The sequence below is a fragment of the Antechinus flavipes genome, chromosome 2, assembly GCF_016432865.1.
Source record: "Antechinus flavipes isolate AdamAnt ecotype Samford, QLD, Australia chromosome 2, AdamAnt_v2, whole genome shotgun sequence".
Taxonomy (NCBI): domain Eukaryota; kingdom Metazoa; phylum Chordata; class Mammalia; order Dasyuromorphia; family Dasyuridae; genus Antechinus; species Antechinus flavipes.
Genome location: NC_067399.1, coordinates 513,418,774 through 513,479,721, shown reverse-complemented (window position 1 = coordinate 513,479,721; position 60,948 = coordinate 513,418,774). Strand labels below are relative to the sequence as shown.

At 36.7% G+C, this 60,948-nt stretch overlaps 1 gene segment (V, D, J or C); it reads right to left on the bottom strand.

The window, feature by feature from the left end:
• Positions 1 to 277: 277 nt before the first annotated feature.
• LOC127551023 (T cell receptor alpha chain constant-like) lies at positions 278 to 38,316 on the bottom strand. The segment is given in 5 exon segments: positions 278 to 944; positions 1,525 to 1,632; positions 3,013 to 3,057; positions 3,540 to 3,797; positions 38,274 to 38,316. Coding segments are annotated over 4 exon segments (438 nt in total).
• Positions 38,317 to 60,948: the final 22,632 nt, after the last annotated feature.

Below are 60,948 nucleotides of genomic sequence, written 5' to 3'. Positions count from 1 at the left end.
CTGTTGAAGGCTTTAGGAGATGATGGCCTAAGTTTTAAAGAATAAGGAGCATAGCTCTTATGTGGGCTCCTAATGGCACTCAGTGGGACATTCTATGTGGGTTTGTAAACATTTTGAGATGAGGTATAGTTGTAAAGTCACCATCTGTCTGTCTGGCTCTATTTCAATGCTCATATGGGAGAGAGGCTTTCTTTTCTTCCTCCTCGGCCTTTAGCTAGTGATCACCTCTATTGAGGTCAGTGATACCAACTCAACCCAGAATCAGAACAGGACAATCTTTGCTTTTCCAAAAGCACCTTTAATACAGTCTATCAACCTGGCAAGGTAGTAGAATATATAGTACAGCTCAGATACATGGTAAAGTTGATCTTACCCAATTATATAATCTCTTCTACAACAATAAAAAGAATTAAATGATTTTTAAAATGAACTCTATTAAAAAAATAAAAACATCTTAAAATTCCCACTCATATGATGTGGGAAGTGGGGTGGAAAGAGAAGGAGGAGTCATTAGAAATTAATTTTTCCAAGGAATAAAAGGATTTTGGAGATACTAAGAGACCTTTAGGGATCTATGAATGAGGTCCTTCTCTCATCCATTCTTCTGAAAGTCTTTCAAGAGTACTGAAGATGCAGGTATAACATTTCTTCATGGTCAGAAAAGTCTCTGGTCATGCCTTTACTATTTCCATTAAATGACAGATGTTAAAAACAGCAAGGAAGAAACTTAAAGGATTGGGTTGGCATTTGGGGAGATTATTCTATTTTGGTATCCGAAAAACATGGTAGGATCCAGTCTTTGGCATCTCTTATATGCCTGAAGAATCTAGGTGTATAGTTATTCATCAGGTGTTGGTAGGTAGTCTCATCTCACGCTAAAAGAGATGGGTAGATGAAGAAAAAGGGAGGTGGAAGTTTGAAGTCCATTTGATGCCTTATCAGACCTAAAATGAAGGAAGAGAATAGGGAAATCAGTTACTGGAATATTGAGATCTTTGGCAGGTAGAATAGGTGGAATTGTTTGGTGCTATAACAGAAATAGTTTAGCCTAGAGTATCGGGGGGCAGAGACAATGTTACCTTATTTATATCTAGACCGCATAAACGATTAATACTAACATCATACAATAATTTGATTACGCTGATGAAATAGGAGTTGCAATCTTGGACAAAATACTTTGCTTCAGTTTCCTCATCTGTAACAGGAGGATTACTTCTTCTCTGCCTATATTATTAGGACTTTATAAGGCCCAAATAAAATAATGTATATGAGTAAATTGAAAAAATATAAAATGCCATGGAAATATTGAATTTTATTTATGTATAATTGTGTATATATATATGATTATATATTGTCTGTATAATTGTATATATATATATGCTAAATATATGTATTTTATAATCTGAAATGGTAAAGTCTAATGAATTAAACCACTTTAAATAGGACCAGGATTATTCTTAGAACTTGGCAAGAATCCATTACTAACCCTTTTCTCCTCTGTACTCCCAAAGATACATTACTTACTTTAGTTTGACCATAGACGAAATGTCATAAGCAGGTTAAATGCCACAGTCTTCAAGAAGATGATACGGAGCCCAATCAGAGACAGGTTTATCAAGTTCAAATCTTTGTCTAAAACATCAAGTTGACATAAGGTTACTGGAGCTCACTTTGGGTGGGAGTCCTACACCCACTGTCTGATGAGGCCTTACTCCTGTCCAAGGAAGGCCTAAGTCTACCAGGCAGTCAACAGCCTGGTGATGACTGGCTATGATCTCTCTTGGTTTCTCTCTCCTCTTAGTGGACCCCATCTTGTGAATAGTCTCATATCTATTTTTTAAACTATAGTCTGTTCAAAATGAGAGGGACCTCAGGGATCATTTACTTCTTGCCCAACACCTATTTTACAGGTGATGAAACTGAGGTCAAATGATATGCATGAGATCAAACAACCAGTAAGGGGAAAAAGTGAAAGAAACCCTCACTTCTCAGTCCAGAGTCTATCATGTACTACCTGCCTTCTATTAACCTTCAGACCTGAAGCATTTGTTACTCTGGAAAACCCATTTGGTTATTAGGTTGCAAGATGGGTTGATTCAAAGAGGCAATGTAACTTGGAGCACATGCATGGCTTAGGTAGGGAATGAATGATTCAGGGACCTCTCAGTGGAAATGAGTATAACTTAAAAACAAACACAAAACATTCCTCTCTCCCCCAACAAACAAAAAGAAAGCCAAGGAGATAATGGTCCTTGATTACTGAGAGGAAATAATCTCAGTGTTGACTCAGCTCTCCAGTGCTCTATTATAGTTTAGCTCATTCCAATCATATCTCATCTTTGCTAATAAGTAATTCACTTTGGCAACTTATACAACAAAGCCAAGATATTTTAGGATACCTTAAATGAATAAATGGTCTAGCAGGAACCAGCTTCAGAGGGTATGGATACCAAGAAGGAAAAATAATTCAGACTGTGGGAGGAAAGTGACCTTTGAAAAATTACTTCATCTCTCTAGTTCTCAGTTGCCTTATCTATAAAAGGAAGAGGTTGGGCTAGATCAGAAGTTTTTTTTTTTTTTTTTTTGGCTTTGTATCATGGACCTCCTTTGGCAGTATAGTGAAGTCTATAGCTCCCTTCTCAAAACAGTGTTTTTAAAAATCATAATTGAAGGAAATGTCAAATTTCAGTTGAAAATTAGTGAAAATTAAGATGTATTTTTTTATGCAAGTTTATCAACTTTCTGAAATCTATTCATTGATCCTTTGCATAGATCCCAGGTTAAAAATTCTTGAAGTAGATGATTTTTAAGGTCCCTTCAAGCTCTAAGTCCTATATGATTGTCAAGAAAACAAAAAAATCACTTAGGGTTTAAAGTGTAGCTCTTATTCCCTCACTCCTGAGATAAGTTTTCTGGATTGTAGGTCACTTCTGTCCTCTTTAGGGTTAATATGCATTTTTTCCCTTCATGTCCTTCCCAGTTCTGTATTAAGGAATAATTTCTGGTACATACCTGTTTCAAAGCTTTGTTTCACATCCTTGACATTGCATGTGGAACCTGCAAATAGAAAAAAAAAAAACTCAATAACTTTCACGGATCTTCAAGTTGGATATACCTTTGCCCATCCCAAATTATCTACAAGCTAGGAAGATATGTCTAATTAGTATGCAATATAGACATAGCACCTTTAGCTCTTGGGAGAAGGACTCTTATGTGGTAGTCAAGAGCAAATATTCTCTGACTTCTCATGGTTGGCTTATTTTAGATGAAGACACTCTCCTACCACTGCACTTCCCTCTTTCCTCTTTCCTCCCTCCACAACTCAAAAAGGATTGCCATTGGGCTAGTAGGAAAGGAAAGTTTATTGATCACGCATCCTCTCAATAATAAAGGTGCAAGGTAAATGCCCTCTTTTTTTGGATGTAAGACAGAGATGTCCCAAAGTAGAGACTATGGGATGAAAATAGATTTTAGAAGCTTTTTATCTCGATGAGAGCCATAGCAGAACCCCAACAGTGTAGCAAGATTCATCTTCTAACCTGAGGGCTGTGTCAAATTGGCCATGTTTTGCAGGAATGCATCTGTGCAATTGAAGGTTGATTTACTACCCCAGGCCACTGCTCCATAGCTCTTGGATTCCATTGTCATCATCTCTAGCACTGTTGGGTTGCTACCATTTGTGTCCTTATTTTTGAAGGTTATATTATAAGAATTAATGTCTGTGAGGAGGCAGACTGAAGTGTCACTTGACTTGGGGCTTGTTAGTTGGTATAGAGCTGGCTCAGCTTTCTGGATATCTGTGAACAAAAAAGACATGGAGTTAAAGAGGTGCTGTTTTTCCCTCCTCTTGTATTTTCCTACTCCATATTAACTTTCCACACTGAGCTGGAAGTGGAATCTTGAGTCTACAAGAAGTGAATCTTCCCTGCTCAGAAGATAATGTTTTCAGATTTTTATGAATTAGAGATAATATAAATAATAGATCCTGTGGTTAGTTAGACATTGCATACTACCTCCCAAGGTCAAAGAAAGGTCTTATACATACCAAAATATAACACTTTTTGTAACAAATTTTCAAGCAAAGTAGATGTCTATTAATTGGGAGAATGACTAAACAAACTAGCATGTAGTGGAATATTCCTTCTATATGAATCAATCAGTTAGCTTGTATTAATTGTCTACCATGTACCAGTCAACAATCTAGATTCTGGGGAAGAAGCAATTTATATGATGACTATAGAGAAACATAGAAGACTTATATAATCTGCTGTGCATAATGAACAAAACCAGGAAAATGGTATGAATACAACAATGTATACTGAAAGAATAAGATATATATAGCTTCATGCTATACAATTTTAATGATAAAGTTTGGCTTTAATGATAACGTTTGGCCTTCAAAAAGAGAAGACAAGAAGGGAATAAGAGCAACACCTCATTGCAGAAAAGAGGGGGCTGACATATAGTCAGATCTGTTGGTTAGTTTTACTAAACTTCTTCCTCTCCTTCCTCCTTTTCTCTTTTTTTGTTCTTTGTTAACAATAGATGACTCTTGTGAAGGGTAGTGGCAGGGGAATATTTGGAAACAAAAGTGAAAGAAAAAGATAGTAACAAACATTTTAAAATACTATGAAATATACTTAGAGTCAGAATTATAGATCAAAATTCCTAGCAAAGAGACTGAATAGCTTCTAGTTTGGTAAAGATCATGATTATTATCCAGACTATATAATTAATTATAATTAGATTATTAACTATGTAAGTTATCAGCCAGTGAAAATGAATAAAAAGTTGGAATTAGAATGGAAAAGAGGAAAGAAAAGTATGTTGGGTTGCTTTTGAGAAGTTGTGAAATTCTTTAATTATCTAAACTCCCTGAAACAGTCCCATTTTTCAATAGAAATATTTATAGGTATTATTGTACGTCTATCAACTCTATGGTTCTCAAGGAAATATGGTGTGTGAAGAGCCAACACCCTGTAAACAAGGAATTAGAGAAGACCTGGAATAAAGGATAATATGAAGGAAATGTCTAGTGAAAAATATGAACTGGCCATGTGCAAGGAATGATGGATGACTGATGAATGTCTTGTTTTCTCCATAGGTGGTCTTGTGATGTCAAAAATGGGAAGAACTAAAAAGTTACATATCAACACCAATTTGGAATGCCTGTCACTAGGAGATTTCTATCTCAATAACGTATTATGGTATATGCCTCATGGCACTGTTATAACATTTTAAAATCTATTGTATTTATGTAATAAAAATAGTAAGTTTGTCTTTACAATGTACTCCTGTGAAATAATTAAAAGCTGGATTTTCTATTTTGGGGCCTTCAGCATTTTTTTTTAATATTCAGGGTTTTAAGGGATTCTCATTGGGGGTGCTTCACAACTTCCTATGTTTAGAAGATAAAGTAGAAATTCGGAGGGAAAAATAAACACATCCAGACCACCCAGAGAGGAACTGGGGTTCAATTTTCCTGCCCCCAGGCCTCCTACCAGGCCAGCAGCATTGCCTGCTTTTTTTCTGCTCAGACCTTGTACTGCACACACTAAGCCATTGTGGTCTTGGCTACATAAACATCCTGCAGAGCTGAGACCTGCAGAAACCAGCCCTAGGCGTAGATGAGAAAGGCTGAGTCAAAAGAAAAATAAACCAGAGACATGACCTTTATGCACAGGGCTGTTCCTTCCCTGGAGATAGAGTAGATGGTAGAAAAGTCTACTCCTACAAATTAGCTTGAAGATATTTGATTTAGATATTTGAAGAATATATTTTCATATTCTATTACCTGCCCTGAGGATTATTGTGAGGAAAATCTGTAAACTTTTTTTTTTTTTTTTTTTTATAATAAATTTTATTTTATTTAATAATAACTTCGCATTGACAGAATCCATGCCAGGATAATTTCTACACGACATTATCCCTTGCAATCACTTATGTTTCGTTTTTTCCCCCTCCCTCCCTCCTCCCCCCCCCCAGGATGGCAAGCAGTCCTATATATGCTAAACATGTTGCAGTATATCCTAGATACAATACATATTTGCAGAACCAAACAGTTCTCTTGTTGCACAGGGAGAATTGGATTCAGAAGGTAAAAATAACTCGGGAAGAAAATCAAAAATGCAAATAGTTCACATTCATTTCCCAGTATTCCTTCTTTGGGTGTAGCTGTTTCTGTCCATCATTTCTCCAATGAAACTCAGTTAAGTCTCTTTGTCAGAGAAATCCACTTCCATCAGAATACATCCTCATACCATATCGTTGTCGAAGTGTATAATGATCTCCTGGTTCTGCTCATCTCACTTAGCATCAGTCCATGTAGGTCTCTCCAAGCCTCTCTGTATTCATCCTGCTGGTCATTCCTTACAGAGCAATAATATTCCATAACATTCATATACCACAATTTACCCAGCCATTCTCCAATTGATGGGCATCCATTCAGAAAATCTGTAAACTTTTAATGCATTTTATATATCCGTGTGAGTTTTTATTACCCACTGATGAAGTCTGTTCTTTTCTAAGTAAACCTCCCCCACTTCCTAAAGTAATTGGGTTTTTTGAACTTGGAAAAGATAGGGTTGGGGGAAACTCCATCTGTACTAATAGATTAAGAAGGAAATAGAAAAGAAGTGGGGAAGATTTGAGTGTTCATTAGAGAGGACTGGTAAGCATGTGAATAGATTATGGAGGAGCCTGTAATTACTTTCCCTTGTAGTTTTTGAATGTGGGCTAGATTCTTTTCTACATAGCATGGTTGTAGAATGTGATTGTTTGGAGAAAGGGGGTGACCTCGATGGTAGTCTTTCCTAAACCGTGAGCAAAGGAGCACTTCTACTTGCAACAAACAACCTCAAATACTCCTGCAGATCAAGGAGACAGAGAGAAGCAGAACTCATGCCAGGATTTACTATGTGGTTTCCTAATTTTTTTAGTCCCCAGGCACAGGGTCACTTGGAAGCTTTCTTTCAGTAGCTCTCTGAGGCTATAACCACTCAGCAGACTAAGCATTCAGGGGCTTCTAGACTTGTGTGGCAGCCCCCAGACCAGAGTCACATGGTTTTAGCCTCATTTAATGCTGTCTGTGCTGAAGGCAAATAGGCTAATGGGTCTTCCCACATCTGCCCACTATTCATTTGGAATCCTAGGACAGACAGAGTTGTTGCTGCTCTGACATTTAATACAGTACACTGGGTGCCACTCCCCAAATTAGTTCCAATTTTTCAGTTTACAGACTCCATTTTCACTTTCATTCTCCTTCCACAAACATTTCCTTTCCCTTTTATACCTCATTCCAAAACTCCAAATTAGTCCAACTATATGTAAAACAACATGCTGTGATGAAGAATATCATATGTAGTTGTTTGCTTATTATTTCCTCTGTCCCCCACCATTAAAGCACAAGTTCCTAGAGGACAGGAGCTGCATTTGTCTGTCTTAGCTTATCTTACTCCTCCCCTCAAGTATTTAAGAGTGCTTGGAATATAGTTGATGCTTAGTAAATGCTAGTTGACTTGACTCTCAAGTAGTTTACAATTTAACATGGTCAATATAGATTATACTAAAATAGATTTAAGGAAGACAAGAAGAGATGCAGATTAAGGGCAATAAGAAAATTGGAGGATTGAAGGAACACTTTCAACTGGTTGAGTGTAAAATCCAAACAATTTTTTGCACTATTTGATTTTGCACAAGAACTGGATAAACACTAAGTACTGAAGTTGTTTGATTTGGCAAGGCTATTCATATTTCTCAGCATGGGAGTTTACCTAATCTTAAATCCCAATCTATTATTTTAGTCCAACTGCAAATGACCGGAAAGCCATGTTTTAGATCTTAGATAGATTGCAGGTGTCTGAATGGTCTACAGCTCACATAACGTTTATGCTACATACAAATAAGTTTATTTAGGCCTAGTTAGAAACACTGACTATAGGCTTAGACCAAGCTTGTAGTTTCAGCAGAATTCTTATAGCTCACATAGGATTCATAGAATTTGGAGCTGGCTGGTGTTTAAGTGATCAACTAGTCAAACTCATTTTATAGGATTGAGAAATTGATGCCAGGATTAGTGAAATAACTCTTAAAATCATACAGGCAATAAGTAAGTGGCAAAGATGGAATTTAAACTTGTCTTGCTATTCCAAATCTAGAACTCTTTACAATATTATGTTGCCTTGACTCATTGCAACCATACTAATGGTCAGATCCATGGATAGGAAATGAAGAATGAAAATTATCTCGTATTACAGTCATTTCAGTTCTCTTATCAAATATAAGTTGATTATTGAATCTCCTATGTACTACTTCTTGTGTGTCTATTACAGAAACATCCAGGTATCTGCTCTATTAAATAATAAGTTAACTTCTTTCTAAGGAAAAGGAGAGCAGTAAATGGGCATCAATCACCCTAGGCGACTTCAGCTTCAGGCTGATGATATTTTTATTTCCAGACCTGGCTGTTGTGCTTATTCCTCCTGCCTGGAGAGTTTTGGTTTTGGATTCTTCTGTTCACTTCAAGACCTTGGTGTTCCTATTTCTTCACCCTTGGGATTTCTAAGGAAGTCAGCTTTTCTGATTAATTTTCAAAGGCTACTATACCTTGTTCTATTCGACATTATTTTCAGTATTCCTGCTACGTGTTTGCCTCTCCATTAAGGAAATTATATCACTTTATTCCCACCTCATGCTGTTGAGCCTAAAATGCTTTTTTTCCCCCCTACCATCCATCTGTCATGGCTCAGCTCAAATTCTACTGTCTCCAAGAAAGCTTCACCCTTAACTTCCCAACCCCTCCTGTATAATATTTTAACAATTTATTGTAATCTTTCTACTCAATGTATATTAGTTTCGATTCAGCTGTAAGTTCCTTGATGGAGGGGACCATGTCTTACAATTAAAAAATAATCCCCCACAGTATCTAGTATAAAATTATGCAAATAGTAGGTACTAAATAATTACTACTCTACTAAGATCACTTTTGTGATTCCTGAGGAAAAGTTATCTGTGGCAATTTTAAGCAGTCAGCATTGCTGCTAGTAAAGTTGGCCATTCCAAAGCTTACCCTCATAGTAGACACTTGAATTGCTTAGCCCCCTCATTATATTTTTTCCCTCCCCCCAAAACATGAATGGTCAATATATTTAAGAGCTAGGCTATCAGCATTTCATCTTTGAGAGCAAGAATTCCTTTTTTTCCCCCACCAGTGCTTAAGATAGTATCTAGTGTATTTGAAGGTGCTTAATAAATGCTTGCTAATTGATTTTGACTTCTGGGATTGCATATGCTGACAGCTCAAGCATTTGGCACAGTTGATCTTAAATCATGGCATCTATATCCAAATTCTGACTCAGTTACTTATTACATATGACCTTTGACAATTGACAAATTAATAAGCATCAAGTGCTTATGTTTTTGTACTCCCAGTACTAGATAGAGTACCCAGGATACATTAAATGTTAAATAAATGTTTGTTGACTGACTGGATGCCACTGTGCTAGCTGCTTGAGATCCAGAAACAAAAACCAATTGGATCTCTTAAGTTAATCTCTCAGGGCCTTTTCCTTATCTTTAAAATGAGTGAACTGGTCTAGATGGCCTTTATTGGACATCTTATGAGCCCTTCTAGGTCTAATTCCTATAATACTCACCAGACATAACAGCTAATTGGGTGCCTTTCCCCAAAGTAAATTTACCCATAATTCCTATAGTATTCACACCACCAGGAACAGCATTATAAAAACCTAAAAAACACTGTTCCCATATATTTCTTAATAGAGGTTAAGAAGTGATTACGAAGTAGATGGAATTGTCCAATTCTTTCCCCCAATGTGTTCAGAGAGTTACAGTCCTTGATTTTATTATTTACATTCCTAATATTCAGCCTGAAGATAGATTTTCTGTATTCCCAAATACTGGATTCTGATTTTGTAAAATTTTGGGGCAAAAGAAACATTATGATCTTGTAGTTGCCACCCTGATGTGCTATAGTACTATGGAAAAGAAGGAAACCCATTGTCTTGGGCATAGAAGGATTAATTATCATTTTTCCTTATCCCAACCTACTTACTTACTTGGACAGATGCTCAGCCTGGTCCCCAATCCAAATATCAGACTGCTGCTACTGCCTGCTAATTTCTCACAGCGGGGGAAGTCTTTGTAATAACCTTCACAATGATGCTCACTGCTAATGAGGTACATCTCAAGAACCACTTTCAAACTCTTTTTAAACTCATTGCTTGGCTCTCTAGGAAACATTTTCCCTTGAGAATTTTAGTATTAAGGAAGGGAATCATTGAGGGGGGTGTAGGGAAAAGGAACATTAGTAGCATTATCATCTCAAAAAGTTCATTCAGATTTAAGGTATCTTCTATCCCTCCTCCTCTACCTCCGCTTTGAGATCAGAATCATCCCCATTAGAGGGTTTATAATCTAGGTTTTATTGCTTACTGTTGATCTTGGGCAGGTTACTAAAGTTTTTCAGAACTATAACTTCCCCACCTATAAAAAAAGAGGGATTAGACTGGATATGACTTCTAAGGTCTCTAGAATTATGATCCTGTGAATGTTATTGCTGTAAAATAATTATCACATTGGAAATAGGAGTCAGATTAAACATGCTTATTATTATTGCCAGAGAATTTAGCTATCCTCTTTCAAGGGCTGAATTTATATTTGCCCATTAATTCATATCTTATTTAGATCATTTCCACAATATTCATATTATTTGATATTGATATTATTGGCTTTATTCTAAATCACAGAGCATATGAGATCCTTTTTAATATATCCCTATATTAAGGCAGGAGTCTGAACTTTTTTCAAAATAAAATATTTTGACAACTAATATATACTTCAGTATATTATATATCATATCATGTAATTTATGTATTTAAAAACATTCTGAGACTGAATCACCAGATTCCAAAGGGGACTATGCCATACCAAATTGTCCTGTTTTCATTGCTTTATGCTTGGCTTGCTACTGCTGCCTCTTTCTTAGATATGCTAAGTAGAAGTCATCTAAATTAGTGAATTTCCTAAAAGTGGAAAATGACTGGTTCTTATTTGTCATAAATTACCATCTAGTTTTCTTTTTAGTTCTTGCTTTATCAATTGTGGTGATCAGTTGTATCATACTTACAGGACTATATAGTCAGCCTGGTCCCTATTCCAAAAGGCAGTTTATTATAGCTTCTAAGATGTGCATAGTAGGTAACAGTTTTACATGTAGTCTTTGCTTTACCCTATTAGTCTAGATGGATGTGGCAAGGGACATTCTCTAATCTGCTTTCTACTTCCATTCACAGGATCTCAAAAAATAGTCCTTCCTTTAGCTATTACACCAGGGAAAATTCAGTTATGATATCAAAAAAGACTTTCAAGCTGCCAGAAACTTACAGGATTATAAATTGTTAAAAACTGGTAATAATTCTTAGAAGTCATTGAATCTATTTCCCTGGAGAAAACTTTTAAAAATAAGAATAGGCATCCATCTGGAGCTATACAAATTGTTAGAAGCAAGAGAATGAAGGCTCTTGGGGGATAGTCATTTGTAGAATTTCTAGAATCATTTTCTGTATTTCACTTATCCATTCATACATTTGTTAACCTCTTATTCTGTGTAGTGCAATATTCTGTGCACCACTCTTTACTTCACCACTTACTTCTAGAGAAATAACTAGAAAGACACTGGACCAATAATCAGGAGAACTGGGTCCTTATTTAGTTACTTATTAGCAATTTACATGGAGTAAATTATTGAACTCTGGGACTCAGTTTCCTGATCTGTAAGACAAGAAAGTTGGATTAAATGATGTCTAATATTCTGTAATTCCAAAATATATTTTAAAAAATTGGTAGTGCTCTTCACATAGTTGACTTAAGACAAATATATATGGAATTTAATTGATCATCAGAATTTCCTCCTAATCATGATGATTCTATTCAATCTATTTGATCAAATTACTGAACACTCAAGATTGCTGTGGGGCAACTGCTCAGGGCACATGTTTAATAATTGCTTGGAAGCAGATATTGATGTGAACAAAAGCTGTTCAAAGCAGATATTGATGCAGACAATTAACATGCAACTTATGTAGAACCCAGACATTCAATTTTGCAGTCTACTTACAAGGGACAATGACCACTTTGCTTCCTTTCCCAAAAGTAAGTTTGTAGTCTCCTCCAGTTGCCCACTGTGGAATCATATACTACAAAAACTATTGTGCTTAAGTTCTAAAAAGCTCATTGGTGAGATGCAAAAAGATGCATAGTTTTTGGAAAATCTATCAGATTATCATTTCTCTTTTTGGTTTTGAGAGGAGGAATGGTTACTTACATTTTGAATCAGACCCCTTTGGCTTTTAGAGCATCCCAATGCTCTTTGCAGCATTGTAACATGGCCATTTATGGTGAGGAATTTCCAAATTGTACCCACAATGGCTCACCTTTATTTGGCTAAGTATGGTGTTCAGCCACAATGGTTCCAAATCATCACTCTGTGGCCAACGTGGTGATGAATCTCTTTGAATTTAGTCAAGCTGGTTTGGGAGATTGTACAATCCATACTTCAGGGTGCTTGCTAATGCTTATTTTTAAAAATAAGATTTCTACATTTCTCTTAAGATGTAGAATCCTAAGCTAGAGCTAGTGTTCTTGTAAATGTCTGGCAAAAGTCAGGAACCGAGGAGCTTACTTTTCTCCTTTAGTGACAACCAGATGGTGCCAAATAATTCCCAGATTCATAGTCTCATTTTCTCTCTGCAAAAAGCATTTGTCTCAAATGGCCATGGATGACAAGCCATCAATATGCCAGGGAAGCTTATGCCCTTTACCACCCTTTTCTCTTTCTTCTCTCCCTGTTCCCTAACCATAATAACAGCTTACTATATTCGGAAACAACCTTCTTAGGCATAGTAGAATAAGCAGAACCAGGAGAACAATGTGCATGATCGCTATAGTCATAAAAAGAATAACAATAAAAGACTTTAGAAACCTTGCCAACAAATTTACCAATCATGACTTAGGAGACATTATGGTAAAAGAGCTTTCTGACCCTAATCCTCAGAGATGTATTGGACCAGAGATGTTGGAAGAGGCATACATTTTCAGATGTGACTGGTATTGATTTGTTTTATTTGACTGTTTTTTCGATTCTGGGGATTGAGTGATGTTGTTGGAGAGAAATTTATTTTAGGGGTGGGCTGAATCTGTAAGAAGTGACAGTGTTATAGAATAAGAAAAGAATATCAGTAAAACAGTAAATAAACAAAAAAGAACAGAATATACTCCTTAACCCAGTGACTGAGTGACCAATCTTCACCTATTCAAATCTCAAGAATAACTATAAAAAATGAGCTAATAAAGCACAAGCTTAGGTAAAAATAACTAGGATTCCCTCAACCCCTGACCAAAGTAGAAGATAAGACACTTACTTTCATGGATCTGAAGCATGGTCCCACTCCCCCAAATAAGATTTCTAGTTCCAGTGTTTGCACTCTGGTTCAAAGCATTACAAAATACCTGCAACTTGGCATGATAAGATGGCTGCCTAAGTCCATCTTCCAAATTCACTATCACATCCCATATGCAAACTTATTTCATGGTTGCTTTATTCATGAAATAATGCCACTTTCTATGCCATTTTAAATCATAATAACACCTCCTAAATCCCCTCTCCCTCATTACACCAAATTCTTCCTCGTCGCTTCTTAAATGACTAAAATGTAATTTACCAAAGAGACTGTACCACAGTCACCCAGGCAAAGAGACTTATTTGTAGAATAGAAAAAGGAAGTATTATTCAGGAAACCTATTAGAACCCAGACCTGTTTTCCCCTGAGGCAAGGCACCTGTCCCAGTAGAATTTTACTGGCTTAGGATAGGAAGGGAGTTTTCTTTCAGTTTCTTAAGTGGCTAACAGGTCTGGAGGCCACAGAGGTGTGGTGGCAAATGTTGAACCTCATAGCTAAAGGAAGCAAGTTTCTTTTCCAGGCCTAATTGCCTGGAGGCATGCTCAGAAACCAATAAATAAAACTCCTTCCCAATATGTTCCCAATAATATCATTAGCTCTGCTTCTCCGTAAGAAAGACACAAGTAAACAGCCCCTAGACAACACAAAACTCCTTTATCAGTTGAAAGAGATTTCTTTTCATAATCCTCTCTTTGTTTGGAAAGTTTCCTTTATCATTTCTCTAAAACTCACATTAGGAGTATAGTTTCTCTCCCATGTGTGAGAATGTAACTTCTACCAGATATACACTCTAAAGGCAGTCTTTGCAATAAACCATCTCACACTACAATATTCATTCTTTCATATTTTCTCTCCATCTCTGAATCTTTCTGTCTCTGTCTCCCTTTTGCCTCTCTATCCCTTTGTCTTTCTTTCCTCTGCCCCAAAACTTCATCCTTCAACTTCTTGCTCTCCCTTCCCTATTGATCATAATATGAACTGAATAAAGATTACTCATAGGATTAGACTTATTAACTCAGCCAGATTTCAAGAGTGTTACCTAGAATTGTCTCAGTTGCTCCCAACTTCATTGCAGAAATATTTTTCTTCTTGGGTTTTTGGGGAGTGAAGCTGGGTGGATTAGAAAGGGTACATTACTCCTCCATCTCCACTCTCCCAAGAGCAGAGGAATAAAAAGAAATAACTCCTGCAAATTTCCTGAATGTTTAGATGTTTAATGAATGTTTAAATGGCATACTGTCATTGTATTGAAAGATTGGGGGCTAGGGCTTTAGTATTTGAGGAAACAATCATTAGGGAAAAGTATCCAAGGGTCCTTTAAAAATGGGTTGAAGGAGATGAGAAACTATTTTAAAGTCATAATTTGCCAAGGATTATCTCTGAGAGTTCTTAGTTTCCTGGCTCCTTTACCTCATTTTGACTTGTCATATAAATAAGACAAATGGGGAGATCGTAGGATTAGTGAAAACAGCACTACACTTAGATTCAGAGTTTTGTCTCCATTATCTACCATTGGGGTAATTTTAGGAAAGCTGCTTCTCCTCTCTGGGCTTCATAAAATAAGGATGTTGGATTTGGTCTGTAAGATTCTGTCTAAATCCTCCAATCCTGTATGTTTTGTCCAGTCATATGGAGTGCCCGAGCTGGACAGAATCCCAGGTCTTTTTCTCTACGCTACAGTGTTCTCGACATCTTGTCTGCTTCAATGGCTATATGAAGGTCACTGCTTTCAAACTGCTCCTAAGCTGCTTGGAACTTACAGAACAAGATAGTTATTTCTTTTTCTACATTAGTAATTCTACATCCTATTTGCATCAGTGCTTCAGAGAAGTCCAAGAGATTTTTTGATTTCCTGACTTCCTATTCATATGGGGTCCTGAATCATGGTCAGTTTTTAAAAGATTACAAATCTCACAGTTGAGATCAGAGATTCTACAAGAAGATAAGGGACAGCAGAGATAGAAAAATATAAGGAAGTGGCAAAAAGCTTAGAACATGGCAACTACTTATGTATGAAGTCTGGTATTGAAGCAGGATGTGCAGTGAACATGAACAAGAGCATCCATACTTACTTGGCAGCACTGTCACTTGGATCCCCTTCCAGAAAAATACTGGCCGTTTCCATAGCTCACATTCTGGGTCACTGCCTTACAAAAAAGCTAAGGTACCACCCACCATATCATAGGCTGGAATATGTTAAACTGTATCAAGAGTTTTAGTTCTCTGCCATCTAGATCCCTACAAGAAAAAAGAAGTTGATCCTGAAAACCAAAGCATTGTTTGTAATGAGTGATATCTAAAGATGAAAAAATGATGGCTTTAAATTTGTCCATCAAACCATCAGTGCTACTATGGGCTGTTATTTTTTCTTAATATCATGTTTATCTGCCCATAAATATAGATTCTAACTATTTCCTGGAAGTTCACAATTTTGTCAAAACACCACGAGAGAAAATTTGCTGTTTCTGTGACTTCCCAAACCAACACTAACTTTCCTGGTTTCATTCCCCAATATGTACTATCCTTCCTATTAATTAGAAAGGGATCTACTTGAGAATAAGGACTCTTTTTTTATATTTTTGTTTCCAGGGCTTAGCATAGTACTTGGTTCATAGATTTTTTTTCTATTCATTCAGGGCAAAGCATATCTCTATAAATTTGGACAGACATTACACCATTGATTTGCCTCATATCTCACATTTGGTGAAGACGGCATCATCTTTTCACTTAGACATGTCTTACTTTGCCAGGACTGAGGCAGAGTGAGAACATCTTCATCATCTTATACCGAGACATAAAATAAAAACACAAGTGTAGCACGACTTGGAGCCAACGTGTCCTTTTCTATATCTAAATAAGTTTCTTGGGTGACTCATGTACTTCTTGCTGCTTCATTTACTAGAGTAGTCCCCCATTCCTTATACTGGAGGGACATCTCAGGAGAGGATATAGGTCTTTCAGTTCTATTTTAAAAAGTTTTAAAATTAAATTATTTTTATTCTGTGCCCAAGGAAGAAGTACATAAAAATACTTTGAAAAACTGTAAAAGTATAATGAGAATATACAGTATTATCATAACTGTATAATATGCTATAAGGCCTAGCAATGATCTTGATTTTTCCATGTAGAGCTGACTGTTTACAAAATAGCTCCCTGAAACTGTCCAGAGACTGAATTTTTGTCACCTTTTGATAGCCTTAGTTAGATTAGTTAACATAAAATACAAAGAAGGACAAAAGACAGGTTCTGCTCCCAAGGAGTTCATAGTCTAATGAGAAAAACAACTTGCAAACAACTATATACAAACAAGGTATTGACAGGATATATTGGAGACAAAAGCAGAAAGGCACCATTTCTTTTTAGTTCTTACAATAATCTGACCCAAGGTTATATATAATACTAAATCTGAAAAATAGGTGTCTCTCACAGAATGTTTGTGAAGACTTACTATATTTCACCTCTATTGCACCCAAATCCCCTGACCTGACATAGTGTTATGAACATACCAAATTATTTGCTCCAATTTATTTCTTCTTTTAAATAAGATCTTATCTTTTATTAGGAATTTCTCCTTATACAAAATACAAGCCAGGTTGTCTCATAGAACTTACTTGTTTCAACAATCAGTCTCGTTCCTTTTCCAAAGGAAGCTTTGAAATTTCCTGTGCTTCCCACAGTGATTTTTACTGCAACAAAATAGGCAATTTCATTCCTCCCTTTCTACTTATACACCACAGCTAGGGAGCTGGCCCTTTTATGGGAAGTAAGGTTTGAGAGAAGAAACTATTAATAAGTAGTATTTTTAAACATTTCCTTTGTGAGATATATTTAGGTTTTTGGGGAAGTCTACAGTATCCTATTAACATATGTCCTTCGCTGTTCCCATCTTGTTTCTTTCTCAGTCAGGATTTTTTTGTGTCTCTATACTAGCTATCAAAGTAATATCCCTCATATCATCTAACCTCTTCATCTATATTTTTGATGGTTAGAGCTTCCTTTTTTAAATATTATTTTATATTTTCCCAATTACATGTAAAGTTATTTTTTACGATTCATTTTTAAAATAAAATTTTGAGTTCTAAATTTTTCCCTTCCTCTCCCTTCCCTTCTTCCCAAGAGGCTAAATCTTTCAATGTTTCAGGTCTTCATTCTCAGTATAAGAAACTGTTTCACCTCAGGATGGTCAGGGATCTATGATTATGAATATCCCATGTCTTTGGATCTATACGAAGAAATGACTTGTATATGATTTACTCACTGGAGGACACCCAGAGCCGTGTCCCTCTCCCGAAGGTCAATCCTTTTATGCCAGCATTCCCACTGTGTCACAAGACTTTACAGAAACTCCTTAGAAGTGCAGAGGCATTTTTGATTCCCTGTATTTAACTTCTAACCAGTTATTTGGGTTTCTTCTTTGATTCAAGGAAAGCAATTTAATGAAAAATGACAAAAGCTGCAAGTATAGTTATTGTACAAGTAAGTTCTACAAGGCTTGAGGTACAGGAAAGTCTGATCTTTGGGAGAGGAACACAGAAAAAGGGAGACAGCTCCTGTTCTAAAGGGATCCTTTAGAAATATTAGAGGCATGAGGCAACATTTCTCAGTGATCTTATTGATGAAAAAACTAAAGATAGTCTAAAATAATTCATATACAATATATACAATTAAGATTTTCAAGGGGATTCACAAACATTCTTTATCACATTTGATCTGCGTGACAAGTTAGATAGTGCAAGTGGTAGAAGCTGAAAAAGTTCTGGTTTTGGATTCCAAAGTCCTACATTAAAATTCTTCTGAGTCTCAGTTCTTTATTTGTAAATGGGGGTGCTTGCCTTCATGGCTTCTGAAAGTTTCCCTTATAGATCTATGACCTTATGATGATGACTTTTTTGATTTATACATTTTACAAATGGGTAAACTAAAACTAAGAGAGACAGTGATCATGTGCTTTATCCAAGGTCATACAGTTATTAATTGTCATGGATTTAGTATGTGCCAGGCATTGTTCTGGTCACTAGGGAATATAAAACCAAAAATCTTCACTGAAATTCTTTTTAATTATTTTCTTTGCTTTGGGATGTGGTACCCTCTTGTCTAGGAAATAACTATAAAGTTTCTTGTCTTGAGTGACAGAAACACTGGGAAAACTTTGAGGCAAATTATTAGTTATAAACTCTTAAGACTATTTCCCTTGTTAATTGTATGAGTTTGGGCAAGCCATTTAATTTCTATAGACCTCAATTTATTCATTTTTAAAATGAGGTTTTTGGATGAAATGGCCTCTAAAACCTCTTCTAACTTTAAAATTTTATGATACTATGATTTAAAATCCTAAGGCAGCTTTGAAATCATCTTTATTGATATGAAAACGGATGCCCAAAGAGCTTAAGTAATTTTCCTAAGATCTCATAGCTTTCTAATAGTGGAACAGGGACCACAAACTTAAGTCTAGTTCTCAATAATCATTGGCCATCTCCAATTATTCTGATTCTGGCCACTGGACCCAGATATCTCTGGAGGAGAAAGTGTGGCTGGTGACTTTGCACAGACCTCCTTCATTTAAAGCATGCACATTATAGCATCACCTCCCTGATGTCATGGTCCTTATCAAGAATGAAGGACAAACAACAGATCCCCAACTCTCTCTCCTCTTTCTACTCTAATTTTGCTTCTCTCCCTTCATCCCCAGTTCTTTTCTTGTCAGAAATACTGATGATGTCCAACACACTGATCAGCTTCTCTAGCCATCTCCTCTGGGGCTCAGTTCTATTTTTTTTTCAGATTTCTAATTATGGGGCTTCCCTCAGAGCCTCTTGAGAAAAAACTCTGCAGTGTGATAATGTCTACATCCCAAAGAAAAATAATTCTGGATAATTATTTTATTTTTTCCCTTCATCTCATATTTTTTGGTGTCACCATTCTTAGTAATTCGATAAGATTAAAAGGAAAAGTTTCTGTAAACCTGAAAAGGCTTTATAAATGAGTTACAATAATATAATTATTTAATTAAAACAAGACAGTTTTCTTCCCCCCAAAATCCTATTGTGTCCATCTGATTTTGATACTTACTTGGTTTCACTCTCAGTTGTGTCCCTGTCCCAAAAGTGAGTTTGGTTCCTCCTCCCCCGTAAGTCACACAGTGATTGATATTATATGATAAACCCTCTGCTTGGTATCTCATCTAATTTCCTGTTTTTGCTATCTTTCTCACCCCTTGAATTAGGGGATATTAAAGACTTTAAAATGGAATTATTTGTCTGATTGCACAGACGAAGAAAAAATGTCTCTCTCCTGACCTTCCACAATGAAATAATCTATATTACCTTTACACGCTCCTTGAATTTACTGAATAATTCAGTTACAATTTCAGCTCACCCTGACTACAGAGACCTAGCTTCTATGGTAGATTTAGGTAGAATGACTTTTGATTATCCTCCTCTGTGAAAGGAGACCCTGTGGCTATATGGAACAGATTATCCACATCTCCAGTTAATAGGAGGCAAGGAAGGGATAGAAGGAAGATAATGACTGAGAGAGGTAGTAATCCAGATAATAAACATCAAACACTTTTTGCTGGAATTTTTTGGCTGTTTCAGATAAAATAGTTTGATGACTTAATTATTTTGGTTCAAGGTTTTTGATCTATTTCAACTTGACCAAAGAGACTTGGTCCTATTAGCTTTTCTTCATATAGCCACTTTCAAAGTCTCAATGTCACATTTAAGGGAAACGGCAACCAATTCTGTCAAACAGAGGTCCAGAGCTTACCTGGAGAGATAAGGAGCTTGGTTCCCTTTCCAAAGATGAGCTTATTAAATCCAGTGTCTCACCGTGAATCAACACTCTACAAAATGGCCCTGGATATTTGTAGCTAACTGAAGGTTAGATCGCATGATTTCTAAGCTCCTTTCCAAATTTTAGGAACTAATTAAGTTGAAATTCCATTCCAGAGAAAGCCTTGAGGACTCATATATTTTGAGGCATTTAGTTTGAAGGGCATAAATCTGGAAAAGGGGCCGAGAGAGGAAGATCCTGCTCCGGGTCTTAGTGGGATTTTAGCTACAGGAATAAGCAGTTTGGCACAATATAAAAACACTAGAAGAACTCAAAAGATGTGGGTTCAAGTGCCAATTGTATCAAATCATAATCCCATATTCTAAGTCACAATCTTTCTGAACCTCAGTTTCCTCATCAGTAAAATGGGAATAATTTTTTTGGCTCTTTACCTCACAAGGATGTGGCAAGGATACAAAGTATTATGATTACTGTAAGAGGCAGTTTGCATGATGAATATAAAATGGGCTCTGGAGTCAGGAATATCAAAGCTTCTGGCTCATCCCAACTGGATGATGATGGACTAATGAGCTAACCTCTCACTGCCCCTGGAAAATCTCTAAATCTCTAGATTGCATAGAAGTACCCTATTTTTATCAGTGGAAGTTGTTTTTGTACTGGGAGTTGCTTACTCTGTTAAAGTAAATCACAAGTCTAGACCACCCTATCAAAAAAATCAGAATAAAAATACTTGTGCTGTAGCCAGACTTCAAACCTCCATACCAAAGATCCAAATTGATTTACTAATACATGCACCAGGAAGAAATTCCAGCCTAAATTCATGCTTTCCACAATTCCAAACTTAAATGGTCTGACAAAGAGTCTGGTCCCTTTTTCATAAACCCCGAATTGGTTTCCATCTCTCTCTCTCTCTCTCTCTCTCTCTCTCTCTCTCTCTCTCTCTCTCTCTCTCTCACACACACACACACACACACACAATATGTTATATAATGTGGCAAAAATATGAACGACTCTCCATAGTCTGTCTCTCTTTGAGAACCAGAAGCATAATCCTTTTGCCTACAGAGATGACCACAAAGGGATTTTCCTTTATCTCATGGATAACACACAGTTCATTTAACTCAATTACAAGTTTGGAACATTTGCTGAACAACACTCATACCACTGTACCACAATGCTTTCCCTCTTGGAGGGCTAGCATAATCTGTTTGAGAAAGATTAAGTCTGGTTTTACCTGGAGGTTTTGGAATGGAAGAAATGATATCTGAAAGTTTCTTTCTCCCTTCTTAGTCCTAAAACTCATTGCTAATTAGAAATGGAAAATACTCATTAGTTGATTTCTCTTGTATCCATCTACTCTTGTAATTGTTCCTCTAAGGCTCAATTCACTTCAAGTCTCTAGTGCGGGGCTTTCTTTTGGGACATCTTGGGAAAGACTTCCCAGTTTCATAATGTCTCCTCATATAAAAGTATGCTTATTCATTTTTTATTTATTTGCATCCCATTTCTTTAAGTGAAATTATTCTTTAAAATGTCGTAAGGTCACAATATACCCATAATTTAAACACAGTGATAACTCTATTTTCTTCTCTTCAAATCACTTAATTTCTCCCTAATTCCAGTACTTACATGGCTTCACACTGAGCTGTGTTCCTGTCCCAAAGATGAGCTTAGATATGGTCCCATCATTCACACAATGATTGATGCTATATTATAAACTCTTTTCCTCTTTCCTGATTATGCCTTGTTGAAAAGTAAATAAGATTCTCCCTTTTCTGAACTTGCCTAGATAGAGAAAGTATCCTCTCTACTCCTTAAAAGAATACAATCCAAATTCCTCTCTATATTGCTGGAATAATTCAATTATGCTTCAGTTCATTTTGGCTGTAGAAACTTGGCTTCTGTGGGATTTTAAGTTGACTGACTTTTGATTGCCTTCATCTGCAAAAAGGTATCCTGTATGTTCATAATGAAATTTTTTTGCTTTAATGTTCTTGATCTGGCTCCCCACTCTGTGTTGTTGTTGCCATTTTATTTCTTCTATTGACCATTTTACCAAAGTAAGCCTATGGAAAACTCTAAAGAAGATCAATTCAGATCAATCTGTGGAGGGCACTTTTAAAAAATGTGGATGACAGATAGAGAATGGGCAGAACATTTCTGGGGAAACTAGGAGCTTGACCCTTTCCCAAGGATTAGTTTGTTAAATCTTAAATTCATACCAGGCATGGCACAATCTCCTAAAAATGACCCCTGGATTTTGCTATAATTCTCTTGAACTGTGTAATGGTGAATTTAGAATCCCAAGCAAAGTCATTGAAATTCCTGTGGCTCAAGGCACTTAGTTTGAAGAGAAGAAAGAGCTGAGGAAAAAGATCTACAATGTTCTATCCTGGTTTCTACTGAAATAGGAGTTCAATTGAGAAGAAGCATGATATAATGGAAAGAGTTTTGGGTTTAGAGTCAGAAGACCAAGCTTGATTCTAGTCTTAACACTGCCACTTACTAGCCTTGAAACCTCAGGAAAGATATGACCTTTCTGAGACCCAGAATCCTCATCTATAAAATGAGGAATAATAATAAAATTTTACTATCCACCTTACAAGAATACGGTCCCTATCATGTGGTTCTTACTAGGAGATCATGTATATGAAAGCACTTTAAAATTATAAACTATTTTTCACAAACAAAATCTGGTTATTAATAATAATTAGAATAACAACTCTTATTCTAGACTCAGACACCAAACTTCCACTTTAAACATCTCCTTTCCATTATTTCCTGAAAAAAAATATAAATTAGCTGCTCAAATTCCAATTTTGGATAGTCAATGACAACATTCCTGCCACAATACTTTCTCTTGGAGAGATTACCCCCATCTTTCCTGAATCTTTTTGAGATGGATTAAGTTCAGGTTTCTGTGGAAGTTTGGGAATGGATAACTGATCTCTGGTATTTGCTTCTCTCTTAGCCCTAGAATCCTTTGCTAATTAGGAATAGAAAAGGCTTATTAGGCGAGTTTCCACATATCTGTCTATTGCTCCAGTTTTTTCTCTCTTAGGTTCAATTTAGTTCAAGTCTCTAGTGATGGGGCTTCCATTTAAACATTGTAGGGAAATATTTTAGTTTAATAACGTCTTACTTTTCAGGAAAAACTATTTAGCACACACCTACATTTGAATCCTGTCTCAGACACTTGCTAGAGTTATTTATCTTCCTCTTACCCAGTTTCCTCATCTGAGTAAAAAGAACTTTAGACTTAATGACCTCTAAGCTTTCAACTTATGATCTTAAATTCTCTCCTATTTGACACCATTTCTCCTGGTGCCATCATTCTTACTCAGTACTCATTATGTATCCATAAATAAAACAATGACAGAAGGAAAGCAGGTTACTAGGGAGACATCTTTGTATAAAAAAAATAAACACAAGTAATACAAAATCTATTCCCAATCCTCTAGTTTACCACCTTCAAATCTCTTAGTTTCTGATGCTGCTACTTACTTGGTTTCACTCTCAGCTGTGTCCCTTTCCCAAAGGTGAGTTTAGTGTTTGCTCCCCCATAATTTACACAGTGATTCATGCTAATATTATAACCCCTTCTCGCCTCTTGCAACCTCAAGCTGTTTCCTGCTTTTACCCTTTTTATTTAGGAAACGTTCAATTCTTAATAAGACTATTTTTGACCTGACTTAGGTGAATAAAAAGTATTCTTTTTCTCCAGTAAACAAACCATATTCTCTTCCTACATTGTCCAAATGCACTGAATAATTTAGTTATGCTTCAGTTCATTTTGGCCCTGGAGACATGGCTTCTATAGGGATTGAGGCTGAAGGACTTCTGACTGTTTTTCTCTGTGAAGTGGGAATCTGAAGCCGAATGGAACAGACCATCACATCTTCACAGCTAAAAGGAGTAGGAGTGATCAGAAAAAAGATAATATCTGAAGGAAGGCAATAATTCAGATAATAAATGCCAAATTAACTTTCCTTGAATTTCCTGGGCATTTTAAAGCTAAGGGTAATTTGGTGCCTTAATTATACTGCATTAGGATTTTCCCCTTCCATGTTATGTTCTAGTCATAGAAATTTACTCCTATTGCCTTTTTTTGTCCTTGCCATTGGTTTATTCAAAATATTCTTCCTGTGAATGTTCAGAATCATTTTCAAAGGTTAACTGATAAGATAGGATAATACAGATCCATAGACTTAAATCCAGAAAAAAACTTTAAAAATCCTGAACAGCTACAAAGCAAAGGAGACAAAATTCCTCGGGGAAACTAGAAATTGTAACTGTTCGTCACTTTTTTTTAAAGTCTCTCTCTGTTGGTTCAGCATCACTATCATAGATGACAACCAATTTAGGTGCTTAGAGAGTATGCTAAGAAACTTTCAAGAGAAGTAAGGGAGATAAAAAACTTACTTGGAGATACTAGGAGCTTGGTTCCCTTTCCAAAAATGAGTTTGTTAATACCTTGAGTTTGCACTATGATACAACCCTCTACAAAATAACTACTGGGGCGGGGGGGAGGGGGGAGTGGTAGCTAGATGGCTCAGTGGATAGAGTGCTAGGTCTGGAATCAAGAAGACCCTAATTCATATATGATTTTAGACATTTAGTATGTGAGCTGACCCAGTTACTTAATTCTGTCTGCCTCAGTTTCCTCATCGGTTAAATAGGTTAGAGAAGGAAATGAAACTATTCCAGTATCTTTGTCTTGAAAACTTCAAATGAAGTCCTGAAGAGCTGGACATAACTAAAATGACTGAACAACCACCACCACAACATAGACAAAATAATGCAAGTGAAACAACAGGCACCTATGTAGCTTAAGATATTTAGCATGAGAATAGATAAAATTGGAGAGAGAGTATAAGAGAAAAATCCTGCCCTGATGAAAGGAAGATTTCAGGTACACTGAAATTAACACCAATTGCTAGAGTAAAACTTTAATTTGCTAAAGATCTCAGGTTTTTTTTTTAATCATTACATAAAGTAGGAATACATCTTAGCCTAAAATAATTCTTTTCTATCATTTCAACGACACCCAACTTACTTGGTCTCACAAAGAGTCTGGTCCCTTTCCCAAAAGTCCATATATAACTTCCAATATTCACACAATGTTTCTTACTCTGACAAAAACACCTATTTTCTTCCTCTCTTTGATGGCTGGGGATGGATATAGCTCTTCTGCTTACAGAAATGATCATATGTTGACTATGTTTTCCATTTGGATAACACAAAGCTCATTTGGCTTGAAGACAAAGTTGTGAAATTCACCAAACAACATTTATATTTGTTTGTATTTGCTTCTGTCCCTAGACCTATCATGTTCTTTCTTACTTTCTTTGCTTCTTTTTATTTCTGTTCATTTTTATCTGGCCTACCTTTGTACTATATTCTAACTCGCAATCTCTCTTTAAGGTTCCTGTCAAATTTCCTCTTAATTTTAGCTTCAATGAATCTGAAACTCTACTATAAATCACTTTCAGGTAATTATGAACATTAAATCTTTTCCCTTTCAGCTAACTCTTTATGTCATACTCAGTTATAGACTTGTGATTTAATTGGCCTTATTGATAATAAACTGATAAAATAAGCTGAATTTATTCTCAAAATACATTTCTCTTTGGTAAAAGCATTCAGCTGGTAAGACACATGTATATATACATATACACACATATATATGTATGTTCATGGATTTATACACACATACATAAAGAAGAAAGCAAAGCTTAAAATACAAAAATATAAATATATATTACATATATCAGAACACCTTTTTTCCCCCTAAATGCATTCATATAGACACACAAATGTATTAGAATAGTTTCTATTCTGTAGATATATCTGCACTTGCACACATGCAAATGTAGATACATACATGTACATATGTGTGTGTGTATGTGTGTATATATATATATATATATATATATACACATACACATACACACACACACAAACAGTTTTTGTGCTTGTCAGATTTGATCCTCTATAGCTTTCTTCTTTCCTCTGTTACCTCGATAGCTCTGGGATGGGCATTAATTTTTTGTTTTCTGCTCTATTTAGAGAGAACACAACTAGGACAATAAAACGTTATTGAATCTTAAAAGGAAAGTAATAACAATAAGTCACATTTCTTTGGCACTTTGTAAACCTTGGAGAGCTGCCCTCACAATAACCCAGTGAAATAGGCAGTATAAATATTTTACTTTAAATGGAGGTCCCTAAACAGAAACAGAACAGCCACTTGTTTATTATGTTGTAGAGATCCCTTTCTGGATATGTGATAGACTACATGATCACTGTGCCCCTTTCCAATTTTAATATTTTGATTCTATTAGAACCATCTTATAGAAGAAACTGGAGCTCAAAGAGTTTAAGTGATTTGTCCAGGCAATAATACAAAATTCTCTGGGATGTGAAGGCAGAACCTGGGATTCAGATCCCAGCTTTGCTAAACTAATACAAGAGTGGATCAGATTTGAGATTCAAAAACAAGTGCCCTACTCTTAGTCTGGCCCTAACTCTGTTTAACCTTTTTTTAGCTTTATTTCTCGTCTTCTCCCTCTCCCTTTCCCTCTCTCATCACCTCTCTCTTTCTCTCCCCTTAAATAAACTCTCAAGCAAACAAATAAATATTGGAATAATGTTTAGGGAACTAGACTAACCTGAAATAATTTGGAGTCTTGTTCCAGTTCCAAATGTGAGTTTGTTGGCTGTATAATCCACACTGTGATATAGTCTTTAACAAAATGGCTTACCTTTGCCTGACACTTTCATTTGAATAACTGACTATACGATTGACAAACATTTAAAAACTTCTTACCATTATCAGTAACAAAGTTTTTAGGGAGGATCCACTTAAAGTTCATTTGGGATGTTCAAAGAGCAATATTTTTGTTGGAATTTTTGACCCATATATCTAGGTTCTCAAATTTTCATTCACAGGTGGCACACTACCTAACATTATCAAATAATATCACAATCAGCCATTTTTTTTTCTGATGACCAAAATTTCTTTGCCTACAAGGCAGAATAGAAATGGGAAGGCTCCAAAATTCTCTCTCTCTCTCTTCAGAGCAAAATTTTTGTTATGGGTATCCCAGGGATCTGTTACAATGTTATTATGCTATGTAGAATCATAAGAGACTTAGAGATGAGATCTAGGTCAATTTTCTTATTTTTTACATCAGAATCCTGAGTCTCAGAAATTCAGACTTGCTCATGACACTCAGGTAGTAAATAGCAGAGCTAGAGATTCATACCCAGGTGGGTGATCTGACTGTAGAGCTATCATTGCTTTTTCTATGATTGTTTCACTTCACTATGGACCTTTGCATCCTTCACAATCCACTTTTTCAGACTCTGTATCTTATCTGCTTTCTTAATTGATCCATAGTTATCATTTTTTCTATTTTTTCCTATATCTGAATTTCTGTGTCTCTGTAAATCATCAGTTTCTTGATATATGAGCCTTATAAACACTGGACTAAATTTAGTTAGCCTAAGTAGCCATATTAATCTCTCCTATTTCAGTGACATATCTGTTTATTGGGTCTTATTGATAATCTTGTTCCATAACCAAAGATCAGTCTAACATAATTCACAGTGCTGTACCTCTATTAAAAAGGCCTCAGCTTCCTTAATAACATATTAAAGTCTTTTTCATGTTCTTGTTCTCCACCTCATTGAGGCTTCTGCTGGGATAATTACCCCCTTACTAGAATTAGGACTAAATAGTGGGAACCAACTTATGAGGGTCTGCTTACAAAGTAAGCTTGGTAAGAATGCCCAGAGAAGCTTGGAAAATGTTGGTAGGATATTCTTCTGAAAACTATGCCATTCTTTGTGCCAGTAATATTTGAGAAATTCCCCAGAAAATTCTCTTTCAGGATGCCATTTCTCACATTTTATTTTATGCAGAGATCAACACATGTGCACAATCTCCTCCTAGTATTATTTGATGAACTAGTTTGGCTGTGTGTGATATATACACACATATACACATATAAACATAATATACAAATATATGTATGTTTTTCCATAATTTTTTTTGGTAGAAGGAGGTAGGAATATATATGTGTGTGTGTGTAGTTATAGTATCCCTGATGTGGAAGGGATTAGAAAACAGTAAGATTTTTTTTCTTTTTCCTTTTTATGACCTTTTATTTTTGACTTAATATCTACTGCTCCTCCAGCCAAAGGAGAAAGATTTGGTTGCTTATATGATTTCAAAGGACAAGATTGGTATAACTATACTGTCATCACTGATAAGCAGAGGGCATACTTACTAGGATTCACTAGCAGAGTAGTTCCTTTCCCAAAGTTGAGATTATATCCTTGAGAATTTACACAGTGACTCAAGGTACTACAAATACTCCATGAAGAACCTTATGCTACCTGTCTTGCCTTTGAAGTTTTAATAACCATCACACTTTGTCTTCAACCTGCTCCAATAAAGCTCTGAATATCTTCTATATCACAATTATATAAATGAAGAATTCTCTGTCAAAGACCAGCCTTGCTAAATATGGAGAACATTTTTGTTGGGGGAAAGGCAATAATATTTTTAAAAGTGACTTTGGGGTGTTGGTAGTGGGTAAACTGGGTGAATGTGGGGCAAGCTATTTATGGCATATTGAAATAGAAGAAAATGCCAACAAGAAGTATTATAAAATATATTGGTAAGAAGGAATAATTCGCTATGATAAAGTAGGATTCTCCGAGTGAAGAAGAACTCAATCTTTGCTCCTCACAAATCAGTTTCCAAACAAACAATATCTCAACCAATCAGTGAACCAATAAGTTTTTCTAAGGTATTAGAGAGGTCTTATTCCTTGTGAAACTAGCATTATGGATTTCATGGCAAATCTTGGACAGTATTTAAACGATTTCAATCTAGTCTGCTTGGTTTAGCAAGACTTCTTTACTACTTCTTGGAATAACTAAGGAAATTCTGTATTCAACATAATACTTACTCAACTCAACTTGTACAAAAGTACCATGTCCAAAAAACAGCTTTCCTGTATTCGTATTCACACAGTGATCTGTAACTCAACAAAAACCAATAGCTGCCTCATTTTCAAACACAGTGATTTTTCTAAGAGTCCTAGCTGATAGCATCTGATCTAACATTAGGCATCTATCTCTGCAGATTCATTAAAATATGGAATTTCCAGTGATCTTGGAATGAAAAAAATGACCCAGGGGTCAATTTCAATTCATCTACACTTCTGCCTCCACATAAAACTTTTTCTAAACTACCTTGGACAGATATATGTTTAGGGATCTCAGGAAAAAAGATAATATAACTTCTCTTGGTTATCTGTATAAGTTTATATTCCCTGAAGTTATCCTCTAAGATAAATTCTTTGTAAGGTAAAAGCCTATTTCAGCTTGCTCATCATTTTGTTGAGTAGCCTTAAAGATGACTTAAAATTTTTTAAAAATGGAATTCTTTTGGATCATTGGTGATCATTTCTTTCCTTATGCATTCACTTTCTATTCCATGATATTTGGAAATATCTGTGATTGCATTGGAATAGGGATTCCCTTCACCAATGTAGGCTATAATTCTAACATGTATGTTACCATGAGGCATTATAGAAGAAAAAAAAATCTACTGGCCAAATCTCTGGATTTGGCTGAATGAAGCAAAGATGGAAAAGTTATGCAAGTTCTGTTACTATGGTCATAATTAGCCTTTTTAACTTGGGAGGCTCAAAACCTTGGGTCTTTTTATATGACTTTGATCCCTTCATCCTTCTGAACCAATTTGTGTTACTACTCAGATGAAGAGATCCCTCCCTTAATTCATTTGGATCATTTCTGGGACAATCAGAAGAAAGACTTGGAGATATGGAAACGCTTTTGTTTCCTAATAATGAAGGCTAGAAATAATATGTGATATGATATACTATACTGGTAGTTGTAAACTGAGATAACTTGCTATGCCATAATAAGGCATAAAATCAGTATTTTAGTGGAAGGCATTTCCTATGTTATTATATTTAAAAGACAACTTATAAGCACTCACACTTATACTGGGGTGTGTGTGTGTGTGTGTGTGTGTGTGTGTGTGTGTGTGTGTGTGTGTGTGTTTCTCCCTAGAGACCTCTAGGAACTTTATAGATAGCATCTCATTAATCTTCACAATATCCCTATGAGGCAGGAAGAAGACAAGCAGCTACCATTGTTTTCACTGCATAAATTGGGAAAAATGAGGCCAAGAAAAGATTAACCAGGGTGATGATGACAGATGCTGCAGCTTGGCACAAAGAACATCATTTAAAAGTTAGAAAACTTGGGTCCTGCTGTGTGACTTTGATAAAGTCCCTTCACCCTTATATATCAATTTTTCTATCTATGAGATAAAGAGATCCCTCCCTTAATTCATTCTGATACCTTCTGGGACAATCAGAGAAAAGATTAAGAGATACAGAATCACTTTTGTTCCCTAATAACAAAGACTAGAAATTACATTGGAATGTCATTAGATGGTTTTCTCATCTGTAAAATTGGGATAATACTAGCACCTACCTTACAGGATTGATGGGAGGCTCAATTGAGATAACATATATAAAATACTTTGTAAACTTAAAAAATTATATACATGCTGTTACTATTATTATCATTATTATTACTACTAAATTTAATAAGAATAAATGTAAAAAAAATCTCACAAGAAACACAAATAATATTTGCTAATGCATTATATATGAACACATATTCCTAAAACAACATTAAATGTCATTATTGAGGAAACAACATAGAATAAATTAAGTCAATAAAATTGAGTCACAAAATTGATAATCTGATTCCTGTTCTTTTAAAACTTTACCTTCATTACTTACTGGATCTTATTGTTACTCTGGTTCCTTTTCCAAAAATCAGCTTATTTGCCCCACTGTTGACACAGTGATCTGTGGCCCAACAAAAACCTCCAAGAATGTATGACTTGAATAGACTTTTATAATTAGTAAGTTGCTATATTTCAAGAGGGGTGATTTTTAAGTTAACAGAAGCCTCAAGTTCTAAGAATTTTTTTAGTCCTTGTGTTCCACTTTGATTTGTTTAACTACAAAATAATCCCACAATTCCATCCACAAAGTCCATCAGGAATGTAGACTCTACTTTTCTTAGAGCCCTATCTCAGGGACAGAGATAGAGTGTGTGTGTGTGTGTGTGTGTGTGTGTGTGTGTAGGAAAGACAAGAAAGACTATAGGAGACTATGGGGGTAGGAAGTATACTGGACAGAGAAAGAATAGTCTTCTTAGAGACCTAGGATTTAAAGAGGACACGGAGAGGGATTCTCAGTAAACAAAGGATTGCTTTAAAATTTGAAATCTTTCTAGGAAATCAAAAGGTCGAGGCTCTGCGTTACCATGTAAGAGATTAGTCTCTCATGTCATTTTTACCAATCTGAAAATTTGGATTGAAATCTACTTTTTTTGGCAATAGGGCCAATGTAGAAGTAAGTTTTCTATTGAACAAATTGAGATTGATAATAACAACAATCATCATCATCATAATAGCTGGCCTTCAGTTGTTAACTAATTAATGCTAATGGCAATAATGCTCACAAAATGCTTTGATATACATAATCTTATTTGATCTAATGACTCTGCTCTTTTTTCTGTTTCTTGACAAGATGCTTTATATCTCCTGATTCTAAGCTTTTTTCCTGGCTGTCCCCCATGCCTAAAATGTTTTCCCTTCTCAGCTTTGCCTCCTGGCTTCCCTGGCTTTCTTAAAGTCTCACCTGATTCTCTTTACTGATAGTGTCTTTCTTTTGTTGATTATTTCCAATTTATCTTGTACTTATCTTTGTACGTGGTTGTTTGCAAGTTGTTCCCCCATTAGATTGTCTACTCCTTAAGACCAGAAACTAGGTTTACTTTTTTTTTTCTTTTTTAAAATATCATTCTTTGTATCTCCAGTATATAGCACAGTGTCTGACACATAGCAGATACTTAGTAAATGCCAGTTGACTGATCCTTACAAAGATTGTACGGCAGATGCTCTAGGGATAATTATTCCTATTTTTAAAAGATGGGTGATATGAGGCTCAGAGAGATTAAATCATTTGCCCCAAGCCACACAGTAAATTTCAGAAGCAGGATCCTAATTTGGTTCCTCTTGATTCCAAGTCCAGAACTCAAAATAATTCCTTTAACTTTGCACTGCTGAATCATTAGGAAGTTTTCTCCTTGTATCCCAGAGCTGCCTCCCTATAGTTTCCATTAATTGCTCTTGATTCTATCCTCTAGGGTCAAGCAGAATGGAATAAATGTTCTGTTCTAGCAGGTTTCCAGTTTTCTCCCCCATTACCATCTTCCCTCCCAGGGCAGAATGAAGCCACCTCTGTATGCTTCTTAACCTTAGACCATTCTTATTGACTTCTCATGCACATCACTTTGTCCACTCTCCTATTTTCTCTTTAACTACTCCACCAAATGGGGTGGGATGGGTTTCCTGGGGGAGGAATTCTATAGATTACCACAGTTACCTGTTTCTATATTTCATTCTCTACCCCTCCTTTCTCCTCACCTAGAGTTGAATTGATTTATTGTTTCTGGACTAGCACGTTACTCACCTGGATGTACTATCAACTGTGTTCCTCTTCCAAAGAACAGCCTCCCCATGAATGTCTCTCTATCGACACAGTGCTTGACCTCATTACATAAACTTTCTTTCTTATCTCTCTAGCTTTGCAATACTGGGTTGAAAATTTAGCCTTTCTCTTTTTTGAATGTTATTCTTACCCCTTGAGCCTCCACAGGAGTCTAAGTAGGGTATTTACCAACAGCTAAATTTAATCAAGTGGTCATTGATAACAATTCATCTCTTTCTCCTCTGTCCCTGCCTTGTTCTCGGACTGAACATCAGGTTTTTCTCCTATCAGAAAGCTCCTTTTGAATGATTTTGGATTGAAGCTAGTTTGATGTAAATTGTCCCCTTGACCTTATTTCTTAGTACAAAAGGCCATTCCATTTATTTGGATTTAGTTTTTTGTTCCTTTTCTAAAGTTGAGCTTTTGAAAGCCTGATGCATCAGTCATTCAATAGGTATATCCTTTGCAAAATTCTCTTTTTTCCTTTCTTTCCCTATCTTTATCTCCATTTATTCATTCCAATTCTCTCTTCTCTGACAATCTCCTTTCACTTTTCCTATTCTACTGCACTGTTAAATTATTTACCACCATCTTTTTGCATAAACACCCCATCAAGCAGGCTTTAGTTTGACAAATCCAATTTTTTTGATGATCAAAATAGAAAACAGACAATCAGGCAGAAAAACTACTTTCGTGCCCATCTCTTCTATCCTTTAGACTTGAATCATCAAAATCATTGCATTTTGAGTGGTCCTTATAGGTCTTTTAGTTTAACCTCCCATAAAGAACAGAAATCTCATCTGTGGTCTCTCTGACAGTCCATCCAACTTCTGCTTGAATACCCCCAGTAATTGGGAGCTGTCTCACAAGTCAGCCTATTTCATTGTTAGATAGCTCTGATTGTAAGAAAGTATCTTTTATTTTGGACTAAAATCTGTTTGCTTACAACTTTTACCCACTGGACCTAGCTTTGCCTCCAGGAGCAATATTTTCTATTTGTGTTGTCTTGGGCAATTAATTTAACTTCTCAGAACCTCCCTTTCCTTATCTGTAAAATGAAGGGATTGGATGACAATGACCTCTAGGATCTTTTTCAATGGAAAGAAGTCTATGGCTCTATGATTCATGTCTCCCCCTAGTCTAAGTGTGAAGGCTTGGTATAATGTCAGATACCAAATGGCCTTTAAAGTTCAATTTTTATCTAATAAAGAACATTTATGCCCTCAACAAACACATCACTCTGAAGGTAAAGCTGGGCAGGAAAACAATTAGGAGATGAGGGAAGGGGCAAAGGGAGGCAGAGAAAGATGACTATGGCCCTGAAGGAAAAAAAAAGTCAGCATGAAAAATTTCTGAAATTTAGTTATTGGTCATTTTTCATTCACTTGGTGAACTCAGCCCTCAGTAGTTTCAAACATAAATCCCCCTCTCAGTTGAAAATGATTTTGGCTTCTCTTTTAACATTCACTAGGTCTTATTGTCACTTTGATTCCGGCTCCAAAGGATAAGCTTGTAGTCCTAGAAGCCACAGTGTTGTACTTGCTGTACAAACTCAATGAAGGATAAAAGACATATTTAGTCCCCTCTGTCCCTTTCACATACAGGGCTAGGTGCCTAGTCTTGAAGATTTCCCTCCCTGAAATGCCAGGGAGTCTTTCGATGCTTGAATCAAGTCCAGAGCCTTCTATTCTTATCTGAAGCAAGTACAGACAGGGATTTGGGAATGCACCTTTGCATGGAGCCCCTATGTAACCTAGATAAAGTTTCTACAAGCTGTCGTATAAGCGACTGGTTATTCTGCTTGAGACACACTGGTGACATGACAGCATGGATCTGAAACTATTAGAGAGAGACTCCTATCTAAATGAATGCAGGGAGGGTGGAAGAATATGATTCAACCAGTTAGTGACTTTTTCTTCTAATACTTACTTGGGTTTACATGGAGTTTGGTCCCAGACCCAAAGAAAACTCTAGAGTTTTGTACACACCATGTTTACCACCACTACAAAAACCTTATGAAGCTTCCTCTGTGAGAGCGTGAATTTGCCCTCTCCTAGAACTGCTGCTAAGACTTCCCAGGTCCAGACTAACCTGGTCCTACCAGCTCTTTGAAATTCCCCTGCAAAATCTGAGAACCAAAGTGAGGAATGAACTGAGAAGACACATTCATTATCACCGACAAGAAAGATAAGGGCAACTGATTTTCTTCAGTGGTTCTATTGATTTCTTTCCCTTTATTTGCTGCTTGGATTAATTCTCTTTTCTGTGCTGCATGTACTGAGTATTTGAAATGAGATACTGCATGCAAACTCATTTATGCTTTCCCCCCTTAATTGCAGATGAAAACACTTGTTGGATACACTTGTGCTGGTCTGTGAGGGTTAAGAAAGATCCTCCTTATCTCTAGGCTATCTATAAATTCTTCAGGTCCCCACTGGATCCATATTGTATCTTAACAGCTGAATTGTGAACACTGTCAATCAGTTCCATGAATTACATCCTAATATACATTAAATGTTGTCTTTTAACCTACCTTTGCAACGCAAGAACACAACTACATATTATTTTCTGTGGCACTTGTATCACGTAAGTCCATTTACTATATCTCTGACCCTGGCTGCTGATCTCAGAACAAAAGGCAGTTTATGACTGTCTCTGATTCTCTGTTTGCATATTCCTTCCATGGTGTCAAGAATAATTTGCAAGTCTAGATGAAACATTATTTATGGACAAAATAATTTGCTGACAATTTCAAGAGAAAAGAAGCAACTTCACTGCTGGCTATTACACCACTGGGATTTAAAGGGCTCTCTACTGATGAACAAAGTTATGAAAAATAAAATAAGAGGTGACTTCAGCCTAAGCAAACTAAGCACAAGTTTCCCTGAAGTTTTGGAGGACCAGGGACTTGGTCTCATTGGCAGAAATTATGAACTATGTGTTGTGGGAATACTTAGTTTGAATGGGACCAGAAAGATATAGAAACTAGGCCCAGTTAAAATGCATCACATGGACACCCTTCTTGTTTAAAACACTCTAGAGAATCAAGAATCACCACATCTGGTCATTAAGGCTGATTTTAAGTTCTTTCTTTACAAAACCACCTTGTTTCATTTGGTGTAATTCCTTTGGAAACAGCACACAAAGCAGAGAATTTTCTCTAGGGCACTGGCATAGTTATACAACAATTTTCAGTTCAGGAACGTTTAATCTCCCCCTCTCCCTCACAAATCAACTCAAGGAGACCCTTTCACTGATATTCCTATGCATGTTCTCTTTGTTTTTGCTAAATCATTTTCTTCCCATTCTTAAATAGTTACTGACAATAAATGATACCTCCCCAGCACCCTTAAAATAGATATATTATACATTTGGAAACATGAATCCTATAGGGGATCCTTTTGAAATTATTTTTGGTTACAAAGGCCCACCAGATGCAAGAGTAATTGGAACATGGATCTAGAGGTAAATTTCTAACCCCAGACAGATCCTCTAACTATGATAATGACAGTAAGAAGCAACAGCAGCAGTAGCAGCAGCAGCAGCAACAACAACAAAACCCTCTAGATCATATAGGCTAGATTGACATAGCAAAGAGAGGAATGATGGATGGCAAGTGTCCCATGAAACTCAAATTTACAGAATAATCGCTTACCTCATACTTAAGACCTTATAGACTTGGTGTTAGAATCCCAATTGCTTGTGAGCATATATTTGTTTCCTACTTCCTATCACTTAAGATTGAATCCCCACAATAAGCCCATTTCATATCTCTGTGCTTATAGACAGCCAGACAGAATACTTGCTACCTGATTCAGATATTGAAAAGACATGGATGATGGTTTATTTAAATAGGATCCCAAGAGAGCCAGATGGGGAATTGTTTTCAAATGTCATTGGTATCACTTACACAGTTGGACAATCAGCTTAGTTCCCAGCCCCCAAATCAGGATCTGGGATACATCACCAAGAGATTTAGTGATATCAGTGATTTAGAAAGCCTTCAATCTTTCGGGCTAGGTCTCCATGACTCACAGTGATGTATAGAGTTGCCAACTCTCTAGCTAATTTGATAAATGAAAGCCCATTGGACTGTTTTGGTGTTGAAAACAGTTGTTGGTTCATCAAATCTTTGTTGGATGATTTCCAGTTCCCTTTAGGTTCCAGTTCCCTAATACCAAGGTGGCTTGGCTACTGAATTTTAAAATGTTTGGGGAAATTAATTTATGATGGTCCTCAACATGAGTGAACATTAAGTATGATAAAAAGAAAGCGCCCAATTGGGAACAGCATGGGGATGGACATCATAACATTCTGTGATCTGGGAGGCTACATGGGAATCCTTCATGGGTGGGATTTATTGTTTAGGAGGGACAGACATACCACCTGCAGATGTTTTGACATTTAGGTCAGAAAGAATGAATGATGAGATTCTCTCAGGAATTGTGCTTGAAGCCTCAGGGATTCAAAAGCTCCCTCTGTGCCCATGAATATGCTTTTATTTCTTTCACATGTAGCCTGGTCTCCTGGATGTTATTTATTTGCAGTGTACTATATTTGCTTCAGTCAGAGCCTGTGTCCCTGGTCAAAGAGAGATGATGACTTAAGAGAATTTGTTAGTGCTTCAAAACCCTATCCACTCCTATCACAACTAAATATTTGGCTTAGCCCTCAACAAGAAAACCTATTCTACCCATTGAGAAGCCTTTATGAGACCCATTTGTCTCCCAACAAATAATTTGGGAGAGATAGCCACAGAGTTCTCTGAAACACTTTTTATATGATGTGTAAGATGTCAGATCTTAACCAAGAGGTACTCCAACCTCACTGAATAAAGTTTGTAACTCACTCATCAAAACAAATATCCTCAAGCTACAGGGTGTAATTTTGTAGAGATCAGTACTGGCATTGCTTTATCTAGGGATAAGTTTGTCTACTTACTGGGAATCACAGATAACTTGGTTCCTCCTCCAAAGACTGAGCTTGCTGCATTAGAATTCACACCGTGCTACATGTCCTGTCAAAAACACATCCAAGCTGCCTGAATGCTTTTCTAATCTTCCACATGCAAAACCCGCAATTGCTCTCCCCCACACCACAGAGTGACTCAGGGCTGCACTCTTTTTCTGTGGATTGATTTCTCCTTTATCCAGGGAATAAGGAATTAGACACAGAGGGATTGACAGGGAAGAAAAAAGACTCCTGCTTGGGCACAGATATTACCTCAGGGTCAAATAGCTCCTAACCTAACTTGACATTTCAGCTGAGTGGCTCCAGATAATACCACTGCCCATGTGAACAGTTTTCTTACTATCAGATCCTCACAATCTTGGCTCAAAGTACTTGCTATTTTGAGATTAAAATCCAAGGACAGGTAACTTACCTGAAAGGATTCGAGGTCGGGTTCCCATCCCAAACAGAAACTTCCCCAGCTTTTACATTGTGCCAAAATCCTCCCTTAAATGGCTTCTCCAGAGAAGACATTTGCTAAATGAAGACAAACTGTTCAGGAGAAACAATCTTGCTGCAAAATGAGGTAACTAGAAGAGATGAAGCCTAAAAAGGTTCTCTCCCTCTGGCCCTCTCCTCTCCTCTTCCCCTGCATCCTAATTTCTCTTCTTCTGAGATTCCAGGGATGATATGAACAAAGCAACGCAGTCCACCGACATTAGGGCCAGTGAAACCTTTTAAGTTTATGAAGCCCATCACATCTCCAGGATGATGAAAACCCACTACTATCTAATAGCTTTTCAATTCCCAGTTCTAGGTCTAAAGATCTTTAGTAATTTATACTCATATGGCAACTGATTTATTGCTGTATTTCCATTTAAAAAGGAGTTTCAGGACCTCTAGGTTCTGTCTCAGATTTTAACTCCCTTCACTTTTCTGGCTAGATTTTCCCATCTACAAGATGGAGCTAATTGTATGGGAATCTCGATCATTTGCTAGATTTATATAATTTGATTATCTGGCAAATCTAAGCTGGTTTGGGTGCTGAAATGCCAGAGAGACTTTGCTCTAAAATGTTTTTTTTGTAATATGTATAAGACAATTCCATAGCAAAGACCCTGAGGATGAATTTAGAGAAGTTACTTTTTCCTCCCTCTCTGATAGTGCTTTTTAAAGGATACCTGAGATGGGAGGCAAGGATTAGTGGTGGGGTCTAGTTGCCTGTTCAGAGCTCCTTCCAGTCTGAGGAGTCTCTGATTCTCTGGGATCTGAGGAAGTGAGGGTGGATCCTGAAAGATACTAATACTGTATATGCCTGGGATCATTATTATTCAGTGCACAATTCAAATTATATGCAACTTACTTGGTTTGACGAGCAGCTTTGTTCCTTTCCCAAAGGTAAAGAAGTCTTGATTTCTCACACAGTGATTATCCTTACATCAAAAACCTATCCAACTCCAGTTCATACAAACCTATTTTACCCTCATAGAGTCACCTTCCTTAGGGGAATCTATATTTTTCCTCATGTTATTCATATGAATCAGTGAACTTCCTTCCTATACAAATATCTCTCCAAAATGCATCTTCCTTTGCCTCCGGTTCTTGATTCATCTCACATTCCTGATTTCTGTGCTCCTTTTTCTTTTACTGGTATTTCCCTCTCTCTCCCCTCCCCTGTGTTACAAAACCCAAGCTAGCAGAGGGTCCTTTCAAACCACTTTCATTCCAGGCTTTTGTTAGCAATCTAGGTAATGACACAAGTCCCTGTTCTTTTCTAGGATTTAACTCTACTTACTGGGTGTCACTGACAATATGGTTACAGGTCTGAAAATCAGCCTCCATTTACTGCCACTCACACAGTTCTTATAAAAACATCCCAGAGCTGCCTTTCCTCAAGGCAAAACTCAGAATTAGTAGTTTGGGCTCGAGGAGGAAAACTCAACCTGTCACTTCTTGGACATAGAACTGGAAACAAGTTGGGGACTGAACAAAATAATAGTAATGATAAAACCCTGCAAAACTAAATGGAGTAAACCTCTATGTATCAGGGGATTCAGTCCTTTATCCAATGTGCTAGCATTTTTTCAGAGAAAGAGATTTTTAGGCCTTGAAAAAGACTTACCAAAGGTAGGACTGCACTTCAGGCATCATTGACAGATGGGTGTCTGTCTTCCTAAAGTCTCTCGAGAAGGAATTTCTATAGACCCTCTGGTCAGCACTTTTTTCATATTTAAAAGTCACATCAGAAGGGCAACTCATTTAACTCCCTTCCTTTGGACTGATTCCAGGTCTTTTTTCTGAATTTCAACAAAGTTAGAGATCTGTGTCTTGACATTTTCTGATGAATAAAATAAGGAATAGATGTGTGTGCATATATATACGTGTGTATATATGCACATATATACATATATACTTAAAAACAACTTTAAAAACTTCATATTTCATGATTCCTCCCAAGTTCTCCCCCTATCATTCTAAAGGCTTTACAAATAACAAAAGAAATAAAATATATGGTTCTATCAATGAAGATTAGATGCATCAAAGATACATCTTAATCTTTTGAGATATTTTTCAATTCTGGTCTTTCTATTAATAATCACTTTTTCCTCAGAAAGGCTGTTTTTTCCATTGAAAACCACATCCTTCTTTGTTTTTTCTTATATGATATTCAGAAATCCACTTACTTTTGGAAAGGGCTGAGAAAGCTAGGGAGAAGTATCTGTGTGGGTCAGGCTGTACAATGGGTATAAAGATTTGCCCAATACTGTCCTCATGGAATCATGACTTGGATTCCATTTTTAAAAGCAAATAAGAAGCTATAGTCAAAAAGCTGTAATCACAATAGTCTTTATAGAAATTTAGTGGCTTGTGATACCTGGATGATTCAATCTTCAAATCAGCCAGAATTATACCTCTCTTTACTTGGAATTCATTCCAAATGTCATGGAAAAATTTTCATATTTCAGATTGACACTAAGTATTTTTCTTCCTCTTCCTTTTCTTATCAACACTTTTCCTGATGTTTGACTCAATTTTTCTATAAAATTACAAGAGGAAAATTAATCAGTCAACATTTATCAAGTGCCTACTACGTGCCAGGCATTGTGCTAAGTACTGGGCTTATAACAAGAGGTAAATAATAGTACCTCTGCTCAAGGAGCTCAAGAGAACTTTTCTTTGTTGAAGAGTCTAAAGTTGTTCTAGGCTATTGAATTTCCTTTATGGAAAATTTGATTTCAGAATCAATTTAGATAATCCCTTTAGAGATGGATCCAATCTTTCCATTTTACACATGAGAAAACTGAGATCTACAAAAGTCAGATAACTTGCCTAATTAGATTTGCTACCTGCTATTTACAAGTAAATGGCAGAGTTGGGATGTGAACTCAGGGCCTTAGATCCCAGATTTCATTGTGATCTTTAGGTAAAGTAGACTTGAAATGCTGAAGTTTATATAATTAATGGTAGAAATTGGGTTCTTATCTAAATGTACAAAGTTAGTCCTTTTAAATCAAGGAATTAAATTACCAAAGAAGAAATTACAAATGGAAGTAAGAAAGCACTTCCTGATAGCTAGAATGCAATATGGAGAGAAGCTTGAGAGTTTCTTTCCTGGGACTACTTTTTCTGAACCAGAAAGACCCTTGTTTGGTTCAGCTGATTTAGTTGAAGCTCGGCTATATGAAGGGAAAGATGCAGGAAGATCCATCTCAAAGGATCGTTGTAAAGAAAGTGCTTTGTAAGCCTTATGGCATTATACAAATAGGAGACATTATTAGTAATAATGATGATAATATAACAAGACCTCTAGAGATCCTTTCTAGTCTGACAATTTGGTGATTTCCCTGGTCCTTTTTTATTCATGTCTTGCTTTGGAAGTTGTGTGTATAATCCCAAAGCCTCCCCAATATGAGAATGTGTGTGTGTGTGTGTGTGTGTGTGTGTGTGTGTGTGTGTGTGTGTCTGGCTTGTCACAAGAAAGAGAAGGGGAACCACACAGGATCGGCCTTTAGAGAGAACAGTAACAAAGAACTCAAGCAGATGCCCAGGATTAAAGTGTTTTCAGGCGAATGCTTTGATTGATTGCCCAGACCAGCCTAGCTAAGGAATACAACTTACTTGCTTTCACGGCGAGCTTTGTTCCAGCCCCAAAGGTTAACTTGTCCCCACCAGAACCACACAGTACTCAGTGCCATTGCAATAACCTTGATGAGTCCTTTGGGGAGACAGGTAGAGCTGGAGGTGGGGGTGCAGTGGGGAGGGATGGTGGGAAGGGGAAAAATAAGAGCCAGAATGACTGCTGATGGCCAAAGCAACCTCCTAGTAATTAGGTTAGGATGGGTAATGAATACTAATAACAACAATTTTCCAGCTTGATTATATTTGTCTCTGAAACAATAGGGCTTGGTGGAGGTTGAACCTTCCTGAAATCAGGTAAAGAAGTTACTGATCTGTTTGTGGCGCTTCATCATTATTACTGCCTGCTATTTTTATCTAATTTCTATCTATTTCTATCTAATTTCTGCCTGTCTGCCTACTCCCCTTCTCTTTCCCTCTTCCCCCCCACCATGGTGCATATATTTTCTTTGCTAGATTGCATAGATATTAAAAGTTCGACTACAATGCCCCCGGGGATACGTGCATTAATAACCTTGTTTTCCAACTGGTATCACGAACCACCCAACACAAACCAAGCAAAGAAAACACCACCTGTGTTTTGACAGCTTCTGCATGATGGAAGATGGGCTTCTTGGAAAGAATAATTAGCTGGAAAGAAGAACTTACTCGGTGTCACTGTGAGTTTGGTACCCTTCCCGAAAGTGAGTTTGTAACCTGCAGAGCTGTACCCACACTATTTCCTTGCTTTGCAAGAAGCTCGCAGGGGCACTGACAGCCAGGATGCCCATGCCCAAGTCAGGAGCAGAGGGAGAGAGCTCTCAGAGTCACAAATGCAGCAATAACTGGGTCATAGGCGAAATGTTGCTAATGGTGCAGTGGTGTGTGACAGCATATTGCAGTTGAAAGCATGCTGAATTTGGAGGCTGTGACTTCAGTTTGCATCTTAAGTCTGTTACTTGTTACCCGTGTGACCCAAATCTTAGTTTCTTTTGTAAAATGAAGGTACTGGGTAGTCTCTAGTTATTTCTAGCTCTAAATCTATAATTCTATGATTTTATGACTGGAGAACAATTTGTGAACTGACAGCATGGAATTAAACTGGATCACCTCTAAATTCCCTTCCAATTTTCTGATTTCCACTCAGTTTCTCTTTCTCTTCCTCCCTTCTTTTCTCTCTCTCTGTCCCTCTTTCATCATCTAATCTTTGTCTTTTATACTAGATGAGTTTTAGGGAATTGCCTGAAATGCAAAGGTTAAATGGCTTACCCATGGTAACACATTAATGTGTTAGAAGTAGGATTTGAATCTTGCTCTACTTGACACGAAGTCCCTTACTCTATTCTCTAAGACCATGCTACATTTTTAGGAAAGAGCACACTTAAATTAAATCAGTCTTGTATTTTTTTAAGACCTTCAGAGAAATGGAGGAAAATCCCTCTATAGAAACTTGTTTTGATGTCATTTGCTTTGCCATGCCATACCCTTTGTCTATTTAGGAATCTCATTTTATATTTAATTCATATCCTTCTGTCCTTGTTTTCTCTCCTCAGCAGAGAGAGGGCCACATGTTTCCATTTCTACACAATGCACTTTCTTGGAGTTAGCTCTTAAATCTCCCACAAATCCTAATGTTCCTAAGCTAATAAATAATACCAATCACTTTCCCCGTGTTAAAAGTTCTAGGTCTGATAGGAGTTGGGAAAGGGATCTCTAGGATAAGATTGGTGGGCAAAGATTATGAGAGGTTATTTCAGGATTATTTTGAGATTATCTCAAGACTGAAACAAGTGGAAGGTCTAAAGCTAGAATCAACATCTAATACAGTTACTTGCTTACTGTAGATATTCAGCATGTGTTTGTTAATTGGCTTTATAATTTTTTCTTTTTTCTTACTCTTCCTGCTTGAAACAAACTAGGCTATTCTAACCAGAGCTTCTTGGAGTCCCAACAATTCTTCATAATGCCAGAAATAACTCCTTTCCATCCCAAGGAAATGAGATGTCACAGAATTAACATTAAGAAAGGTCAGGGACACTTACTTGGAATCACAACAAGTCTTGTTCCCTTTCCAAAAACAAGACCTGTGGAGCCTGTAGTCACACAGTGATTTTTACCACAGCAATAACCTAGAGTGCTTAGTAATGGTGTCTTTCCTTGGTAACTCACTTATTAACTCTGTCCCCAAAGAACAACTGGATGACATTTCATGAATCCTTGTGGACTTATCAGGTATGAGTAAGACTGGAAAATATACTAAAGGAAGCTCATTTCCAGTCTCACACTGAACTTTGCCCAATGTGACCTCTGAGATAAAGAGAGGCCAATTTTTTAAAAAAAATGTGGATACAGAAAAATGGCTGAATGGACCAAGGAGGCCCAATGTGAGAAGTTGTTCTTGGCTGATCTATTAGTTTTATTGGCTCTGACAGCAAAATAACCTTCCCATGATATCCCACCTAGTCAGGGAAGAGGGAAATAAAGAGATTGGGGCTAGGATGAATGCAGTTCTGATAGCAATCAAATAGTGATAAATGGAAACTTACTTGGGAATGTAGGATATGGTAGTGACCAAGGTTAACTTGATACCATTTCCAAAATCAGCTTAGGGCTGGTATGCTGGCTTCAGGAAAGTGAGAGAAAACATGATGAGGGCTGACCCCAGGGGAATAGCTTTAAAGATGAACTTTCTAAACAATGGATTCTGAAAGAGTGTTTCCTGTGCTACCTAATCAACAAAAGATAAAATTTAATGGGTTAAGGAGGGTAATACAATGACCAAATAAATATCTTCCAGTTTGTCTCATAGGGCAAACTTTGCCATTCGGTGAAATTTTGCCATGTTGTCAAACTCTATACATTCTGATAGCTGAGCATGGAACTTGTAAGAGGTTTTCCACTAATCTGGCTTTAAGCAATTTCTCCTTCTAATTAAAAGAACTCAAAACTTAAAAAGAAAGAAAGAAAAAAAATCAATTTTTAAAAAAAAAATCATGGTTACTTCTTATTAGAACCAAAGAGATAAGAAATAAGTGTTAGGGAAGTATATAAACCACTTACTGGGAGAAACTAGAAGCTGGGTTCCTTTACCAAAGGTCCATCTGTTTGCATTATTCACACAGTGATATGACCTACTACAAAAATGTGAGGTGAGACCTCACTAGGAAACCAGTTTACCCCTCCACAAAGATTTCCCCTTCATGGAGCTTATGAATATCCACCCTAGTCTCCTCTACCATGATGCACAAGCTTCATTATCTCCCTAGTTATCTTTATCTTTCTACCTCCCAGTTGTTTTGCTTGAATTTTATGTTGCTATAGCAAATGTACAGCAGGGAAATTGAATGACCTCATCTGACACCAGAGAATGAATAATAAAGCAACAATTCAACATACTCTTTTCCAATACCAAACAAAATTCTATTATGTTACTGCAGACTAAAGTGTCTGGGCAGACAGCCACTGAGATAGAAATCCACTTTCTCTAAGAGCCAAAGTAAGAAAGAGGTGAAAATGAGAGTCATCTCCAAGATACACATCTTCATTTCCTGCTTGCAGAACTGTGTAAGATATTCTTGAACCCAAGACAAGTGCATTTCTTAGTTATATGCCTTCTTCTAAATCTAGGATACTATGACTCTTCAGTTACCATCAGAGTCATCATCACCAAGACAAGGAGACTTAGCCTGGACTGCCTAATCCTGCCAATTCTAGTCCTTTCTATGCATCCTGGCTGAGAATGGACTTTTCTCTCTTTTAATTTTTATCTTTTAGCCTGTGGTCAATTAATATCTCTCTAGAGCCAAGTCTGGGAACTGGCCCCAAACTCAATAGTCACAGGGATCATCAAACACCCACAAGAAGGTAACATTGTGTAGCCACCTCTGTGTCCTATATTCTTCTGGGACAGTGAAAGAACAGTGTCAAAAGCCTATTCCTTCTCTTCTGCTGAACCCGATCAATAGGCTCACAAGACACAGCTTTTCATGCTGTCATTCAGTAAGAATTCAGCACAGATCCAGTAGTCATTTTGACTCGACCCTCAATGACCTTCATAAACTTAGAGAGGCAGCTAGTATATCCAGCTCTGTTCTGGCAAAACAACTACTAAATTACTCCAAACATAGTAGACAGTATTGTCCTGAAAGATCTATGGGGTAGGCCATTTCACAGTGTCCTTTATCATAGTTTATAGAGTTTAATAACCTAGTAAATCTGACAATTTGCATCTCTTACTTTTGTACACCTTTCCAGTTTTCAATCTCTGATCCCCTCCACTACCAATAAGGGTATTCACATATGGTCATTAGTCCAGACAGTAACCCAGACTTCCTAGCTTTCTTCAAGTCCTAACTAAAATCCTATTTTCTATAAAAAATTTCCCAATTTCCCTTAATGCTAGGATTTTCCCTCTGCAATTATCTCCAGTTTAGTATATGAACACATACACATACACAATCTTAGCACATAATTGTTTGCATGTGGTCTTCTCCATTAGACTGAATTTTTTGGGAGTAGGGAGTATCCTTTGCTTTCTTTGTATTCCCAGCAGTTAGTATAGCTCCTGACACAAAATAGGCACTTAATAAATGCTTACTGATTGACTGGGCAAAGCCTAAACTTCTTGTACCTTCTGCCCAATGACTTGGGTGAATCTACAGTAACCACTTTTAATACCAGCTGCTTCTGCAACAAAGGTTTGGAAAAGCTGACAGGAGTCCTTGCCACTCCCCAAGCACACAAATGCAGTTAAATGCATTTTTGTCATTTCCCTCCAAGTGCCATTTATCCAGTTTCCCTCCCTTCTACCCCTTTACTCCCCCTTCCTCTTGCAGGAATTGGTCGTAAGGTAAAAAGCTTGCCATCACGTCTGCACATTTCATTTCACATGAATTTCCTTTTGGATGTTTTTTAAAACCATCTGGGCTCATCCATTCATGCTTGGATTGTTTTTTCCCATTTTAACTGAGTGACAAACCAGATTTTTCAGTGAAATTTTGACAAGCCATGGATAAAGCATGGCTATTTGCTAAAATTGGACAATGTCTGCACTTCTTATTGGTTCCTTTAGAATACAAAGTATGGGCAGTAATTGTGAGGAAATAAAAGGCACCTTATAAACATGATTATTGTTTAAATGAGCCTGATTCTCTCTACTTTGAGTGTAATAAAAGATGGGCCTGATGGGAAAAGTAATCATAAATATAAATAATTGCTTATAGCATTCTAGTTTATGGCACTATTGTCCCCTGTCACTCATATATCCAAGCCCAGAAGCCCTTTGGAAGAAGATATAGAGTTATTATATCAAACTAAAATTAAAAACACAAATTAGGATTCAGCCTTCATTGAATTCATTGTCTAGAAGGCACTTGACTGGTTGTCAGGATATATGGGTTCTAATCTTTGCTCTAACTGTGTGATTTTCCCTAGGAGAGGGTAAGTTCCTCGAGAGAAGGGACTTTTTTCTTGGGCGGGGGGAGGATACATTTTTATATCTTCAGAATCTAGCATAAAACATTTATTTACTTGAATTTAATTATATAATCATGAATGAGTCACAGTATTCCCAGATCTCATCTTCCTTTTCTATAAAATAAGGGGATTAGATTGATTTTGGTCTTAAAAATTCAAGAGAATCCAACATCATACTCCACTAAATTTACAAAGTTCTCATCCTTGTGGTCTCATTTGAGTAGGATATTGCACACTTACTGGGTTTTACTTGTAGCAGAGTTCCATTTCCAAACACCAACTTGATGTTATTTGTTAGAACCACAGTGTTCCTTGCCCTATCTAAAACTTCTGGCTATAGTACTCATGATTCTCACATCTTTTCCCTTTTCCCCAGATGTACAATATTTGGGCAGAGGGACCTGTAGGCCATAGATACTTTTCTCCATGTCTTTGAGCGATGGCCTTAGGGACAAATTATTTCTGCCACATAATGCTAATGATCTTTTTAATTTGGAAGGGCCAATTTTATGATTCTTCCTATTAACTTCTCTCATAAAAGAAAAGTAGCCACCAGTTTCCCTTTAATGATTTAGAGATAGAATCCTATAGTTCTTTTAGTCAAACTCTTACTTTATAAATGAAGAAACAGGAAAGACGGATTAACACAACTTCACCCAGGGAATAAAACAATAGAATTTAAATGTAGGTCCTGTTCTGACTACAGATCCAGTATCTATCTTACACCTTTCCCCTAACTCTACCATTCATTTATAGGATTTTGACCTGTCAATCTAGGTTAGATAACTTGCAAAAATTTTTACTTTCTGTATCGTTTTGCTAGAGACTTTGAACTCAACTTTTAATGTGGGATAGAGTAAGTCACTCATTTCCAGATGCAGAAGGGAGTAGTATTCCCAATATCATACCTAATGTCACCTAGTGCTGAGCTCTGTCAGGCAGATGTCACAAAAATTCTGCTCTCCCCCAAAGATAGAGGAAATGTTCATTTAACTTGGAATAGCAGACTATCAGACTATCTTGAAAGAAAGAAGGGATCTAGGAGGAGTGGAAAGAGTAATAAGTTGGTACCTTCACTGAATTATTGGTATGCTTTTTTTTTTTTTTTTTTTTTGCTGAGGCAATTGGGGTTAAGTGACTTGCCCAGGGTCACATAGCTAGGAGGTGTTAAGTGTCTGAAGCCAGATTTGAACTTGGATCTTCCTGACTTCAGGGCTGGTTGTTTTAACTTCTGTAAGTTTTGGTGTCTACATCAATAAAATGGAGATAGTGCTTATATTAACTTCCTCATGGGGTTATTGGGAAGAAAGCTCTTTCTAAACACTAAAACACTATATATATATATGAGTTAGTATGAAAAAGAACTACATTTATCCTAATGATTGAGCTAGAAGGAGCACCTAATTCTCCAGAACAAAGGCAAACAGCTCTACAACACTGAAAGGCTACCTTTACATGAGCAAAGGGAAGCTGAAAGCTGAACAATGATCTGGGGCCTCTATGTAGATAATCTATATCACTTAAAGAGAGTAAGAAAACTTTTTCCTGAATAGTTTTCCCTATGAGGGTTATCTACTGAATTAGCCCTGTTCTCTGCTTCTCATCCCTGCTGCAGAGACTGCCAGGATGACAATAGCCTGTGAGAACCTGTCAGAGTCTGCCAGTAGATGAGGATTGAGGGCAACAGAGTCAATCTCATTTCCAACAAATAGTGATCATTACCTCCCATCAGTGCCACAGACACAGAACCAAGCAGACTTACTTGGCTGGACGAGAAGCTGAGTTCCAATACCAAAGACAAGCTTGTTGAAACCACTTTGTGAAGCACAGTCCTAAGTGGCTTTACAATAACCCTGGGGAGTAGTATTTTTTCTTGATGTAAAGCAGGCATCAGGGTTGTAAAAACTGACATCTTTTCAAACTTATCCAATACTTTTCCGTTTTGTATCACATTCTCTTATTCCATTGATCCACCATGGAACAACTTTTAAATTCTAGGGTTAGCTTTAGGGCTCTATAATACATGGCAAATAAACTAGACTAATACTTCTCAAGTTTTTTTTTGTTTTTGTTTTGTTTTGTTTTGTTGTTGTTCTTGGGAGCGCTTAACACACTAAAAAATATTGAAGGCTTTGTCTCCCTCAACCTTTTTTAAAAATTTAGGTTGATATATTTTGTATTAGAAATTAAAATGTCTTAGGATTATGAAAATAATTTTGACCTTGAGGACTGCTGAAAACAACTCTTGGGAATCCCTGGACCATATTTTGTGAGTCACTGAATTGGACAACTCTGACCTTCCACTGGCTGTGACAAATCAGCAGCAAGGATGATTAAAAAAAAGAAGGTAGATTTTTTTTGGGTACTTTTCACCTACTCTATTACAATGATATCATTTCTTTCTCCTTAAAATTCTCCTTAGAGCGAAAAAAGGTTGGTGTCATCCTTGGGAAATGATATGAACCATTTGGAATTAATAAAATATTTCCTTCTCCATCTACTTTCTTTCCCAGCCTACCTAAGAAAAACTGGAGTCAATCCATTTATTTGTTAGGTAATTCACACTTATATCAATAGGACCAAGCAAATGATTTTGAAAAAACCAAGACTCAGCCAGTGGTTTAGGACAGAAACTGTGGCAAAGAGGGGGAAAGCCCATTTGCTTCTAATGCTTGAATTATTTTAAAAAATATTCTTGGAATCTAATCTATTACTTAATCAGACTCTCTTCCTTCTTATGACCATTTTCCCAGAGACTTACCTGGATTTACAATTAGCCTTGTCCCTGTTCCCCAGTTCCACTTATAGTTGCCATCCCCACAGCCATGAAAACCTTAACAAAAATCACCATTGTCCTTCTAGGAAGCCCATTAGAGATCAAACTCAGATAGAGAGCTTGAAGCAAAGCACATAAAACAATGTCAGAATATTGACTATTGAAGATTATTTGCTCATTTAATTACATTTGATTCCCCTGCCTCTAATAGATTCCAGGCACAGATGAGGAAATCCAACGATTAAACATCAGAAGTCAAGAGAGGTCTCTCCCCACATAGGGGGAAGCATAATTCATAAACAATTTTTAAATTGGGGGAATTGAACTTTATTTTTCCTGTTGCTTAAAATGGAAATGTGAAAGATAGAAACATATCATTTGTTTAGAATTATAAATACATATATGCTCTAGTCTTCCATTCTCACTGCTGATATGATTTTAGCAGCATTATAATCTAAATTTAGAGATAAAGACATTTAGTTTATTGAAAGCTTCTAGCTATGAGAGACATCCCAAGAAAGGCTCGAAAAAGGTGAAAGGATTTTTCAAGCTTAGGATGAGTCAATTCTGTCCTCCTTTAAAGGAAATGCTTTTTATATGCTGGTTGTTTAAATAAAAATCTCTCTTAAAAATACTTCCTTATTTTTATCTCTTACCTGGGAAAACTTTTAATCTAGTCCCAGTCCCAAAAGTTAGCTTGCTGTTAGATCCAGTGTTTGCACAGTGACACAGTCAATTACAAAAACAAAAACAAACCAAAAAACCTTATTCTATCTTCTTCATTCATGTGATTCAGTCCCTTTTCACTTGAGCTGCATTCACCTTCCAATCACCTACAGTTTTCCTTCCAACTTTCCCACAGGTTTTAAACAACTATCAAACTGTAGAAAATCTCTGGAAGAATTTTAAACCTGTTTATGATGAATCAGCCTTTGTTTCAATTATATGTATTCTTCTCTTCCCCACAAATACTCAGTTTCAGTTTTGCTCTGTTGCCTTTCTGGGCAAGAGATATCCAAAGAAAGAGAAACATTTTAGCTGTAAAAATCTTTGGATCATATCACGAGAGCTTCAAATCCCAATTTTTATTTTTTATTTTTGCAAGGTAAAGTGACTTGCCCAGGGTCATACAACTAGGCAGTGTTAAGAGATCAAAGTGTGAGATCAAATTTGAACTCAGGTCCTCCTGATTCCATAGTGATGCTCTGTCTACTATGCCATCTAGCTGCCCCAAATCCTACCTTTTTCACTGGTTAATGGGATTCAGAGCTGGAAGGGATTTTACAGATGAGGAGCCTGAGATGAAGTAATTTGCCCAAGACTAAACATGTAGTAACAGCAGAATTTGAACTTAGGTTCTGTGACTCCAATTTCCCATTTCTGATGCATCATTCTGCTTGATGTTCTTCTTGCAGATGACTTAACCTCTATGGGTAAGATTTTGATATCTGGACCTCTTTCCCTAACAGAGGATGCTCTAAAGATATGGCCCACAGGTCTATTCATGAGGGGTATTATCCAAATATATTTTAAGATACCTAGAAAAAAAGTGCCTCACAGATGCAGGATGTTATTAATAAGGTAAGAGATTTGCTATCCAAGGCACAAGTCCCTAAAGATAAATGTAGGTTTTTTCAAATAGTGATGAAAAATAGTTCTTTTATGTTTTCCATCAAATTACAAAGTTAATAGTTGAATAGACTAAATTGAATAAATAAGAAGCTAATAGATGAATATGCTTAGTTCCCCTGTGCAAAGGGGACAGAATTGAAAAAGATCATGTGAGCTGGGTGACTCCTTCTGTCCAAGAATAATGAATTCTCTCAGAATATAACTGATGATGCTTTTAGGACCTTCATGTAGATTACTACTGCTTCTATATACCATGTTTTTGGAATTAGAGTTGGAAAGGATCTTAGAGGATATTTTATCCAATCCAGATTTCAAACCTAGGTTCTCCAAATCCAGCACTATTTCTATTATATTGTTCTGCCTTCCACTATTCCACTGGCTTCCAAACAAGTTATGTACAAAGCTTCAGAGTGTAATGGCCATACCTTACTGGGCTGCTTCTGAGAATGTCCTCCCTATTTTTCTTATGAATCATGTTTTTCATTACTTCTGAGAACTAAGTGAACAGCTATCTTTTATGGATGTCAATGTGCTTTTTTAAAAAGTCAATTGAGATAACTTTTAATTATCAATCTTCTTAACACTCAAAACTATTGAGTCTCATTGGTGATTAATTGGAGAGATGAAGAAAGCAGGCCTAAATTCATTTCTAGGTAAGTTAGAAATACTAGCTAACTCACAAACAGATTTAGCCAATGTCATTCACCAACAAAAGGACCTATTGGTCTTTGATCCGCATAGAAATAAGAAGATACACTTACTTGGTCTAATCATCAATTGAGTGCCAGATCCAAACTCCATCTTATTATAACCAGTATTTACACAGTGACTGACTTCACAACAAAAACCATGTCTACTTTGCATTCTGTAATGCTGAATTTTCCTCCCCTAGATGGAAGCAGAGGGTTTGCAGGTATAGGAAACATTCCAACCCAGCAAAACAGGGAAAAATCAAGCATTCTGAATTGGAGGGTCTTAACAATCAATGATTTGATCCCCATCATAACACTAGTCTGATTGAGGCCATGAATTAACCAAATTCTTTTCATGATCCTTAAAGATATTCTCAGAGCTGGAACTAGGAAAGGGGTAGGAGAGCTGCTTAAGATAGAAGGTAAGGAAAGAAATAAAATGAAAGCAACTTTAAATATTATTTTTTATAAATGTACATATTTTTAAATGCCAGAAAATTCTGTTCTCTATGACAATAAGTATTTATTTTAGAATAAGTCGTGAAGATTATGGCAGAGGTTTGAAGCTTCCAAATGTGGAGAAACGTGGGGGGCCTCCAAATGGAGAAAAAGCTTGTCTACAACATACACAAATACCTTGTCCAGGCTTTGTTCTTTGATCCCCTAAAGCTCCTTCTAAGTCCTTGGGCTCTATGGTAGCCATAAACTATCAATTACCCTCAAAGGCCTTTACTGAAACTCAATAATCTCTAGAAATGCCACTGGGCAAGTCTGAGGTCTACACATGAGAGAAGTGTGGGGAAAGTAGGAAAGAAGAAAAGGAATAAGAGAAGAAAAATGGAGAAAGGAAAGGAAGAGAGAGAAATTATGAAGGGAAATAGGAGAGGTAGATAAAAAATAAGACATACAGAGGAAAAAGAGATACCAAAAGGCTTTAGGCACTGTCATTAGTGCCAGAGTTTGACTGCTACCTTTATTCTGTCAGAATATAAATGTTTCCTGCATGAAATTCAGGAAAAATAAAATTGGGCAGAATGCCACTCTTCTTATCTCATCCTTTGTGACAATATCTTACAAATAGAGAAGAGCCAATGTGGTATAGCAGGAATGTTACCTGGAAGTCAAGACACTTGAGATCTGGAGTCCTAGATCTTCCAGTGTGTGGCTGTGTGACTATGGACAAGTAAATGAAGGGATTGAACTAGGTATGTCCTAAATTTTTTTCCTGTTATTACATTCTAGGATGTCATGGAATCATTCCAGAAAACTCACAAATACAACAAAGAGATCCCTGCCTCTGTCTCATTCTGTGCCATGTAGTAATCTGACCAAATTCTACCCAGGAGGATAGAAAAAAAAATATACCCAGAATCTGTTTTTCTCTTCTAATTAGGTTGTCAATCTGTTTGGCTAAAATGTCTTATAAAATGTCTTAATCTCTTCCTAGGAAAAAAAGAAGTCATATAAATGCAAAATAGTCACTGCAATAATAAGTCAAATGACTTACTGTGTCTCTTTCCTTTGTTCTGGGAGGTACTGTTTAAAATAAAGGAATTTTCCTTTGCAGAAAGGACACAGAACAGTAGCATTTTTATATTTCTTTAACTAGGTCTATATAACCCTAAGCAAAATGGAATTTAGGCAATTATCCAGTTAATCTGGTACCCAATTTAGGTCCTAATGTGGAATTTCTTTTTGGCTTGAGTTTTAGGGACTGGGTGTAGACCTTTAGTTCACATTAACTGGATAATTTTCATCTCTTTATTTCATTTTGCCCTTTGTTGATCAACACGACCACATTGAAATCCTGAATGTTCTCTGAGGCAATTGTTTATTCTAAAGAACACATATATAAATGGACTTTATAAATCCAAATAATAAACATAATGATGATGATTTGAAAAAATTTGGCCCAATATTTATGCTTAGCTTTCTTCTCATTTGGTGCGTACAGTCGATAGTCCTAAATCACCCTTCCTCTACATTTCCAGGACTCAAATCTACAACAACAAGAGGGTGACCTCCTTCCTGGATAGTCTTATCATACTGACTCAGGGAAACTCATCTAGAAATTCATTAGGTATGGTGATACAAAGAGCTAGTCATTACAGATTAAGGTTTTCTCCTCAAGTGATAAAGGGTTTATGGGGAAGAACAGTGAGTCCAGTTTCCTTACAATGGATCAACCTGTTAAGTGCTATTATTTGACAGTTTCTAGCCAGTAAAATCTCTCTTCTTTGCTATTTACCTCTCTTGCCAATTTTGCTAGTGCAAAAAAATCTTTCCTGTCCTTAATTATCCAGCAAATTTATTTGTGTGGACAATCCTGAGTTTAGTGGGTTTCTGCCAGCGTTTGGCTTGACTTTGCCTGGGAAGAGCCAGCTGTATACGTTTTGGAGCTCCAGGCTTGGCACAGATCTGCTAGGATATGCTGTGGTTCAATAAATTCTGGCGATCTACAGTGAGACAAAGTCTAGCTTCGACCCAGCCTCATCCCTGGCCTTCCGGAGGTCAGGATCCCTGCTGGATACTTCAATCTCCCTTTCCTTTCTCTTTCCTGCTGCATTGCAGCTTTTTATTTTCTTCTTTTTTTGGGTTTGTGTCTACCTGTCTGTTTCTTTGCCCAACCCTGTCAGAGAAATCAATACACAGAACAGATTAACAACATCCCTTTTCCCCTTCGGGGGACAATAATGAGAGGGGGAAACTGCATATATTTCCAGATACCCAGATCTAATTCTCTCAACATAAAGCCCCCTCCCAGCCTAGGCCAGAGCTATACTTTGGAGCAAATCCTGCAGATAATAAGGAGTCTTAGACTGAGTCTGCAATGGAAAGAAGCAGATTCAGAGATCTCTCAAATGGGGGTGGAGGGAGAGACACATTTGTTAGGACTTAACGCGCAGACTTACTTGGATTGACTATCACGTTCGATCCCAATCCCCAAATTAATTTAGTATTGCTGACAGCATTACACTATTACACAAAGCTTTATAGAAACCTACTAGGCCAACATGCAGCAGGAAATCCCTTTCAATCCTTCAATACTGCCAGTGTGCCTTTTTCAGTTTGTACTCTGGCCAAAGTAGCAGCAAAAGGACTATTTGGGACTGTGGTAAATGCACAGCAACAGGATGAAGGGGTCTTCTGCTGCCCTTTAACTGGCTCAGACAGGAGCCTCCCTGCCCTAATTTCAAGACTGCTGGGAAAGGAAATTCTATAACCAAAAATCTATATTCAAGCTTCTCTTGGCAACTCATTTTAGCATTTTACGACAAACTGAATTCTAAGCAAAATGGTTAAGGGTAAAAAAAAAAAAAAAGACAAAAAAGACTAGGATTCTCTTTTTTTCCCCTGCTAATTATGTGTCCTCCTCCATGACAAGGCAGCATTTGTGCCCATTTTCACATGTACATATGGTTCTTTATATAATCATTAGAAATGCTATGAAAAATCAATATGAACGAGGATTTTTTTTTTAAAGGACCAAATTGAAGCTTAGCATTTTAGCTTCCTTTTGAAATTAGAGCCTTCATTATGGATTCAGCACAGATACTCACGGGTTTTGACCATTAACCTTGTTCCCCCTCCAAATGTTGGTGTGTAGCCCGCATTATTATTCACACAGTGATCATCAGCTCAGTAAAAACCTCCCAGAGGCTGAGCTAAAGTTTCCCCTAAAGATCTTCTGGAAGGAGTGATACTATGCGCTCACAGAGAATATTAAACAATCGTTACAGTAATAACCTGGCACAGAACCCCGGTGTCATTGGGGATATTTAGGGCTGTTTCTATACTAGGTAAATGAAAAATCTCTCTAAAAATCACCTGGAGTCATCTTAGAAGGGTGGCTTTTTATATAGACCTTGAAACTAACTCTGAAAGTACTAGAATATTCTTTTATGTTTTGGTCAATTATTCTTCCACCTTGTGACTCCCTTGGAGGTTATGGAAATCACAGCCACATCTGGACAAAGTGGAATGACCAGTGGTCAATCTGCCTATGTAGAAATGGCTAGTGAGACTGTTCACACCAGAGGAGACTGGGGGGTCCCCTTCATTGGCTAAAACATCAGAGGAATCAACATGGCACACTCTTCACTGGGGCTCTTGCAGACCCACTGGCTTGGGCTCAGGTCCAGGCAACTGCTGTCCAGCTGACTGAACGTTTAAAAGCATGTCACTATTTTTTGTTCCTAGATAAAGAGATAATCATAGAAAATGGGCTGACCCAGAGCTCATATACTACTTTGGTTTAAGACCTTTGTCTAATCCTTTTTCATAAATATGGTCACTGTTGATGGGATTTTTTTAAGAATTATAAATATTAAAGAAACTTAGAGACCATATGAGGAAACTGAAATTGAAAAAGTTTACATGATTTGTTCAGGGTCCCATTTTTGTTCTAGGGGAGATTTTTACAGGCTTTTTATCCCTTTTCTGAGATAAATTTTTGGGGTTTTACTTTGTGAGTCAACTTAAGCAAAAATCTGGAATCAAAAACCCCACGTCTATGTATTTCTCATTCTATAACATAATCTCCTCCCTCTTTCCAAACTCCTGCCTACTTTCAGGACTAGTACCCCCATGCTAATATAAATATATACCTATCTATAGTATATATAGTTTTAGTATTTTATATTACCAGAGGAAAACTAACAGAAATCTAAAGAGATCTGGCAGCTCAAGAATTACCTACTTGGATATACAGTCAGTTTTGTTCCTTTTCCAAAGGATATGTCATAGCCACTTCCTTTATTCCCACAGCAGTTACCCTCTTTACAGAAACTATACTTCACCCATTTCCTTTCTTAGTTTTATAAACATTTGTTAAATGGTATACATTCTAGTCCTTCTCCATTTAAAACAACAGAAGCAACAAAAAACAAACAACAAATTGATTTCCCATAGAAATAGCTAAGGACACATTTAGACTGGTTCTATGTGATATAGATTAAATTGAACCCAGTACTGAGACTTTTAAGTTCACCACTATCTGCCAAGCCTGTCTCAGTGGTATGAGAACAGTGGGTCCATTATTTCTAAATCCCTAACACGAGGTGCAGCAATATACAGCCTATTAGGAACAGTTAATTAATGTTTTGGTCCTGTCTTATTAGGCCTATGAGCCATTGGGCTCATAAAAATAAATATAGGGAATGAGACAGTAGAAAAGCCATTTTAGGTTCTAGAAATAACAGGAAATTTTTGGTTGTTTTAATTGGATCCAAGAGTAATAATTGATATATATCTATAGGGCACCTATTATGTCTGGGGTACTGAACTGGGTACTCTAGATTTTCCTAGTTAATGCTAATGCCTTCCTTCTGAGATTATCTCCAAGTTATCCTGTATAAAAGATTTTTATATAGTTTTTATGGTCTCTCCCATATTCTAGAGGACATGTTAGATATAGTGAGTTTCTTGAAAGTAGGGACTGTTTTTGCCTTTCTTTATATCCCCAATCTTTAGCTGATGCTTGGCACACAATAGGCATCTAATCAATGCTTATTATCTTGATCTGACTTGATACCAGCCCTTTGGAGGCTCAAAATTCAATTGAAGGAGCAGGATATATTTTAAAATGTAAATTACAATATAAGGGAGCAGTGGTTAAGAGCCAAACAAGGAGAAAATAATAACTCATATTTATATAGCACTTTAAGGTTTATAAAGTGAGTTCCTTTTAATAACTATATGAGATGAATAGAACAAATAGCTTTTTCCCTGTCTTATAAATTGTAGGAACTGAGGCTCTAGGAAGTTAAGGGATTTGCTACATCAGTGATTAGCTGATAGATTGTGAGAACTGAGGCTCTGGGAAGTTAAGAGATTTGCTGGCCCAGTGATTAGCTGGTTATCCAAGGCAAGATTGACATCCCTGATCTCTCCTCCCTTCTAGTCTACACTATCTACGCTAAGCTATACTGTCAACTGCAATATAGTTCAGGGGAGTGAATGATTACTGAAGGCTGGTGAGGTTTGGGAAGACTTTAAGGAGGAAATGGGTTTGAGCTGAACCTTTAAAAGACATTAGGATTTAGATGAGCCCAGAAAGGGTATTTCAAGAGAGGAGAATAACATGAGTGATAGTATGAGAGAGAAATGTGTAAGGTATGTTTAGGACACTATGAGGACATGACTGCATATGAGAGTTTGTGTAGGGGAGTAGTGGAAATTTCACAAAAGAAGGCTCTTGAATGCCAGGCTAAGGGTAATTTTCAGAAGATAAGGATTTTTTTTGGGAGGGAGCGTTAGGATTGGAGCAAGAGAGAGATGGAGAGAACAAGATTACATATAAGCTTTAAAAACCTAAAGACTGCACTAAAAGTTTTGGGACATTCTGTAGGAATGAAATGAGGGGAAAAAAGAGAAAAAGAGAATAGAACATCTCAGCCATTTTCAAAGAAACCCTCAAGATCATTAACTAGTACTTTTTTTCCTTAAAGAGTTAGCACAGCTCTAATGACCAGCACTGTGAGTAGTCCTCATCACAGTATGCAACATTTACAGGCTTTCTTCTAGTTAGTTCAAAGAGCAGTTATTTCAGCTTTAATATTTCACAATATGACTGCCCTTCGTGACTCCCTCTCGCTTCTCAAGCAGGATTCATTATCTTTTTAAATGACGTCTGCTTTTTTTTTTTTTTTTTTGGAATACTCACATGTTAGCACTGACACTCGGGTGCCCGACCCAAAGGTGTACTTGTAGCTCCCAGTGGTGGTCACAGTGTTACATTTCTTAACACAAACCAACTCAGGTTTGTGTTAGAACTCCTTGGAGCAGTTCTGTGGCTAAAAATACTATCTTTCAAACGAAAATCCCTGATTAGCCTTATTTTTAGTGCCTTCCCCCTGTTATTTCCAGTTTATCCTGCCTGTACCTAGTGGTTTACATGTTGTTTCCCCAACAGATTGTTAGAACAGAGATTGTCTTTTTCCTTTCTTTGTATCCCCATCACTTAGCACTATACCTAATACGATGGTTGGCATTTAATATGTGATTATTGACTACCTGACTAGTGATGGTCAGATAGTAATTGGGCTTCTGCTCAATTTTCTCTGTCCAATTGCTATTCAGTTCCTATAATATTGATTTATCTACGTTATATATTCAGTAAATGTCTGATGAATTAAATTCCTAATAACGTTTAAATTCCATAATAATTTTTTTTGGGTAGACGTTGCCTTTCTTAAAATTTAAGCAATTATTTATATTTATGATTATTTTCCCATCATCTTCCTGAGTTCAAATGTGGTCTTAGACACTTTCTAGCTGTGTGAACCTGGGCAAGTCACTTAACTCTGTTTATTTCAGTTTCCTCATCTATGCAGAAGGAAATAGCAAACCACTCCAATATCATGCCCAAGAAAACCTTAAATGGAGTCACAGAGTCAGACACAACTGGAAAAAAATGACTGAACACCACAAGAACACATTCTCCCCCAAAATATTATCTGAATGTGTGATGTTACATACTTATTCCATCCTACCTTTTTGCTTTCTCAACTAGCTTAGGACATAGGAAAGCCAGTCTTATTATGTTATATAACTCTCTTTTTTAACCAAAAATGACTGTTGAGAATTTGATAATTTAACTTATGTACTAGTCTTAGCTCTTAACTTTATTTGTTTCTGAAAAATCAAATCCATTTTAAAGATCATGATTTGCCACTATCTTTAGACTATTTTAAAGACCATGTGGCAGATTCTAAAGGCAATTTCCAGAGAGGCATTCCAAAGCTGTTTTGAACAATTACAACATGAAAAGGGAGAATTTCTTTTTTTTTTTGAATGCTATTCCATTTATTATAATACTTAGCTGCCCAATAATGAAACAACATTATTCAGAAAAAAAATCACAAACACTAAATCACTATCAGTAATGAACTTTTATACATTCTAAATATCTTAGCATTCAAATTAATAAAAAACATTTACTAAACTACGACACAAAAACAATTACCAAACAGCATCAGGCTAATAAAAAGGGAGAATTTCTGAAGGAAACACTATTCATATGGATGTAAAAGTCCCAAAATATTTGTTGAGGAAAAAAAAGCTGTATTACCATATAGCCACATTATAAGCACAGGGGATATGGTAAAAAGGAGACCCAATTCCTATTGTAAGATGGGATAGAGGACTTCAAGGACTGCGTTTGAAAGGCTGTAATCTGGGAGAGTGATTAGATTGATGGGATCATGAATCTAGAATTGGAGGATACTTCAGAAACCATCTAGTCTAAACCTTCAATTTACAGATATGGAGATTGAGGCCCAGGGAAGAAAAAAGTCATACCTAGGGTCACACGAGGCAAGAAATAGAATACCTGAACCCAGACTCTGATTTTAGTGTTATAGTCTTTCTACTGAACCATAGTAGGTAGTTTGTCATGGTTACAAAGGGCAGAGCTA